The 72,089-nt window shown below is 37.1% G+C and overlaps 1 protein-coding gene across 1 annotated transcript; it reads left to right on the top strand.

The window, feature by feature from the left end:
• The first annotated feature begins 28,114 nt into the window (after positions 1-28,114).
• On the top strand, positions 28,115-59,843 carry LOC114276411 (chaperone protein dnaJ 10). Its single transcript, XM_082922478.1, has 11 exons — positions 28,115-28,286; positions 28,455-28,607; positions 31,491-31,550; positions 31,955-32,037; positions 32,178-32,337; positions 33,121-33,250; positions 36,710-36,868; positions 50,644-50,822; positions 50,925-51,005; positions 51,096-51,254; positions 59,521-59,843. The coding sequence occupies exons 2-11, from the start codon at positions 28,521-28,523 to the stop codon at positions 59,614-59,616; spliced, it is 1,194 nt and encodes a 397-aa protein (XP_082778604.1). The 5' UTR covers positions 28,115-28,286; positions 28,455-28,520; the 3' UTR covers positions 59,617-59,843.
• The last annotated feature ends 12,246 nt before the right edge of the window (positions 59,844-72,089 follow it).

Raw genomic sequence — 72,089 nt, 5'->3', positions numbered from 1 at the left:
GCTTGTGTGAAATTAGGATCCAAATCAAACCATTTACATCAAAACTCCTTTAATATAAAAATTAAGCTCATTCTTCATAAACTCGTCCTTTTTAACCCAAAACTTAATTACAGATGTTTCAAAATATATTTAATTTGAATAAAACTTTTTAAATTAAATTACATGCATGGATTCAAAATTAAACCAATTTATATCTTTTATAATAAAATCAAAACCTTGTCTAACTTTAGGATTAACCCCAAATTTCCATAAACTTGATTTTCATAAAAATATTTTCTTTTTCTCTTCAAAATATGAACTTGAATGGCTCAATTTCTTCAAATCCATGATGTATGTAAATATAAACTCAAATACTCATAGAATTCCCTCATGTATGTAACAATGGAACTTACTTTCATGCAAGATTATACAAATCAAACTCTCAAATTTCATGAACTCATGATTTTCAAAACTTTTCTTCAAAGTCATTTATATACTCCATTGCATGAACCAAATCTTTAAAAAATAATTGTTGCATGTAATTTATAGAACTTAATTCAAGAATCATTCTCAAAATTGAACTCAAACTTAGCAAATTTAAAGAATCATAACTCATACTCTTTAACCTAACTTGATTTAACATGCAAAGTCCAATTCCTCTCAATTTATATAATTAATCTTCAAATCTTTATTTTTAATCCTCTCAAAATCCACCTTGAATCAATTTTTGTCTAGATTATTTAAACAATAATAGAAAGAGGATGAAATTTCTTACCTTAAGATGAATTTTTCATAATTTTTAGCTTGAATTTTGGTATCCCACAAAGCCCTCTTCTTCTTTTATTGTTCGTCTCTTCTTGAATTCCCTCTCTCTCTCGGCTGTTTCAATACTTCCAGAACAAAGTTTGATTATAATAACTTCTCTTCTCATAACTTCTCTTCTCATACATACAATAGCTAGAACCAATAAGGCTCTCCAACTTTCTAGAATTCTCTTAGGCATACACTAATAATTTAATTAATTTTGAGTAGGATTAGATTAGTTTGCTAATTACATATTAACTTATTTAATCATTACCTTGTCTTAATTAATCTTCAAATACTGACTTAAACTTATTTACATCCTCAATTTTGGTTTCTTACATCATTAAGGCCTTCAATTTCAGATCAAACTCAAAATCTTCGTCAATAAATTACATACTCAATTGAATACCTCATAAATAAATTTAATTCATAATGATCTTAATTTCCAATTCTCATAACTTAATTAACTCCAATTCGGACCCAATTAATCAAACTTGAATTTTACAAATCTGAATCGAATATCTAATTAAACTCTCATACGGTCCGATACTCGAAATTAAATTTATTTATTTATTTTTGAACAAGGAAACTCAAAACAAAGCCCCAACAAAACAGAGGCTAAACAACAGCCTAACAAACTAGAGCACCTGTAGCAGATTAGCAAGAGCTGAAGGAGGGTTAGAGATCTAGTCAAGCGGCAGATGGCCTTGGAGAGAGGCTTGGGCAACCCAGTGAGCGGCACGATTTGTTGTTCTAGGAGCCCAGCAAAAAGAAAAGTTCTCATGCGCTCCAAACACTGTATGTTAATGAATATAGAGCCATATTCCTACGGAGGCACAGCTTCAGAAACACATAACTGGATCACAGTCTTGTTATCTCCTTCAATTTCCACCTGGTTGAGGTTGCAAACACGTGCCAGAAGACAAGCGCACCAGCAAGCTAAAGATTCCCCTTGAAGGGAGGATAAGACTCGACAGTAGCTAGTAAAGCCATCAATCGAACTTCCCCCCTGAATTCCTTAACAGAACAGCTACAGAAACCACCGTAGAGCCTTTCTTTATCGCTATAGATCGCCCAAACTTCCTCCGCACGCCCCCCCTTTCGAAAAGGGTACGGATTTGGGTTCATAGCTACTACAGTTCAGACTCCTGTCACGGTTCTGTATCTAGTCTCACAAGGTGCAATCTAAGACTGATAAATCACCAAATAGTCCAAATCTGGCAAATCGTTTTGGAAAATTGATTTTAATCAAGAAGTGCCAAACATGGACTGCTTTGCCAGATTACAGAGTCGCCACCTAAATGTTTTATTTTTTGGGAAATTTAGGAAACCCTGACTCGTGCCTAAGGCCACGTGTCCGTCATCACCAAAGTTGCCTCGGCTCGGGAACTTGGGTACGAGGGGGCAAGGTCATGAAATGAGCACCCCCGCTCGCCCGATCAATAGATCGACCTCTACTAATCATGATATGTTGAATACACATGTGTTCTTATTCCGGTTATTTTACTAACTTACTACGTGATGCGCACAGCATACAAGTATAGACTAGATCGCCTAAATTGGAACAAAACAATTCAATGTTTGTTTTCGAAAATGGTTTGAATTTGCCACCCTCAAGTGGGCTTAGAAATGTGGATTTGCCACCAAACAAGGTGGGCTTAAAACATGATGATTTGCCACTCCGAGTGGGTTTAAAACTCACATTTTGATGAATTGTTCCAATTTAAGTAATGAAGCCTTCATCCACAGGCATTTATGCAGTTATAACAATTAAGCAAATAACCTCATGGCAAGTATGCTATCATAGCAACACTCACACACATGCAAGTATGCTAAAGCGTAAACACTTACAATGTACTCCAAGTCAAAACAGAGAACTAGGTAGAAATCATTCATGATCCTAACTATGTTAAAAATGCCTAATGCAACACATGTAAAAATGCAACTAAATAGGCTCGGCTATCTAAGATGGCATATGAATGTAATGATTTGATGCACGTATTCAAATAGGTATTGAAAGTCAATGTAGTTTGAATGATGCACCAAACCTGGTGCATGCAAGACAAATGAATGATGCAAACATGCAAGCATAAGGTATGCTAATTGAAAATGACCCTAAACTAACCATCAAAAGCGGTTAAGTAAAAGGGAGAAAGACGTGGGGTTGGAAGACATTCACACATACACGCACACTTATTACAACATTTACCCTCTTGACGGAGGGTCCGAATGAATTAGCTAAGCTAATCTAAGCTAAGCTAACTAACCAATCTAATTAAGCCAATTAGATTAATTATTACACAAAAAAATGAATAACTAGTAAACTACTTACTAATTATTACAACACTTAATTAATTAACAAACTAATTAATTAAATTACCAATTTAAGCTAACTAACAAGTAAAGCTAATTACAAATCATACTGCCGTAGCTCTATTCCAAGAGGTTGAAGATGCATGCTCGGTTGCCGTTCGCTCGGAAATCCATTACCATGCTGTCAATTGCCTCTGTTTGCACTTGCCTTGATCTCTGAAAATTGTGCTAACCTCTAGACTGCCTTTACTTTAAAACATGAATCTGCTGGTGGGCTCCTAACTAGAAAAAGTGGCTGCCAGCCACTAAAACTGGCCGGTCGGCTAGTGCTACTGGTCGGTTGGCTAGTAAAACTGGCTGGTCGGCTAGTTGCTTCTCCAGGCTTCTGGTTTTGCTGCAACAGAGAACAATAGAGGCACAACAATGTATTTGCAAGACAATGTAGGCACTGCCACTCTCCCAATCGTGTCTCAAGCTCAAAGGAGCGTGGCACTCGGCTCTCAAGTCACCACCAAGCATTTTCAATGCATGGTGGCCAAGAACCAAGCTTATACCATGTTTATGAATGCACAAACAACACACAAAGAGCCTCCACCCTATCATGCTTTATCAAGGGTGTTAGCGACCAAGAAACGTGACATGTTTCATCACTTCAAGTATGAAACGTCCCATATTTCTTGTGTTTAGATTAACGTCCGATCCAAACAGATGCAATGCGACACACATATGTTATCTTGGCATGTTTTAGTTGACTCAATTCTTGTTTACACATTTTACATTACCAATCCATTCTTTAATTGGTTAAGTCCAATGTACAAGTCCTCTAAGGAGAGGAGGTCAATCAAAAGAATGGTTTAAGGCATAGGAGAGACCATGCCTTTGACTAGGAGGAACCTTCAAAAGAGGGTTAAAGTCATTTAAGCATAAGTCTTAATCCCAAGCTCAAACACAATCTCAAGGCCAAACAACCCTCAAATGAAACGGAAGAATAAAGAAATGAGGGAGGTGGCAGATGTTTAGTGTTGAAATGGCATGCTAAAGACCTTAAAGCATGCAAGCAATGCAAACATGGCATGTTGAGGACCAAAAACATCAAAGCTAGTAAAGAGCAATACACAAGAGGCATGCAATGCATAGCACAAATGTCCAAACCAGCCCTGGACAGAGCTCAATCATGCCAAAATAATGGTCTAAACATGCTGAAATAGGAGCTCAAAATGCTAGAAGAACATGCACACATGTTGGCCTATAAGCAAGGCATAATACACAACCCTCAAAAGCTATGAAGAAGTGAAGTATATGAGAGTGTGACTACTCTATACGCACTGAAATTACATGCTAAATGGTGCCATACCATGCACAATATGTTAAAGGCCTCAAAACTCAAAGCTAGCCAAGGCCATTTACACTACAACCATACTAAGCAATGCTCAAATGACCTTGACCATTCAAAATAAACATAAGGCAGGTCGAAATAGTAGCAAAAACATGCTAGACTTGCAGCATAGATGGCAAAAAAAATAAGCTCATGTATTAGCTCGCAAACAAGGCATGAGGTTCAACTTCTTAAGAGTATTGAAAGAGTAATACTTATGAGAGTATGACAGTGATATATGCTCTGAAATCACATATTAAATGATGTCAAGTCATGCAAACAACCCAAGCAAAGCATGCTAGAGAACTCAAAATACAAAGCTATCAAAGCCTATCATGCTATAGCCATACAAAGCAAGCCTCAAAGAGCCAAGACCACTCAAAACAGAGTTAAAACATGCTAAAATATAAGCAAAAACATGCTGGAGTGTAGCCAAAATAAGCTAGAATAATGGGGCAAAAGTAGCAAGCATGCAAAGCTAGTGAGCAAGGTTACACTATAAGTGTAAGAAGCATGCAAGAGGTGACTCAATCAGGCCAAAACAGAGTTATGGAAGGTCTAAAAAGTCATAAAAACATACTTGAACAAAGCCACAAAGAAGTCGAATCACATGCTCATTTAGTAGGCCATCAACACATGCAAGCAAGACGAGAAGAGGGGACCACCCCCTCCTATTTGGGACCTCAAAACCACTTTTCCACCACTGAAATTCCTCTAGAATTCAGTGGTTAAAAGGCCAAAAAGAGATAGTTTGAATAGCCTTAAAAGGTGGTACAAAAGCTTAGGAAATAAGCAACCAAAGAGGGTAGACCACCCCTAACCCCAACAAGGACTCAAACCAACATTTTTAATACTTAAAAATAGAGCTTTTTGTAGTTAACAACCAAGCCTAAAACAACATGCAAAGATGGCTAATATGGTATACAAAAATAAGCTTAAAAAGGGAATATACTCACCCTTGAAGCACAGCAGCAAAAGGACAACTTCTAAGCCAAAAACCAGCTTTAGGAGGCCCAAACAAGTCTTAAGGAATCTCAGCTCCAAGGTCAAGATGTTTGGCTAAGAGGGTTGTGTGCAAATATGTCAAGAACACTCACTTTCAAGCACTATAGAGTATAATATATATATATATATATATAGAGAGAGAGAGAGAGAGAGAGAATTCTAGAGAGGGAGTCAAAATTTGCTTCCAAAATTTCTGAACCTCAAACAAAGGGGAGGGACCTCCCCTTATATAGGCAATGCAAGCAAAAGCTTGCTTAACAAGCTTAAAACTTGTCTCCATCCCTCCATACACGTGTATGGAGGATAGCTTCAATGCCCAACAGTTGGCTCAAAAGATCTGAAAATATTAGAAAAAGGAGAAAATTGGCTGGCAGCCAGTTCAAGTGGCCAATCGGCCACTTCAACTAGCTGACCGACCACTCCAACTAGCTGGCAAGGAGAAAAAGTGGCTGGCAAATGCCAAAAGTGGCCGACAGGGCCCCACTCTCCTTCAGCCAAGAGGCACCAAGGTTTGGCCTAAAAACAAGGCCAAAACACAGAGGGTTTAGAGGCTCAAAGACAAGGCGCTCGGCCGAGACCTTCGAGCACTCAAAACTAGCACAAACATGCACAATCATCGAGTGCACAGATGATGATGTCTGAGTTTTAAGGTCGGTCAAATATGGAGTGTCTACAATCGCCACATCGCAATTAATTTTATGAGTTCTAGAATGATGAGCTTGCCAACTAGTCCTCCCTTGAAAATTTTCACTCGCCATCTGTAACAACCCCGACCCATGATTAACGTTAATCCATGATTTAATATGTCTAATAAGTTATTGAGATCAAACACTGGATTAATTGCATGTGTAATGTATTATTTGTACTTTTATCTGTCTCTCGTAAAAAGATTTGTTTATGTTTTCGTTTCGGTTTGAGAATTGAAAGCCTTATCGGCAATCGATTCAGCAATTAACTTGATTTATGTGTTATTTGAGATTTATAGAATTTTGTGGTAGGCTTAATTAAAATTCGATTTAGAACAATTAAATTAGAATAATTAATGTCAATTAATTAACCAACTCTTAATTAAGCCTATATAAGGCTAATTTGAAACCACTAGTTCATTGTTGCACCCTCATTTCCTAATCTTCAAGCTCCAAAACTTGTAGAGAGAGAGAGAGACTAAGAGAGAGTTGAATTCAAGCAAAGGAATTACTAGAGAACTTAGAGATTGGCTTGGAACTTCAAACAATTACCTCTATAGACTATAGTTGAACACTTGCGGTAAGGAACCAAACTCTTAGTTATGTAATTGAGTTAGTTCATGTAAGAATTCATGTGGTAGAGATGGGTATATGTGAGAATTGAGCTAGAATTAAGAGAATTTTGATCATATCATGCATGCATACCCATTTGAGCACAATTTGAGTTTGATTTCAAGGGATTCCCTCATGCATGTGTTTATCTACCATTATTCTGGAAAATTCAACTTGTTTGATACCATTTTACGGCAAATGATCATGGTTTGGAAGCTTTGAAGGCAAGATAAAGCTTGCATGTTATACATGTTGTGTTTTCAATGAAATGAAGAGTTGTTTTGCACAATTGGCAAGCTTTTGAGCCTTAATTTTGTGGAATGATCTTTAATTCACCACGTGTTCCAAGTTTATATAAGTTTCCTTAAGATTTTGGCCCAAGAAAACATGATTTACAGCTTTGGGATCAAGTTTGAAGCTTGGAAGCAATTCTGGAAATTCTAGAATTTTGCTTCCATATTCGAGCGACAAATCCTACGCTCGAGTGATCGCCTTTATTTTTGCACTTCTGCTCGAGCGACCAAAAGTCCGTTTGAGCGTAAAATGCATGCTCCCAGAAGTTTGGATGTTTTATAGATTGCTTGAGCAACAAAAGTTACGCTCGAGCGAGGGTATGAGTCTTACGCTCGAGTGAGCGTCAAGCGAGCATTGAGTGGAAAAATCAAGCAACCAACACTTTTGAAAAAGTTTACAGACCGCTCGAGCGATAGATCTTGTGCTCAAGTGACCACTCACATTTTGCATGTCCGCTCGAGCGTAGGAAGTTGAGCTCAAGCAAGGACCTTGTTTTCAGCAAGTTTTGTTAAGTGTTTTCAAGTGCATTTTTGCATCCTCATTCCATCTTAGGTATTCCTAGGCCATAATTAAGACACAATAATGAGGATTAAAGTAGAGACACACCAAGATAAGAAAGAATGCAGTAAATGTTTCCGGGTGTGTAATTCAGTATGTATTCGTTTTGTACCTGTGTTGGTCATGCGCCGCAAGATATCTGAGTTGCCTACTCTATTCGTCTGTTTTGGGCCATCTGTTATTTGTGAGTAATAACTTTGTAAAGTTATGTTAGACTTTGGTTATTTTCTGATGATACGACATGATTAGTTTTCTGAAATGCTATGTTTTGTGTGAATGAATGATCGTCCAAGTTTCTGAAATGTACTCATGGCATCCATAGTATCATGTGATATTTTGTGTCCCTTTATTAGTCATCAGGTCCCTTTATGGGTCATCGAAAATATCTCTGTGCACACGAGTCATCGGAATGCCTTATGGTTGTCCCTTTATGGGTCATCAGAATGCCTTCACGATTGTCCTTTTATGGGTCATCGGATTTGTTAACGCTAATGGATGTGCCACGTACTATGATGTGAAATGTATGAATTTTGAAAATGAATATGAACAAGTACATGAATCTGTTTTTGATTTGAAATCTAAATATGTATAAGACTCTGTTTCTGATATAAACTATGATTTCTAACTATATGATGGGCATTATTCATTAAAACCTCATTACTTGGTTATTATTCACTGGGCTCCCGCCCACTATTTATATTATATATGTAGGTGACCAGGCGCGCGGCCAAGCTTAAGATGACACCTGAAGAGTTTTGTGTTTCTCAGCCACCCTTTGTGCCTTCCGAGGAGGTTCCGGATCGTGTCAAATCCCGTGGCCATGTTTTGTGAATATTTAAGACCTTGGTTCGTTATGTTGATTATGGACAAATTTCTACTAATATGTACAGTACTTGGAGTGACATGTATCAACTGCATCTTTTGACATCACATGTATCTTTATTAAAGTTTAAGAATATCTAGCTCATGTATGCCTTCACAGCTCAATGGACTATGTATGTTTCTGTTTATTGCTTCCGCAACCCCTAATTTCATGTTATTTTGTTAAGAGGCCTTCAGTAATCCAAGGGTTACTAGCCGGTTATGACGCTAAACCTATAAGGGCGGGTTTGGGTCGTGACACCATCTGAGAATACACCATGCCTATAGATTCAGTAACAAACTCATACTCCAATTTGGCCACTCGAGTTCAATGTAAAGTCGAGGAGGGCTCAATGTTAATATGATAGAAGACAAAATTGTTTCGGTCCTTCCAAATAAACAAACTGATCCAAATTATAAGACTGAAAAAGGAGTTTCATTCTTTACCCGTTTTGAAGTAGCCCAACATATCACACACCCAGTTGAAAATTGAGTACATGGGTCCTCCCTGCCCATCGAGCTTTAAATCACTGCCAAACCAAATTGCACGGACCCATGCACATCCGAAAAGAAGATGTTCAACAATTTCAAGAGAGCTTTGGCATATAGCACACTGTCGTTGGCACAAAATGTCTTTAGTAGCAAGCATATTTTTGCACACCCTCTACCAAAAGTGTTTAACTTTGGGAGGTAACTTTAGAGCCCAAATCATCTTCCATACATCTTTTAAGGGTTGGAAGGAGGAAGAAGGATTGCAGGATAGAGAATTTCTTACCTCTTTCATTGCAATTTGGTACCCTGACCTAACGGAATATGTTCCCTTCAAATCAAAATGCTAGACAAGAGAACCTGGAATAGGTTCCAAGGCACTAGGAATTGACCTAATGGCCTCCACTTCTACTTCGGTTACATAGAGACGAAGATCATCCACCTTCTAACTCTTAGTTGTGGAGTCAATAGCATCACACACGTGCTGAAATCCATTTCCCCTAGGCTTTAGAGAAGTCACTTTAAACCCCGAAACAGATGGGATCCATTTATCCTCCCAGAATTTTGCTTCAATCCCACTGTTGACTTGCCAATGGATGCCCTTCTGTAAAATATCCATGCCTTGTAAAATACTAGCCCAAGCCCAATATGCTCGCCTGCCTTTTGAAGCTTTCATAAAATTTGAGTACGGAAAGTAGATTTTTTTAAAAATGCGCGCACAAAAGGAGTTTGGGAATTTCATCAAACGCCATCCTTGGTGAGCTAACAATGCCATGCTGAACTTGTTTAAATCATGAAAACCCAATCCTCCTTCCAATTTTGACATGCCTAAAAGCCGCCAACTGGTCCAGTGAACCCCTTTTCCTTCCGGATCACCACCTTACCAGAAGTTACTAATATAGGAGTTTAGCTTTTGTGCAGAATTTTTTGGGAAAAGCGAAGTAAGCCATCGCATAGCGGGAATTGCTTGGACCACTGCTTTAATAAGAGTTTCCTTCCCTACTTAAGATAACAATTTCTGCTTCCAACCTTGCAGCTTTGAGAGGATCCTTTTAATCAGGAACTCATAGGCTTCTGCTTTTGATCGACCCCAGAAAGATGGTAACCCCAAGTATTTCGCATCCAGCTGAGATAGTTGAAAACCTGATAAATTACATATATAACTACACACTGCAGGTGGGATATTTAATGAGAATTGCATGTTGGACTTGTCAAAATTTATCTTTTGCCCTAAGGCTTCACAGAAAATTTGAAGGATGTTCAAAACATGTTGGCATTCACTAGACTTCGCATTGAGAAGCAATATCATATCATCAACAAATAACAGGTGGGAGAAAGTAGAGTAGAGCCTTATGATCTTTAAACTCGAAATTTGACTATTTTTGAGGTTGCAAAATAAGAGATTAGATAAGACATCAACAACTAAATAAACAAATAAGGGGATAGGGGGTCCCTTTGTCGTAGCCCACGGCCTGGATTGAAGGAAGCCCTTTTCTCACCATTTGCAAAAATGGAAAAGGTGACAGTAAACACACATTCCATTATCCATTGAGTCTATATAGGATGAAAACCCATCTTCCAAAGTACTTCGGACAAGAAATCCCACTCTATCCAGTCATACACCTTGTTGAAGTCAAGTTTGATCGCCATATGACCTATGGTACCTTGCTTCTTTAATCTCAAAGAGTGAAAAGCCTCATGGGCTACAAGAATGTTATCCTGAATCAAGCGACCAGGAACGAACGCAGATTGATTAGGAGAGATCAGGATGCAAATCTTTTTCAAACAGTTTGCAAGGATCTTGGTTATGACCTTAAGGTTAAAGTTGCACAAACTAATTGGGCGGAACTGTGATAGCTTCGTGGGATGGGCCACCGTAGGGATCAAGATTAAATTAGTCTGGTTTAACTCTTTGAGCAATTTACCCCTCGAAAAGAAACTCTTCATCGCCTGACAAGCGTTGTCACCAACTTCTTGCCAATAGGTTTGATAGAAAAACCTAGAAAAACCATTCAGCCCTAGAGACTTGAGAGCACCTAATTAGAACACTGTTGTTCGTATTTCTTCATCATACACATGGGAAATCAGCTAGCTATTCATTTTTGCAGTAAACAATGGTTCAACCCCAAGCAGCGCATCACTAAGATCTCTTGTCCCACTACTAATAAAAACACTAGAGAAGTAGGTATACATATGCTGATTTATCTCTGATTCTATATAAAGCCATGTTCCCGTAACGACCCCAACCTGTGATTAGCCGAAATCATGATTAAGAATTCCAATAAGTAATTAAGATGAAATTCTGAATTAATTGCATGTGTATTGCATTATTTGTGCTTATATTTGTCCATTACAGAAATATTTGTTTGTGTTTCCGTTTCATTCTGCAAATTGAAGGCCTTGTCGGCATCCGATCATGAAATTGACTTGATATATGTGTTATTTGAAATTTTTAGGAATTTATGGTAGGTTCAATGGAAATTCGATTCATAATGAAACAATTAGAATAATTAATGCTCATTTGATTAGAGGTAAGCTTAATTAATTAATTTTCTTAATCAAGCCTACAAAAGAATTATACACCACTTTGAGTCACCTCTTATTCATCATTTTGAGTCTACACAAAATGTGAGAGAGAGGAAGGAAGAGAACAAGAGACTTTGATATCAAAACTTGAGATTGGAAGGAATTTGCTAGAGAATTAAAGGGAATTGGAGGAATTGAGCAAGAACTCACTAGGATTCAAGGAATTGAGAACTTTAGGTAAGAATTTCAATCTATAAGCATTGTGTTTGACTCACTCATGCTTGAATTCAAGAGAAGTTAGAGATTATGAAGAAGAGTTGAGCTTTAGAACAAGAATTGAGAACAATCCATGCATTGCATGCATCATTCATGGAGTTTTGAATGTGATTACAAAGAATTCTCACATGCATGGATTGATCGTAGCATGGTTTTGGAAATTGATTAAGTTTCATACCATTTTACCTTATTTGATCATGTTTTGAAAGCTTTGAAGTCAAGAATTTCATTCATGTTATGTTTTTAACATTTCAAGCTTGTATTTGCACAATTGACTTACTCTTGGGTCTTGATTTTGCGAAATGGTTTTGAATTCATGATGTTTTCCAAGTTTGCACAAGTTTTCTTAAGTTTTTGGCCCAAAAGAACTTGATTTGCAGCTTTGGGGTTGAGTTTGAAGCTTTGAAGCAAATTTGAAAATTCCAGAATTCTACTTCTACGCTCGAGCAACAGAACCTGTGCTCGAGCGACCAAAAGTTGGCTCTTGCGTAAAATGCATGCTCCCAGAAAGTTTATCATTTTTGCAGACCACTCGAGCGACAAGAGTTGCACTCGAGCGAGGACCTTAGTCTCATACTCGAGCGGCTGTCTAGCATGCGTCACGCGGAAAAATCACATAACCAGTACTTTTGCAAAGTTTACAGATCGCTTGAGTGAAAGAAGTTGTGCTCAAGCGACCACTCACATGTTTAGACGTTCGCTTGAGTGAATGAAGTTGCGCTTAAACAAGGCCCATGTTTTCAGCATATTTGCCCAAGTGTTTTCAAGTGCATTTTAGCATCCTCATTGCATCCTAGGTATTCCTAGGCCAAGATTAAGGTATGATAATGAGGATAAGACTTAGAAACATATGAAGAATGAAATTAAATAAGTTAAGTCTGATCCGAGCGTGTGTTTCAGTATGTGTATCTATTATGTTTATGTAGGTCATGCACCGTGAGCCGTTGATCCATTGGTTGCCATCAAGATATCTGTCCGACTATCTGTGAGTAATAACTCTGTAAATTTATGTTTGACATTAATTATTTTCTGATAATATGAAATAAACATATGTTTTGTATGAAAGAATGATTGTCCAATTTTTCTTCGAAATATAATTGTGGTATCCTTAGCAGAGATCCTCGCCCAAGGGACATAATACTGTGGCTTATGGTCAAGAGGCCCTTGCCCGGGAAAAACAATACCGTGGCCTACGTATGTGATAAGACACCCGGTACTGGAGGTTTCATGATGGAACTTGATATGCTTGACTAAACATGATATGTTAATGCTAATGGATATACCACACATGAATTGAATACGATTATGAACATGACTCTGTTTTGTTATAACAATGTTTATCTCTTTGACTGATATGATACGAAGCTGGACATCATTCATTAAAATCTTTACTCTGTTATTATTCACTGGGCTTTCGCTCACTATTTATTATATATATGTAGGTGACTAGGCGCGTGACCAGGCTCAGAGTTAATGACCTGGAGTCTCAGTCATATCAACCAGCTGTTGTGTTTCCCGTGGAGGTTACCTTTTGTGATGCACATGTTGAGACCTTGTTTTCTGGTTATGTATATCTTAGGCTAAGCTCCATTTTGTTATATCTATTATATGGCGTGGATTTTTGTATTGTGACGTCACACCTATGTATATAAAGTTTTTGTAATTTTTGTCTCATGTACATTTACACAACTCAATGGACTATGTATAATTTATATTTGCTTCCGCAACCCCTAAATATGTGGTAATTTGTTCAGAGGCCTTTGGTAATCCAAGGATTATTGGTCGGTTACAATGCTAAACCTATAGGGGCAGGTTTGAGTTGTGACAATTCCTGTTTCTGATTAGAGTTGAATAATTTGATTTCTTTGTTTTCGCTAAATCATGGATGCATGAAAAAACTTCGAGTTCTGGTCACCATAATTCAACCATTACACTCGCGACTTTTGATAAAGAAACATTTCTTCCCGAGTAAGCACTAGCTTCAATCTCTCTTAACATTGCTTTGTTAGTTCAAAATTTCAATCGAACTAGGTTGGGCTTGGAGGGAGGCCAAATCTGATTTAAGTGTGGTAATTTGAATTTGAGTGTTCTTGAAATGTTTCTTGCTCCAAGCTCTAAGGCCGTCTCGACAAGGATAAAGCTTCTGAACTAATTGAAACATAGGGGAACCTACTGGTCTGATTTCCCAAGTTGCTTTGATCACATCAACACAAGAAGGGCTAGTCGACCATATTGATTCGAACTTGAAATATCTAGGGATTTTCTCAAGAGACACACAACAATTTAGAATCACTGGGCAATTGCCAGATCCAATAAGAAGTTCATGAAAAACCTGGGCATTTGGAAAAAGAGTCCTTCACTGAACTATAGCCATTGCCCTATCCAGTCATTCCCGAACATGATCACCTCCCATTTGATTATTGGACCAAGTGAACGGAGCCCCCTTAAACTCTAAATCCCTAAGCGAATAATCTGAAAGCAATTCTAGGAACCTTTGAAGTTGAGACATGCGACATTCCGCACCCCCTTCCTTTTTCTCAATCCATCCAATCTTGTTGAAATCTCTAATACAAACCGATGGATATCTGTTATTTGAAGCCATATTTTTAAACTAATCCCAAGAAACCCTACAAATAGATCACTGCGGGAGAGCATATATAAAAGTGGCAACCCAATTAGTTGAGATATCCGATATAGAAATGACAGTCAAGATCATGTTTCTTGATTTGAACCTCACATCGAGATGCAAGTCATCCATCCACTATAACGCCAAGCCGCCTGATAACCCTTTAGGTTCTACATAACATTTGTTGGTAAATTGAAGCCGTCTTTGAATTCTATCTAAGAATGCCGATTTATTTTTGGTCTCCATAAGAAAGACCACTTTGGGATGGTGGGTTGTAACCAATCCTTGGAGGATCTGGACTGTTAGGGTTCGTTTTAAACCCTAACAGTTCCAACTTAAAATCAACATATGGCTATTTGATGTTAGCCATCAGAGCCCATTCTTCACCTGCAAGCAAATTTATGGTAGGATACATATTAGGGACTTGCGACCAACAATTACCCAGTTTATCAAGGGAGTGACCCAGTTCAGAATCAACCAAGGCTCCATGCAACAACGGTGAAACAACAATAACTTGGACATCAAACAAACCACAATTTGCTGCTTTTTTACCCTGGCTTACCCCTTTCTTTCCCCTACCTCTACCTCTTGACCTATCCTGTGCTAGAGCAAATGTAGGTGAAAGAGACAAAGGAACTCTTACAACTGTAGAAGACACTGTAGAAGGGTCAGCTCATTTTATCAACTTAGGCTGCTTGCCAGAATACTCTAAGTCTTCTTGGGCCTTTCGTTTTAAAGTCAAGTTGTTAAAAGCACATGACATACACTTATCCAGGACTTTGGTATTGAGATCCACACGGTTTGGGCTAGAGGAAGGGCTTATTTCTTTAATTTCAATTGGGCTAGAGCAAGTGTTGAGCAATATGGGCCTAAGGAAAGGAGTAAGTGGCCTATCATTTGGTTCTGTTACAAAGTAGTGGAGCCCAATTGGATTCACAGGCCCTAGCTCATAAAGAGCATGCCTTGTAGAAGGTTGTCCCTTAAGGCCTGGCTCGCAAGCTAGAAAAAGGAATAAATCTAGAGAAGGGCCCATCTAAGCTGCACTATTTTTTTTGGGGAGCCGATTTGGGCTATACTCTCTATCATTTCTGACCTCTACTCTTGCCATGATCTCTACCTTCCTTACAGAGTCATGCGCTGCTGAGTGTGCTTTATCTCCTTGTATTGTGTCCCTTGCTTGTGCCTCAAAAGCATCTGCATGTATATCAGTTCCACGAGCCACCGCAGCCAACAAAGTTGGGTCTTGGGCTTGGTGACGGTGGGAATCCTCCGACCTTCCACGATTCTTGGAAATCCTAATACGTAGCTTCGGTCCATAACCAGAAGCTCTGCAACCTCTCTGGACACAGATTTGCACACTCTCCTATCATGGTCTATCCTTCCACAATCAAAATAAAAATCTGAGAGCTTCTCAAATTTGAAAGAAATCCACACCGTCGAAGATGTCCCCTGTGTAGAACCACTTTGTTGGAGACAAAAACCTCTGGGTAGTAGCTTAGTGATGTCAAGGACTACCTTGATTCGTAGATAGTTTCTATGGAGGAAAGACTCCTCACTATGGGTATCCACTTTAATGAGTTATCCGATCCTCCGGCCAATAATCTCCCCATTCGTCTTTGTCAGCTTACCTAAAGGAAGTCCATGAATCTGAACCCATAAGGGGCTCCAATTGAACTCAAAATCTGTCGTTGGGGTTTCTTTCTTCAAAGGTTGGAGAATCATTAGATGTCCCATAACAAACCATGGAGCCGCTCGCAGCACCCATCTATGATCCTCTACCTCATCAAAGTTAAAAAGAAAGAGGTTATCATTCCAGGGCGAAATAGAGAAAGGGGCTCGCACCTTCCAAGCATTGTGTAGGATAGTCGAGATTGCTTGCTTATTGAGCTGCTTAGGAGTTAGGATCTTCCCTATCAGACAACGATTAGCCACCTCCTCATTGATCTCATTACCGTTGTCAAGCGAAATCGATTCCAAACTAATTCAACTCGTCAATTTCACCTTCTTGAGCCATTTAAGCTTTTAATTTTTAATTCCAAAATAAATCCTCAATAAAATTATATACAAATCAGTCTCCATAATTTTCATAAATCTTAAATTAAATCAGAATAATGGGCAATTAAAATTAAAATTTCCTTAATTAATTAAATGCTAATTATTATACGTGGTGGGGTCGTCACACCAACAATGCAATAACAATCATATTTTTATCTGTCATTTGAAGCACCGTGCAAGTTGTCACCACTAGATTGGGTCAATAAGTTTCATCGCTTATGTTTGTTTATAATATAGTGTGTTGAGAACTTAATGGTAAACTAAATGTAATATAAAAATGTGGTGATTATAAGATTATTATTTGCACTTTCATATTTTTACAAAATATTTGTTTATAATAAATATTTATGTATTGTGTTCACAACTAATTTAAAACATTCGTATTATAATATTGTTGCTGATTATTGAATTTCTTATGTTTCACATTTGTGATTAACAAGTGCCCTTCTTGAAACAATTTGCTAGCTCCGTCACTGCCCCCACCCCTATCTCCACCGAAACATATTCCACCAACATAAATCCTAAACCTGTTACTTTTCATTACCATCTTAAACCCTGAACATATCCTTTTCATCACCATCACAAGCCCTCCTGAACTAGATATCTCTTTTCAAGTCCAATGTATTACTCTTTATTAGTTATTTTACATTCGTTGATACTTGTAGAGCAATGAAGGACAATGACAACTGTGGCATTCTATACTTCTTGGTATAATGGAATTATATTTGACTTTATGATTGTCATGATTGTGAATCTTCTTAGTGTGGACTCGTCTTTTTCCGCACCTCGCCTTTCGGAAAGGGTTGAAAAGAAGGCCTCACAGTTTGAACTCCCGCGGTTTTGAATCTAGTCTCACAAGTGCAATGTGAAACTGATAAACACCAAAGAGTCCAAATTCGGCAAACCTTTTTGGAAAATCGATTTTAAATCAAATAATGCCAAAATTGGACTGATTTGCCAGATACAGAGTCGCTACCTAAATATTTTATTTTTGAAAAAATTTAGGAAACCTTGACTCATGCCAAAGGCCACGTGTTCGTCATCACCAAAGTTGCCTCAACTCAGGAACTTAGGTACGAGAGGGGAATGTCCTGAAATAAGCACCCCCGCTCGCTCGATCAAAAGATCGGCCTCCACTAATCATGATATGCGTTTTTATAAACATTATGTGTTCTTATTCTAGTTATTAAACTAGCTTTACTATGTGTGTACACAAGAAAGTATAGACTAGTCGCAAGATTTGGAACAATTCAACTCATGTTTGCTTTCGAAAATAGTTTGAATTTGCCACCTCAAGTGGGCTTAAAAGATGCGGATTTGCCACCAAACACAATGGGCTTAAAACATGATTTGCCACAATAAAGTGGGTTTAAAACTTACATTTGTTGAATCATTCCAATTCAAACAATAAGCCTTCATCCACAGGCATTCATGCAGTTTAGCATTTAAACACATAGCCTCATAGCGAGCATACTAATCATGGCAATATGGCAATCACATTCATGCAAGTATGCTAAAGCATAAAACTCACCGAGTACTCCAAGCCAAAACAGAAACTAGTTAGAAAAATGCATGATCCTAACTATGTTAAGTGTCTAATGCAACATATACAATATGAAATTAATAGGCTCGGCTACTAATATGACATATGGATCAATTTGAATAGCATGCGATTAAACACATATCCAAAGAAGTATTGAAAGGGCAATGCAGTTTGAATAATGCGCCGAGCCTCGGTGCATGCAAGATAAATGAATGGATGCAAACATGCAAGCATAAGGTATGCTAAATGAAAATGTCCCTAATCTAACCCTCGAAAGCGATTAAATAAAAGAGAGAAAGACGTAGGGTTGGAAGACATACACACACACATGTACACTTATAATAACATTACGTCCTCCCGAAGGAGGGTCCAAATAAATAAGCTAACTAGCTACGCTAATTAAGCTAATTATTACAACACAATATTTAACTAACTACTCTAAGCTAATTAAATATTACAACACTTAACTAACTAATTACAAAGCAATTAAGTTAATTAATTACAGCACGAATTAAACAACTAACTAACTAGACAAGTTAACTAAACAGCCTTGGGAAATGAAAGATGCATGCATGCTCGATTCCTCCATCCGAAAAGCCGCCGTTTTGCTGCTGTAAGCCTTTGTTTGCACATTTGAACAGCAAAAATTCTGCCAACTTCTAGAATACCTCTGCTTCACCTCAGGAAAATGCTGTGCAAATTTCATTGGTGGCCGACAGGGGGCCTGTCGACTACTAATGGTGGCCGGTTGGCCACTGATGACATGAACTCCTCTTTTGTTGCAACAGAGAGCAGACAGAGCAAAATAGTGTATTCTCACAGGTTTGTGTGTACTGTTTACATTCCTTATCATCAAACAAGCTCAAATGAGTGAAACTCTTGGCTCTCAAACCACCAATCAAGCAATTTCCATGCATGATGGCCAAAGAATCAAGTTTGTACAAGTTTAATAAGTGCAAAACAATACTTAAAAAGACCACCACCCTATCATGCATGATCAAGGGTGATGATGACTAAGGAAAATGATACATTTCATCACTTTTGAGTATGAAATGTCTCATTTGCCTTGTGTTCAAACTAACGTCCGATTTGAACACATGCAATGCAACACAAAAGAATGCTTATCTTGACTCTTTTACTTGTCCAATTTTGTTTACTCATTTTAATTACTAAAACCATTCTTTAATTGATTTGTCCATTAGTGAGTGTCCTCTAATGGAAAAATGACTCAAACAACAAGTTGCTTTGGGCATGAAAGAGGCATTACATTGTTGGTAATGAACCCTCCAAGGAATTAAACCATTAGGTGCAACACCTCCATTTCATACTTAGGCAAACAAGAGGTTTAAGACTATTTTCAAAGCAAACAAAAGAGTGAAGCATGGAGGGAGATTGTAGAGATTTTAAGTGCTGAAATGAAGTGTAAAACAACACTAAAACATGCTATTAACTCAAAACAATGCAAAACAAACCTCAACTGAACTAGCCAGCCCAAAACAGAGCCAAAACAAGTTATTTCAGAGGCAAAAACATGTTGGACTTAAGCTAGATTAAGCTAGAAAAACATGCTAACATGTGAGGCTAACTAGGCATGCAAACAAGACACAAGGAGGGGAGGCTAACCCCTCCAATTTTGGACTTCAAAATAAAATTTTTAACACTGAAAAACCTCTGAAATTCAGTGGTTAAAAGGCCCCAAAAAGTTGATTTGAAAGTGATGAAAAATGGTATAAAAGCTTGACAAGCAAAGGAGCAAGAAAGGTGGACCACCCCCTAACTAAAAGAGACCTCAAACCAACTCTTTTAAGTTACAAAAACAGAGTTTTTGGTAGTTCAAAATCAGCCCAAAATAGTAGGAAAAGATGGCAAAACAAAGACACAAAATAAGCTTAAACAAGGTAAGTGCTATACCTTTGAAGCAAAGCACAAAATAGCCAATAATCCAAGCTCAAACCACCTTCTAGAGCTTAAACCAAACTCCAAGTAATCTCAGCCCAAAGGTGAGAGTATTTGGTTAAGGGTTGATATGCAAAGGCTAAGGACTTGTAAGCAAATGTGTACAAAATATCAAGAAAGAAAGAGAATTCTAGAGAGAGAGATATTTTTGCTCTAATTTTTCTAACCCTCCAAAATGAGGGAGGAACCCCCATGTTTATAGAAAAACCACCCCTTGAGCTTAGAAACATCTCACCATACACGTGTATGGAGATGCAGCTCAGTGTGCAACAGCTGACACAACTGTCAATAAATATCTGGAAAAAGGCATTGGTGGCCGTCGGCCACCACTGATAGCCGACCAGCCACCACTGGTAGCCGACCGGCCACACCCTTGGTCAACAGCCTTGGGTGGTGGCCGACAGGCCACCAAGAGGTCCAAACACCAAGTTTTGGTCCAAAATAAGGCACAAAAAGAACAAGGTTCAAAGGCTCAAAGACAGGGCATTCCACCGAGGATTTCGGGGGCTTAAAAAGAATACAAACACACAATCATCGAGTGCACGAGTGATCACGTCTAAGTCTTGAGGACGGTCAAAAATAGGGTGTCTACACTTAGTCGATATCTGAGTCTTGATTGAGGTGTTACCATAGTGATTAGGCCAGATTGGATAAAAAATTCCAAATTTGAATAGTTATTGTTGAATAGTCTTCACTCTTTTATAATTTTATTTCTCCAAACTTTGAATATTGATGTGAGGCCAAAACCATTGGAAAGCCTACTTCTGGGGCATCATTTTGGAGACAAGAATGATCCTAAACGAAGTCCGAATGAGAGAGTTATGGCTGTTTTAAGTTTGCAAATCTGTACTGTGTGCATAGTTTGCTCGAGCGCAACTTTCACCGCTTGAGCAGTCCATAGACCCTTTCAGGTCTTTTTTTTAAAAATTGTCTGAGATACTAGAAGTCTCGATTCACCACTCGAGCACACTCTTGACCGCTCGAGCAGTCTGTCCATAATCATATATTTGGAAGTCACTTTTTGGATTAAATCTCTTCACTTTTCACTCTTTTTTCTCTCGATTTTTTGCCATTTTGAGTTTTCAAACTTTTTAACCTTGATTTCATCTATTTCTAAGCATCTTTGACCCTTAGTCCCATATACCAAAATGTAGAGCTCGGCAAGGACCTCCATTTAATCTAAGTGGATCGTCGTTTTGTAGCCGGTGATTTTTTTGTTGTCTCATCTTCGCTTCAAGAGGTAGGGATTCTTTTGCTCCTCTTGAATATCTATTTATAGATAGATATGTGGTAATTTTTATTGCATTTAAAAATATATTTGTTAAGACATTTTCCGAAAGCATGAAAGAGGATTTGGGGTTTGACCTTTAGGAGTTGGAATTGTATGATTAATGATTACTTTGATATGTTGGGAGGTAGTTAATCAAGTCTACATTGAGTGTGGAAAAAATCCCAATTTATTATTAAGAATTAATAAACAAAAAACGGTAAAGTTGGGTAATAAGCAAATTATGAGTTATGAGATTGAACAAATGCTTTAGGAGAATGAATTAATGCTTGGTTATAAAAAATGGGATTTTTGTTAAACAAGAAGAGGTTTAGCTATGGTTTGAAAATGTAGAGGGTTTGGAATAATCGGTTTGGTTTTTGAACATAAAATGATGAGTCTAAACCTTTTATGAAATGAAATGGGAATGTAGTTGTTTGTAATGTTGACGTTTTGAAATTGTGAATCTAATTCATGAGAGTCATTTATTTATCTGTTTAGAGGTTTTGTCTTTGGTCATCGATGGAGGGTGACATTGTTGTTGTTGAATAAATTATGTGTATATTTTACATTTGTACGGTATTTATGTAGTATAACATGTTGTGTTATTGCTTAAATGTTGTTTGGGGGGTCCGTTTATCTTCGGTTAAGCTGGTAAAGCGTGGCACCTTGCAAGAGGTTTCTCTTCCATTTGGTTTGTGCCCGGTGAAGTGTGAAATTGAGGTTCGTTTCTCTCTGGAAGGTCGGTAAAGCGTGGCACCTTGAGATAGGTGCCTCTTCCTTCTGGTTTGTGTCTGATAAAGTGTGACCTTGGGGTCGTTCTCCTCCGAGTGAGGCCGGTAAAGCATTATGTGTTATGTGGGTTGTATCATTTGCCATTCGTGCTGTAGGCCAGTGGAAATGGAAGTATGTATTACGCTAAGTTATTTATATTCAAAAATAGATATTTCTCGATATCCTATTAGGGGTGTTTCTTACCCTTGGGCCTATGGTCAGGGAAGATAGTAGATGTGGTGTTGCATAAGTGTGTGTAATGGGTTTAGTTATGGGATTGGGTTATGAGTCATACATGTGAATGTGTTTTCAAAACAAATGTGGAGACAAAATTCTTTTATATTAATATGGAGGTTTAAATAACCAAGGTTGTGTTGTGACATAATGCTTTTGGAACTAAACTGGATAATTGGAAAGAAAACAAATGGTTTTACACATTATGGTTTTCAAATGGATATTTTTGAAGAAAATGTACTTATATAAGTGTACTTTGAATATTAAGCTGCCACATTATTTATATTGTACATCATGGTACATTCATGATCATAGATATCTGTATGTTGTTATTGTTTAGAATCATGTTGAATCTCTACTGGACTTTATATTCATCTCACGTTGCTAATAATTTTTTAGGTACAATTTGAAGAGATGATTCAAGATCGGTGATCTTCTTTAATTGGTGGCCACAAGGCCCATATTTGTTGGCAAAATGCCATTGTTATAAAAGGGTTGAACCCTTACTTTTAATGTAAGGATGTAAACATACGTGTAATGACCCCAAAATACGTATAAGAAATCATCTTTAATTAACTATGAGATGATGTGTTTTAATTTAATTATATCTATTGAAATTGAAGCATTATCTGTTGAGTTACGGATTTAAAATTGGAATTACCGACCTTTATGGGTTCAGAAATCAAAATTGAGTACTTGGGTATGTTAATGGGAATTTTTAGAACTATTTGAAAAAATTAATTGGAAATCTAATTTGTCTGATTCGTTAATGCACGTTTGGGTGGTTAACTTTATACTGCAAATTGAGGGCCCTCGAGGCTTCAGAAACCGGAGCAGGGGACATATTTATGATCAGCGTAATTTTTAGAGTCACCTGAGAACTTTAATTGAAATTTGATTTTGCGCGATTCGTAAGGCCACGTTTGGCTCTCCCTATTGTGTTAAGTCATGTGTGTATGTTTATTTAGATATATAGATATGTTTTTGAGTGATTGGTCTCATCTTTTGGGAGCCAAAATATCTAAAAGAGAGAAAAGAGAACTGTGAGGGAGAAAAGAGAAGAGAGACCAAGATTCTTGAAGAAAAGCTTAACAATCATAGGGGTTTGAAGGGAATTGAAGAAAGAGAAGGGAGATCAACCATGGAGGCTTGAGGAAATGGAGGAGAATTAAAAGGAAGACAAAGATTGAACTAAGGTATGATCACCTATCTTGAATCCTTATGTTTAAAGCATCAATTACATGAAATCAAGGATTGATATAGAAGATATGAGCTTTGAACCCCAACTATGGCTATATTATGTTCTTGTGCTTGGAAATTGAGTAATAGTTTGAGGTTATGATGTTTGATGGAGATTAATAATATGAAATTTGTTATATATTAAAGGGTTTTGGGCTTTGATTTACATGTAATTAAGGTTTGATTTTGAAAATGAGAAGTCCCAAATTTTCAGCCATTTTCGGACTGTAAACTGTCCAGGACCGCACGTGCGGCACTGTTTTCCCGCAGGTGCGGAGACAGCTCTGTCCAGCCAAGCATATCTTTTGCATCCGAACTCCGTTTTGAGTGATTCTTGAGCCTAAAATCAAGCCCCGGAAGTCTAGTTTCCATTTGGAGATGGTCTCACTCCCAAATTCTAAATACAGAAATAGTTATGTCCAAAATAGTGACGACTGTTCACTTTATGTCAACCAGTTTTGTGCCATTTCTTCACCTAAACCATTTCCCATCGATTCTTATGTTTTCTGAGACATGGATTATAAATTATTAAGGAATAATGAGCTTGGTACCACCATAGCTAAGTGTTTGAATGATCAAAGAGAATAAGTAAAGGATCGAGTATAATCTCATATTATGTGTTGTTGTAGGTCGAGACGAGGACATCGTCCCATTACTACTGGGAGCTGATCACTGTGAGTAGTACTGTCGTAGTATGCTTTACTTACAGCTAACAATTACCATTAGCACTCTGTTAATTGCAGGTTAACTATGTTAACGTATATGAACGATTAAACAAATGTGTATACCTCTGTATGGTTCTGATTAATAGTTAATATTAACATTATATTCTCCGTAAGTAAATTACGTCGTTTCTTAATGAATAAAGGGAACTCATGTTCAGTCTTGAATAACGGTTTTAGTGTAAGTGTGAGAGCATATCGTTTTGCTACTAATGGGCCTGAGGCCGTTCAGTTATAAGTCATCGAGTATGGATATCTCCGAAGAATCAGAATAATTGGAAAAGCTATGTGTATCCGTATGAATCTGAAATAATTCTGTTGTGTTACATATGGACCCGAGATCGTTCAGAACCTACGATATGAATGCAAAGGTTTAACATTGTTATGTGCTTTCTGTAATAGTTACTATTCTTATTCTGTTATACGCGAGACAACTGTGTTAATCTGTAACTAAACCATGAGAAACTTTTGTGCACTATTGTATAATGGTATTCTTAGGAAACTAAGATTATTCTGTTTCTGTTTATCCGTTCCGGTTATGCTATATTATGACATGATATGGATTGTTCGGTCTTTAAGACCTAATGATTTCTGGTATGGAACAAATGCTGTACGGAGCTAAGTGCTGCAATGCGAGTCACCTCTAGAATCCGTGCGAGACACCTCTTGAGTCCATACATACATGAACTGGGCTTAAAGCCAATCTGGGCCTATGGCCATTCTGTATGATCTGTTAGGCCTGAGGCCAATCTGTATTTTCTGGTATGAAACAAAGTGCTGTATGGAACTCAGTGCTACAGTGTGAGTCATCTCTAGAATTCGTACGAGACACCTCTTGAGTTCATACATGCATGAACAGGGCTGAGGCCGTTCTGCATTAAGGGCTTAATACCACTCTGTTTAAGGGCTCAATGCCATTCTGTTCAAGGGCTTAAAGCTATTCTGTTTAAAGACTGGGCCTATGGTCGTTCTGTATATTACTGGGTTTAAAGCCGTTCTGTATTATATATGGGCCCGAGGCCATTCTGTATTATACGTGAACCTGAGACCGTATTGAAATATAGTTATGGATAAGACCTGTATATGGTTGGTATCTGGCTATTTATTTTATCCAAGGTTTTGCTTATTCAATTAACCTTCTTAAGTTGCTATTATTCACTGAGCCTTGCTCATTTTGTTTTATATATATTTCTGTAGGTGAGCCATCGAGGATTGACGCTAGAGTTATACTGAGGTTCGCTTGTTTGCCAAGTCACCTGGGGTACGTCTCCACGTGGAGGCCTTAATTTATTGTTGGGCGTCTTATAAATTATTAAGTCTTATGTAAGAGTGTGTGAGATCTATATAAAATCTGTGATTATATAGGTATATTTAGAATGTATTTAAATGCTTAAATCCAATTAAACCATCATGTATGCATAAGCTCAATGGATGTTGTCTTTTATTGATATTGCTTCCGCCAAAGGCCCTGTATATGGTTAAATATTATTTTAAAATTATGTTTTGAGGCCTATGTACAGGCCGGTCATGGACCAAACTTTTAGGGGCGGGTTTGGGTCGTGACAATACGTGCATTTTGTTTATATGTAATTTCTGTTGCATTCCATATATGTATGATTAAGAGGACTTTCATTTGTTTATGGAGGTAATATATGTGCAGTTTTGCTTGTTTTGAATGGAAGTAGATTTATGTTAATGGACATGGTAATGTTATTTGGGTAATAAAAAGTGGGGCGTAGCAACTACAATTCTAATGAGGCTGGCATTCTATTGGTAAGTTTATCTATATTGTATCAATATTTTTAGTTGTTTTCAATTGTTGTTGTCTTGTCTCATTTGAGTTGGTTTGATACTAGTTTGTTGACTCTTAAGATTATGTTCGGTAGCACAGTACTTAACAAAAATATTTAGTTCAATATATGGGTTCCGAACAGTAATGCAACGAGTCAGCACTAGTTTGCTGAACGGTTCCATTTTGTACAAATTTCTCCAACTTGTGTTTTTTTGTAAGGGTTTTTCCGCTAAAAGTCCCTTTTATCGAGGGTTTTACGTCGAAATAAGCAGAAAAACCAAAATGTGATCGGAAAAAGAGAAGCAACGATATTGATAAGATGGGGAGTCAGAGGTTACCTGAGAAGGTGGCATAATGATTTCATTGATTTGGACACTGTCGTTCACTGATGCAAAGAGAGGGACCGTCTTCAACAGCAGAAAGAAAGTCGATGTTCATGAAGATGGACCGTCTTTAACAATGAAGGAGAGGGGATGCAAAATTAGGTAAGTGTGTTCTTTGGGTGAGATGATATTATGAATAAGGGTAAATTTGATATTAAGTAGGGTATTAAAAGAAATCTTATTGAAATTTACGATTTGAGGTGGGGGTTCAAAGAAATAGGGGTCCAAAGACACTATATAGGTGTCAATAGCAGTTCTTAAAAATAATTTGAACAAAATAAAACATAAACAGGTAAAGAGAGATTTATAAATAAATTCTCCAACATTGAACTTGTATTTTAATATATTTTCGTTCATATTTAAATTTTATCTTCATTACCAAAATTAAATTCAAACATAATCACAATTAGCTTGCTTGTTTTCATTTTTCAGAAAACACTATTCAGAAAATTATACTTTCTTATTTTTCATATTTTTTTGTTTTTACTGAATTTTTTTAATATTTTAAGCAATTTTTTTTACTTTTTAGACACACCTATCATAAATACACCTAAAAAGTAAAAAAAATCTTTTAAAAATTCACTAAATACCAAAAATACAAGAATTCAGTACATTTTTTTTTTATATTTTTATGTATTTATTAAAATTTTAAAATATTTTTTCACAATTTTTTTACTTTTTATATATATTTAACTAAGGTGTATTTAAAAAAGTAAAAAAAATGTTTAAAATTTAAAAAATCTTCATTAAAAACAAAAGGATATGAAAATCAAAAAATTCAATTTTCAAAAAACTTAATCAAAAAAACTCAAACCAAACACATACAATGTTTAGATTTTAACATGGATTTATGACTGATTTCTCCTTTAAAAAACGTCTTTAACGAACTCAATCTTAGGCTTGTTTTGGCAAAGAAAAATGCTTTGGAGTTCAAATTCTTGAACTCTAAAACTAGCTCTAATGAGCCAGCAGTGCGTTTCACTCACTGTGATGTGATATTTTAATCTTGATTTGTTTGTTTTTTTTTTTTCCTCTTTACTATGTCATTAGTGCTCCACATCAAAATTAGTGCTCTGAATCATTATTGTTTGACAAATGAGTAAAAAGTTATTTTTTTTGGCTTGTAACTTATTTTAAATTGAATTATCTCTCTATTTTTTTTATTTATATATTCTAAAAAAAATTTAAAAAAGTTAAAAGAAAACAACAATGATTCATCCCTTTTCCTCCCACCTCCTTTGACCCCCTCTCTTTCATTGATTACATTTTTTTTTTTCTTTTTTTTCCTACTCCTCCAATCACCACCCGACACGTGACAAAGGGGTGAGGGGATGACCCCATGGTTCAAAATCAGTGTTAAATAAAAAAGAACCGTACTTCCGGGCCCCAATGACGTGGCAGGATGAACTTAACAGAAAATATAAAAAGAAGAAAAAAATAGGGCTCGTTTGGTTTGATTTTCTGAAAAAATTTTGGGAAATTTTCGCTACAAACAAGTTTTCAAAAATAATCAAACCAAACAAATTTTCTCAAAAAAATTTCTCAAAACTTGTAAACCAAACAAGTTTTCCAAACAAATCTCTCTCTCACACATATCAAATCAATCACTTTTTCCAAAACTCTATCTCAAAATAATTTTTCAAAACATCTTTTAAAAAAAATCAAACCAAACATATTTTCGTACTTTTTATCTCTAAAACACATCTCTCAAACACAAACCAAACATACCCATAATTTTTTTTATTCAGACCAATCACACGACCCAGTACCCCCACACGACCCAGTACCCCCACTGCGGTCCGAAGCTTTTTCCAATAAAAAACACCGATTTAAAAAAAGGTCTATGAAGGCTGGTGGTAGTCAAGGCAAAGCAAAGCGATCCGAGGTCAAACACGCGGGCAACTACCAGGCTAACGCGTACAGCAATTTTATTTTGTTTGTTTTGTTTGTCTTGTCCCTATCCCTTACGAAACGAGAGATTTTTTTCGTATTTGTTCCTGATATATATGCCATCTTCTTTCGATTGTATTTGGTTTTCTTGGCATGTCATCGAATGAAATCCCGCTTAATTGAAATTATTTATAGTAATAAACTGATTTGATCGTGCAATCGGAAGAAGAGGCGGAGGAGGAACCCTAATACTATAGTATCATGGTGAAGGAGACGGAATACTACGATGTTTTGGGAATCAGCCCCACGGCCACCGAGGCAGAGATTAAGAAAGCTTATTATATCAAGGTACGTGTCACAGTAATCCCTAATGCTTTTGATTTAGGTTCCCTCAGTCTTAATAGGAGATAATTGTTTACATATATGAGAATAAATCACACGAGACTATCCTCATTAAGACGCGATCGCCCTAAAGCAGTATGGTGGCTTTTAATCTCTGTCACTCTCGGTCAGGGTTTCTATTTATGTATTTTTACTTCAATTCATCCCTACGTAATAGGAGAACTGAAACGTTCTATTAGTGTGGAACTAGAGCCTCATTTGGAGCTATTACTTGCTTTTGTAGATCCACTAGGAAGACATACTTGTTTTTAGAGCTCATCTCCCCAGCCCAAAAGCACACACATTAGTATTATTTTATGGTTTTCAATTCAAATGCTTACAACTGTACGTGCTTGCTTATTTTGGCTGCCTTATCTTTTCTACTTCCTTCAATCAACAAAAATGTTGCCTGCCTTTCAAACTGGGTCTTCTCTGCTATGCCTGCCTCTTTCAAACTGACTCTGCTTCTTTAGGTATTTGATTCACATCATTCCTGCTAGGGCTACAACTGAGTCCAGCCGAGATTTAGGGTGTCCGAGCTCGGCTTGCTGAAAATTAACGAGCTCGAATCAACCTCGTCAACCTTTTTGGGTTATGGTGCCCAAAAGCACTAATTTTGTACATTAGTTGGACCTGCCATGATAATGATGGTAGGGGAAGGCCGCCAAGTATAGGAAAAAATTGTCCCTTTTTTTTTTTAATGAGGAAAAATTGTTCCTGGTGAGTCGGATACGATATGAGAGAGAGAGCAAACCTCAATCCTCAAAGTGTTGTTTCACGTGCACCAATTGTAGATTATGCTATCTTCCCAAGGTTACCAAATCGCACAAGCAGACCTGTCAAATTCAAACTTCTTTATACCCTGGTAAGGAGGATCCCATACATGCACCATATTCTCTAATCTCTATTATTGAGGCTCTAGAGGCAAATTGCTAGCCATCCTTTTTTTTTTTTTTGGTAGTCTTTTTGTCTTTTTTTGTTGAACATTTAGATGTGTGAAAGCATTGCATTTAAGGTACCAAAAGAAGGTTGCGCATAGGATACATGGGATGCGTACTTGTGAACCGCAAAAGAACTTGAAAGTAAAAAAGAATCAACATTCTCTACGCTGTTCATAAATGTGCTGAGGGATATGTTCACTCTTCATACTCCACTATGCAGTAAACCAAAATTATACTTGTCAACCAACAATTTTTTTTATCCCAATTGCTCATTCAACACAAAATATTCCATACCCTATTCCTTCTAGCAATTTAGCCCACTCTCACCTATCAAAAGATAGCAACCAACGATCTTAGCATCACTCGCACAACATCAAATAAGGTGGCGACAAAGGTCACATTTCAAGATGCTTTGGTTGCATACTAGTGTGTGCATGCAACTTAAGTAGTCATAATCTTCCCCCTGAGCTCGTACAATTTAAAAAAAAAAAATCACTAGATCCACGCCCCGGGGTAAAAAAACCCACTCTACCTTTTTTTTAAGGAAAAACAACCTGAAACAACCCACTCAAAATTGAACCGTAAGATATAACCTCAAAATTATCAAATATCAAAGCATTACACTTTATTACATCATCCCTCCCCACCCTTTCACAATGAAAGCAAGATGATGTGCATTGAATTCAATGTCCACAAAATCGTCCAAAGAGGCCATTACTTGGGCCTTATCGTGTGAAATATTTATGCCATGACCTTTACATATTCTTCATGAGATTCTTAACTTCATATATGTAAGAGAGGGGGACAAGGTCCTCCACCCCTTTTGTACATATTGCCTTTGAAATTCTCAAATCTTGTGAAATGGGAGTGTTTGGGAATGACAAATCAAGTTCTAATCAAGAGTTGCGATGCCAAATGAATGTTCTAAATGATTCTCAAAAAGTAAATGATAGACGGATTCCATCTCCAAGTGAGATGGTACAGAAGGTTTCTATGCCCAATAATTGGGAGGCTACTAGGGCTGCAAATGAACCGAGCTGTTTATGAACAAGCTCGGCTCGGCTCGTTAAGGGTTCGGCTTGACTTGGCTCGTTTAGTAAACGAGAGCTCGAGCTTAAATATTAGGCTCGTTTAGTAAACGAGTCGAGCTCGAGCTCGCATAAGCTCGGCTCATTAAGCTCGGCTCGTTTATCTTTATTTAAATTATATAATAAATATATTATTTATGTATTAAAGAATATATAAATATATATAAATACATTATTTATATATTAAAAATATATAAATATATATAAAAATAATAATATAAATACATTTTTTATATATATTAAATAATATAAATAATATTTTTTATTTAAATATTTATATTTAAATAATATAAATAATATTAAAAAAAAATTATCGAGCCGAGCCGAGCCGAGCTCGAGTTTTATTAAAATTAATGAGCCGAGCCGAGCTCGAGCCCAGTTTCCTATCGAGCCGAGCTCGAGCTCAGCAAAGCTCGGCTTGGCTCGGCTCGATTCGTTTGCAGTCCTAGAGGCTACTAAGGTGGAGAATGGAAGAAAACTCAAAGTGAAACTTTATAACCCGAAAAGTGTTTCTGATATCAAGATGAGGTACTAGTGTTTGGAGCTGTCCAAAAGTCATTGCTGTTTTCATTCCAGCCTATGCTGTTGTTCACATGGTAGTTTCCATTGGATTTTCTCTATTTTAGTGCCTTGTTAATACACTTGTGTTTACTGGATTGTGAATTATATGTTTCTGCATATCTTGCATTTGTCCTTCTCAGGTCCACTGGTTCTTGATTTATCTTTCTTGCTTCCTATCTTGATGACTGTAAATACTAATAAATAATAACTAGTTGATCTTTTATTTATTTTGTCTCAATCTTTTGTTTATATGGCTGCAGGCACGGCAGGTCCATCCAGATAAAAACCCAAATGATCCTCTTGCTGCACAAAATTTTCAGGCAAGATTTCTCCCCATAAATTTTATTCCTATGCAGAAGTAATGAAAAGAAAGGTGAATAGAAATACTGTGAATTGGATTAACAATGGACTTGATTATTTACTCATTCATGTGCTTCAAGTAAAGGCTTTTGTTGTTAAGAAAATTTCTTATTGTTTGTATAAGAAAAAATTGGAGAATTCCATAGATGGATTTATATATACATGGCCTAACTTGATGGATGTATGCATATCATTCTAGAAATATGAAAAAAATATACGTTTCTTCTTTGGAATAGCTGGAATTAGCCTATATAATTGGTATATGTTATGTTTGTTCATGATGTTTTGTGAAACATCTGTTCTGTACATTTAAAAAATATATATGTATATATATACATACAAAATCTTACACATTTCAGTTCAGGTTTTGGGAGAGGCTTACCAAGTGCTGAGTGATCCAGCCCAACGACAGGCTTATGATGCTTGTGGGAAGTCTGGAATTTCAACGTCAGTTACATATTCTTAACCTCATATGGATCAGAGCATCTAAAGTTTTGCGTGTACTTATGCAGGAATGTGAATCCTATTAAATTAATTAATTAATTTTATTTTTTCATTCTTATTTGCGTACTTCCTCTGCATTGCAGTGATGCAATCATTGATCCTGCTGCAATTTTTGCAATGCTCTTTGGGAGTGAGCTTTTTGAGGATTACATTGGCCAGCTTGCCATGGCCTCAATGGCTTCATTGGATATTTTTACAGAAGGAGAGCAGTTTGATGCTAAAAAGTTGCAAGAGAAAATGAGGGTATAATTTCTCCATATTACTTATTGATGGAAAACCTGAACTCAAATAGAAAATAACAAAAACCTCAAAATACCCAAAAGACATATCTTCACACAGTCCACTGCACTAGTTATGATAATGTTTTTAGAAATAGACGAAAGCTCTTTACATGATTATGATTTCATGAAAATTTCCATAATGTTTTTAGTTCCTTGTTACAGTTTAAAAACATGGATAATAGCCTTTATCATTAAAGTCGAATTTTCATTTAGGAGATCCATGTTTATAAATGCCAATGTTAATGATCATTAAAAGAAGACAGGTAGGCAAGAATGCAGTATTGAATTTTGAAATTACTAGAAATGAAGTTCGTGCAAATGAGAAATCAGTATTAGTCGTGCTAATGTTTTATAAATAAAGAATAATGGGAAAAAAAAAATAGAAAAAATAAATAGAGGAACGTGTCAGATATATGATGTGTTAAAAATATTGTCCCTTGCACCTTATGTGAAATTACAAAAGTGAGTTATTTTTTCTCAAGATATTAATTGATTTTTATTTTGGTAAGTATATTGTAATTAACTATATATGTCAACGGGCATTTTGATATTTGAAAGCATCAACTAGATTTGTAATATTTTCTTTAAAAAAAATTATTATTACCCCTACAAAATGGGTTTCGCCCTCAATTGATAGCCATCTTAACAGACACTTGCAACATTGTCTGAATCATAGTTCGGATTTTTGGAGGCTGTCAGGCCAAATTTTCATTGGTTACTTTGTGCAAATTCCTTTTCACTGAAGGTTGTTCAAAGGGAAAGAGAAGAGAAGCTTGCCGAAATACTGAAAGGTCAACTCAACCTATATGTGCAAGGAAACAAAGAGGACTTTGTTAGTCATGCTGATGCTGAAATGTCAAGGCTCTCCAATGCTGGTAATGTGTCATATGTTTCTATTATTTTCTATCTTTCGCCATCTTTTGTAGCTTGGCTCGGGACCCCATAGGTGTTTGATATGTTATTCCTTTTGTTCACATTCAAGGTTTTGTTTGAACTCTGAAACTTTTCTTGGTGCATTCTGTATATGCATGCAATCTGTCAAATATTCGATTTGCAAATATAATTTTCAAGTCCAAATGAATGCTAAAATGGCAAGAAAAGGAGCCGGAAAATCAACTGGACTTCCTTCCCAGTTGTTGTGAACCTTTTTTATTACCTAAAAGCCATTTAATCTTGGCTACCCCTAATGTGAATTCTCTATTGATTTAAAATACGAACCTGTAAATCTTAAGCGTTTTGAAATTAGAATCATTCGTACTCTACATTTTGCTTTCAACATTCATTTCAATTGCAAGCACATCCAATTAGAACCGAAGGTTGCTCGAATGTGTCATAGTGTTTGGTTGCCCTGCATTTTGTAGTGCAAATTGTTAGGAGTCCAGCTTTACACTTGTTTTCCCCTCGAGTCGATATATAGAAGTATAGGCCTTGATTATAGATGCATAGAACTATAACTAAGAGAAAGCGTCTGTTCATAGAGGTTGTTTGTTGTAGTTTTCACAGCTGCTTGTACTTCTTTTTTTTTTTTTCTTTCGTCTAGTGGTGTTCGTCTTCTGAATTTATTTGTACAATCAAATTTGCGAACATTGTATTATCAAGCTAAGAAAAAAAGATCCTATTAATGTGTAGCACTTGAACTCTTTCTTGTCCACTATTGTCCAACTACCCTTAAACTCATTGAAAACCCTCATGATCTCCTTTAATCCACCTTTATCTCTATTCTCCAAAATAATCTCCTACTTGCAAAATAATCTCCTCCCCCCAATTCTGGCCTTCCACTTTCAATAAGATATACCTTCCCCTATTTGAGAGGTATTCCTGCCTTCATCTGTCGAACACCTGTTTGTATCCCGACTCCCAATTGACCCAATGAAGTGGAACGTGCATGCGCTCACTTTGGCTATGTCCTCTCCCTTCTACAAAAAGAACTTGTCCTCGAGTTCCGTTTTAAATTGCAACGTTGGTAGCAACAATTTTGTGCTGGTTGGACTTATTTTTGCTTCCCCCCCTCCTTTTATTGTTTACAAAAAATTGGAGGAGTCTGGAGGTCAAGATTTGGTTTTCATACCAAATTGATGTAGAACACTCTAAAGGAATAGAAGAGAGAGAAGAAGAACACTAGGGCGGCCACAACCCTAAACTCAAATAGCCACAACCTTAATGTCAATAATATTGTTTCATAGCTAAATAATACAATGCCAAAACCTAATATTTATAAGCTGGAAACCCTAATCAAAATAGGAAAGTGAATCCTATTATTATTTGGAAACCTAATCCCTAATAAAATAAAATAAAAACTAAGGCCTCGTTTGGCAACAGGCCGGTTTAGCCAAAAAGCCAAAAAGTTACTAAAAAAATCAAAAAGCCAACAACCCATACCAAAAAGTCAAAGATTCTTTTTTCTCTCTACTTTTTGCACATATTTTCGTAAAAAGCCAAAAAGTCATCCCAAATATACTAGTTTTTTTTAGCTCATATTTTAGTCAAATAGCCAAAAAGTTACTAAATTAGCTTGTTCCCAAACGAGGCCTAAATATCAGTAGGACTCCTAACTAAGCTATAATGAAAAATAAATAAATATAAATTTCGCAAAAGTAAAATTGCAATTATAAAATTGCAATGCCAAAATGGGTGCATACACATTCTGCATGTAAGCTTTCGGAATGTTTTTCTGTATATTCAATTGTGTATTTGGTACAAGAAAACATCGGTATATATAACAATCCAAATCCTAGAACTGAAAAAGGAAACAAAAATATATGCTCAATCCCTAATATAAACATATATATATAAAACCTAATATTCTCACACCGCGGCACCCAATTTGTTACTCCCACCCACTATTTCTTCTTGCCTAGTCTCTTCTCTTCTCCCCCAATTCATCTGGTGACTTTGGCAACTGCCTCTCCATAATCAACATGAGCTCACTTCATAGCGCAGTTGCAAGAATTGCCTAATAAGGGTAACATTTCTGTTCTAGAACTACGATTCTAAGGTTAAGAGCTAGAATCAAGTTAGAACCGTATTCTTGCCAAGATAGAATTGCGTTTACATAGGGATGGAACCACTCAAACATATGAATTCCAAAGAAATAAAAGAAAAGCTATCAAGACAAGAAAATATGTAAAGATCATTTTTTCCCCATCTAGATTTTGGCTTTCCCATTAGGAATTAAAGGATGGATATTTTTGATAGATCTTCCAATGTGTGATCTATCAACTTTGGCCTTTCTTGGACTTGCTAAAACCATTAAATTTGACCCAATTTATTAAGTAACCCCACCTGACATAAAAATCTTAAAAAACGGAAAATAGTAACTAAACTTAATCTATACTAATATATATAGGGACGGCATTATTTGGTGTCTCCCAATGAAACTGTCATTCAGTCAATATTTAAAATTATCAAAAGTTCCACATTTAGTTAATGTTGAAAATTTTTAGAGATTTGTAAACTCTAATAACTGTAAGGATATAAAAGAAAAATCTATCCTACACGTCTCATTTCAACTATTCATTTTTCTTTCACTTTTTTATTTAATTCAACTTGCACACGTGATGCGTGTGCACATCCTCTAGTATAATTAATTTCCTAGGCAAGTGCAAACTAGAATCTTGCCAAATGACAATATTTGCTCTCGAGTCCAGTTTACCCTTACTCTTGTCATAATGCTTGCCATTGTTGTCAAATTACGAATCGGATCGTGGATTGTTTTGCTAAAACAGTGAATCGTGAATCATAAGATTCATTTTTTAAATATAATATATATAATTTTATATATTTATATACGTATAAAAATTCACTCATAATGTTTAAAATGATGTAAATATCAATATAACTAAATTGTATATATGTATATACACATAGCATCATGCATATCAATACAATTAATTGATCTCTTCTATTTGTCTTGATAGTTTGGTGAAAATGACATCGTTTCATGCATTATAAAGCAAAAAAAGAAAAAGAAAAAGAACTGAATCGCAAATTTCTGATTCAACAACATGATTCGAATCTTTTTTGTTGAAACTTGTATTGAATCGTACGAATCAAATCGTGAATCGTACGATTCTAACAACCATGATGCTTACACTTCCTTTACATGATATTAGCATCGAAAGAACTCTTCGATGCTATTAATTTCATTGAGAAATTTTGGGGGTCCAGCTTTAACATTGTGTGCTTGGATACCCAGGCAAAATTTTAACTGGGGAATAGAAGAAATATAAATTGTCATCATTTGTTCGCCTTTCTTTATTTTATTGCATTCGTTACCTACATTGCTGCAATGTGAAATGATTTAATCTGATGAATTTCATGCTTTCTTCCAACAGCTTATGGTGTTGAGATGTTGAATACGATTGGCTACATATATGCAAGACAGGCAGCTAAAGAGCTTGGGAAGAAGGCAATATACTTGGGAGTACCTTTCATTGCTGAGTGGTTCAGAAACAAAGGCCACTTCATTAAATCCCAAGTTACAGCCGCAACAGGTTGGTGGATAAGAGATGCTTTAAATGGCAAAAGCCTTGTTCAGTCAGTTTCCTCTTAGGTTGCTATTTTATCTGATTACATATGGGCACGTCTTTCATTATTCTCAAATACGAATTTGCACTTAAGACTGTTTTTAAGCTTTTGTATTTTGGTTTCCAAGAAAAGTATTGGCCTTGGTGCTCCCTTACCCTCTATGGACATGTAGGAATCAAGAATGAAAGTTAAATTGCATTTCACATTTGAATGTCTAGTATCTGTTAAACTGCATTTCAAATGAAGATGTGCACCCCGACTGTTTTTCAGGCTTTGATATTTTAGTGTCTAGGCAGAGTATTAACCTGTGTGCTTTCTTGTGGTGGGGTGTTTAGGAGTCAAGAAAGAATATTGAACTACATTGCTTCTTGTTGCTGAGTTGTGTACATGTTTTGGTTTTAAGACTCTTGCAAGCTTGTTCTTTACCAGTGATGCAATCAACCCCACCTATCACTACGCTTTTGTGGAATCAACATTAGTAATGACTTTCTGGATACTTGTCTAATGCTTAACTAGTAAATAATCTCCTGTTTTTCCTTCTGGTAAGCTATATATGTGCGCGTGTGTGTTTGGGCTGGGGGAGCTGCAGTTTTTTAAAATTTTCATCTCTGTTTTTCATTAGCATCAAGGCCAATAAGGTTGTTGGCTAGCTGTTCAGATATTGATTTTTTGACTGTTCATTAATGTTGTATGCCATTCATATATCTTGCCCTCCCCAAACCAAACCCCACTTTAGCGTGATCCTTGTGCATTGAGTGGCCCTTTTTTTCGTTCGTTACCATGGTTGTGGAATCATGATCTGTATCTTTTATTGTTTTTACTTATTCTTATTCTTGTTTTAAGCATGCATAGCATAGCATAGCATAGCATCATTTATCATAAACTTTCTTCAACTTTAGAAATAGGTAGGAAATGATAGTAGATCGGCAGGTTCATACAAGACTTACATTTTTGTAAGAATGAAGCATTTGACAACATATAACCAATATTTTATAAAGGAATTGGATATTGTTGAGGTGAAACAAGAAGAATGTTTTTCAAGAATTTAAAATGAAAAATAGAGCATCAGAACCAAACAACTATCCCGACCGTAGTGGCCATGATTATCGCTCAACCCAAACAACTATTTCAACAATAGCAACAACAAAATGATTATACCGACCGTAGTATGGGGAATAAATAGAGCATAATCATGACCACTAGAGTGAAAATCAATCTGAGTAACAGTGAACTAAAATTGCTCATATTGCTCATACCAGGCATGAGGAGACTATTTTAAACCAGAAAGGTCACAACGCAAATGACAGACAGTCAAGAGACAAGAGAGGGATTTTTGACTTAGTATTGCTCATTAAGATATTCATAGAGAGGGATTTTTGACTTCCAATGGAGAAAGAGACGACTAATAAATTGAAGCAACATAAAATCAAGGTACAAACAATGATCATCTTAGTTAAAGGAACAAAAGTTTCTTCATTGTCGATCTTGTACTCTTAGGAGAAGCCCCTGGCAACCAACTGTGGCTTATATATCGTTCTATGCCATTAGAGTGGGTTTTAACCTTATAAACCGACTTGTAGCCAATGCCATTCTTGCTCACCGACAAAGGAACCAACTCCAAGTATTCGTCTTCTCTAGAGAAGTTAATTCGTCTTGCATAACACACTCATTTAGGATCAGTACAAGCTTCGTTATCATACTGAGGTTCAATGTAAGCATGTATAGAAGATAGACAACCATGAAAGAAAAGCAAGTGTTAGTGAAACCAAGTCAGGGTTATACGAGCATGAAAGGGATAATGCCATTTTGGAGGATTAGAATTCATAGAGGTTGGGGAACGTGTGCTTGAAAGCAAAGGAAGAGCCTTCATGCGAGAATTGACTGAAGGAAATGAAGTAATACCAGAAGAAGGAAAGAGAGAAGAGGGAAGCTCTGAAACAATCAACAGTAGTGTTAAAATCATCACCAAATATGTCAGCTAGAAGCAAATCAATATGAATCAAGTCCTTGTTAGACATAGGAAAATGCTTTGGAGGAAAAGAAAAATATAGGAAGTACTCAAGAAAAACTATTTGACAAACCTATTAGAAACTAGATCATAACATCGATAGATTTTCTAATGAATTCCGTAATCCAAAAAGATAGAGAACGAAGTGAGCACTGAGCTTGTTGTGCTCTCATTTAGGTAGAACAAAACCGGTTCCCAGAAACACGTAACATAGAGTAACTGGGAACTTGTCCAAACAACTTTTTATATTGTGAAACTCCAAAGAGAAGAGTAGGCATATGATTAGGAAAATAGAGTGTCGTAAGAAGAGCCCACTTCCAAGGACTATAGGAACAAAAGAGGAAAGAAGAAGAGATCGAGTAGTTTCAAGGATGTGTCTGTGTTTTCGTTTAGCTCTACCATTTTGTGTTGTAGTATGTGAAGAATGATTTATAGTACTAGAAACACATTGAAGGAATGTTATGAAGCATTGACACTCTAAAATAGGTGCCATAGTGGTGTTAGATACAGAGACATGGTGGGGCCACATACGGGACACGCTAAATGGTGTGTTTTTTTATTTAGTTAATTTGTTTCACGAGACACATCAGGGACATACCAACTAGTTTTTTCCCTCCCTTCTTTAGTGCTTTGGATGGATATTGGATGTCAAATGTTCATTACTTTTTTCTTTAAATTTAAATAATTAATAGATTATTCATAAAATAAAAAGATAAACTATAAGAGTTAAATTAAGAGTTAGGTTTCTTTTTTAAGCATTGAATTAGTGTTAGTTTTTGTTAATTTTGATTGTTTGATGTAATATTGTTCTACATAGCACATAAAAATAATTTTTTTTATTGTTGTCTGCGCGTCTCTATTTTTTTTGAAATCACTGTGTTTCGTGTCTATGCTTCTTAGAAGAAATCTATAAATTGTGAGAAAATATTCACCACCCTCTAATAATCTTTACATTGGTGGAGAAACAAAGTTTTTAACCATTGAATGATAAGTATGATAGATATGAAAGAAATCAGACTTATTTGATATCAGATATTCCCTACAAAATCGACCATAATTATCAATGAAAAAAGCATAGTACAACGACCCACCTTTATTAGTAACAAGGGAAGGTCGTCCCACATGATAGAAAAAGGTGAAATAGAAACAAAATGACTTGTTCAAAGGTAAAACAATTTTCCAAGTCTACAATCATTGCACTAAGAAATGTTACTAAAAAACACTTTATCCGAAGAGCATTAGATTGAATTAAACATTCAAAATGCTCACTTGACAAATAACCTAATCTAGAATGGCAAAGATAGAATTGATTCGAATTCTTGTCTAGGAAAAAGAAAGATGATGCTATGGGAAGAGGACTTCACAGGAATGCGCAAGCTTTCCAATATGCATAAGTTATTAGTCCTATGGCCCCGATCCCAATAACCTTTTGGGACTTGCGATCCTGAATGGCACAATCATAAGAAGAAAAAAGAGCATCAAAGCCCGAATCAAAAAGTTGACTAATAGATAATAAACTAATGGACAACTGGGGGACATAGGAAAACATCAGGTACAGACAATGAAGAAAAAGATGGAAGAATTGAACCAATGGAAACAACATTCATAAGAAAATCTTTGTAGTACAAATCATGATCGGAGTAGAGTAATTACTACGAATGGACACACTAGGCGCCATACGGTGTGAAGAACAAGAATCAAATATCTAACTGGTGGGAGAGATATGTGTGATATAAGAACCTTGCTAGCCTGATTATGTGTAGCCATAGCAGAAGCATGTGGCTGAGTCATAGATGAGGATGCTAGTATAGGTTGTAACTGAGTTAACTGTTTGAGCATAAACTGCACCATGGAAAATGAGAATTTGTTGGAAGTGGGTGCGTCTAGTGCTGCCGGAGAATGAGAGCATTTGGTTGAACTAGAGGACTGAAATGATGGTCACGAGGAAAGCTAAGAGGAGGTATGCCCTTTCTGATGTGTTAGTCTAGGGCACATACTCTTCCATTGATTTTTTTGACGATAGAAACTCGCTGGTCCGAAGCAACAAGGGTCTTTGTCTTTCCCGTATCCTTAACAAGGTGAGGTGTTGGAGTAGGCAGTAATGAAGGCGAAGTAGAGGAAGTAGCAAACATTATTAGTGAAGGATATGAACTTTGAGCACCTTTCAAAAGAGTTTTCTCAACAATCAGTTCTCGAACTACATCAATTGATGGCAAAGGTGAACAATGGAGAATAGCTTTGGATGTTTATTGTTTTTATTTTTGGGTTGGTTTGGGTTTAGCCAAGATCGGTGGTGGAGGTGCTACAGAGCTAGGTTAGGGGAAGGGTGGGGAAGAGGTGATGGAACGCATGGATGCTTGCTGGTCATTGCTTGATGCGGTTGATTTGGTTGGAGCCTAATAGGCGTACTTTTGTGGGTGAGGTGCGTTCGGTTTTATGGTTGGAACGACATTTGCTTACTGTGTTGCATAGTTGGATTACAGTTTTAGTAGATCTGGATGTGTTGTCCTTTGTAGATTTCGTAGACAATTTGATTAGTTTGTTGTGTTTTGGCTGTTTCTTTTCGTTTTGCCAACATAGAGCTGGTTTTTGTATTTGTTGCATCGCCTTGATGTTTTCTCAATAAAGTTTGCTTATTTATCCCCCCCCCCCCCCCCACCAAAAAAATAAAATAAAAATAAAAATAAAAATATGGAGAATAGCATCACGAAGAGGCTTAAATTGATCTTTAAACACAAGAAATTGTGCTAACCTTTGTCTCTTTTATATTGTATATAAATATGCAATAACTGCAAATCAGGTAATTCCATGAGAGCTAACTAATCCCAATAAGAGGTCATCTCACTATAGAGCTCTTCTATGAAGCACCATCACTTCAAAACAGTGTCATAGGGGTGGTAGACTTCATTTAATTAATTTGTTTTATAAGGACATGCCAAGTGGCGACTCCAGGAATTTTTTTCAGGGTGCTCACAGTGAGTACTTAAGGAATTTTTTTCAGGGTAGGCATTCAAAAATTTAATTTTTTAAACTTTTCAAATCACACAAATAAATAAATAAAATGAAATTCTAATATATTGATATCATTATTTCAAAAAATAAAATGTACATACAAAAATTTACATAAATTTATTTTGTTTTTATTAGTAGCATGATAAAATGAGATTTTTTTTTCTTCTTGTTGAGTCTGATTTCTCTATGGTTGATTTGTACAATAAGTAATAAAATAAGTTGTTAATTGGTTAAGTGGTATACTTGTTGGGAAGGTACTTTGCACAGGCTGAGGAAGCAAAGCTCCAAAACATGCTGTGTGTTCACTTTATAAAGCATATATATTGTTTAAAAGGTTATAGGGTGGGTTGGGTGTTTTAGAAAGTGGGCTTGGTGGGTGTTCAGCCAAGTGGATTAGGGTGTTCAACATAAAGCTTTGGACTGAATTACATATATATAATAATAATATTTTTTTTACAGGGTGTTCAATTGAACACCTTCCCTTGGCTTTAGAGTCGCTCCTGCAAGCCAACTAGTTTTTTCTCTCTTATTTAGTACTTTTGATGGATGTTAAACGTTGAATGTTTCTTACTTTTTTATCAGATTTAAATAATTAATAGATCATTAATAAAAAAGACACAAACGATGAGAGTTAACTTAATAGTGATTTTATTATTATTATTATTATATTGAATTAGTGTTAGTTTTTGATAATTTTGGTTGTTTATGAATGCAATATTAATCTATATAGTAAATGAAAATAACTATTAAAAAATTATTGTTGTTGTGTCTCCATTTTTTTGAAATCATTGTCTTGTGTTTGCATTTGTTTCTACGTCCGTGCTTTTTAGGATCTCTTGAATAGAATTGTCTTTTTGTGTGGTACTCTTAATGAACGTCTCTAACTCATATTGTTTTGCGAAGTTAGATTCAAGATATATGACCCTCAAATAATCCCACACCTTTTTGAAAATTCATACCAATATTTGGTTCCACTGAGTTGTGCAGACAAGTAAGTACTTGTGCATTTTTCATCTCCCATGTATCAATGAACCAATTCTTGATATCCCTTAGTGAGTTGAATTGTGGAGCCTAGTATGGAACCCCATCTCCCTCTACTAAGAAATTTTTTTCAATTGGACTGGACCAATAGAAATAGTTGTCTCCATTCAACTTATACTAATTGCATGTAACTTTTCTTCTAACATGGTGCAATAATAAGTAGAAAACATGATATAAATGAAATAAGAAATAGTAACAAGAAACTTGAAATCACCATTTGAGATTAGAGAGAGAGACAAAGAGTTGCATTGACCCTTAATCAACTTTTCCTCTATATTTTGTGAGTATTTATAAAATTTATAATAGTATGACCCCTGATTTTGTGAAAATCACTTTACCAACTCTCTATTTTTTTAATATTTCACAATGTATAAGGAGATGATCTACATCTATTTAATAACATCAATTTCATTGAGTTGATATTATTTATACAAAAGGTGCATGTCACTTTGTTTTTGGTTTTTTTATTTTAAAGTAAAAAGGATATACTCCCTCAGTCCCAATTTGTTGGTTCCTTTTGGAAATTCCAACTTTTTAAGGGGCATGCAATCATTACAGTTACATTTAAATTTTAAAATATTTTTCCAGTAATGCCCCTATTTGTTCTTCTATTTTTCCAGTAAATTTTAGAATGTATATTTATATAGTTTTGGAAAATCAAATGTTTTTTACTTTGACTTTTCAAATGGGACTATCATTTTAGGACATCCCAAAATGGAATAGTGTGTGGACCAACAAAATGGGACGGAGGGGGTATATACATTCTATGTACTAGATTATATTAACCAACAAAATGGCTTATGACGGTGTTCTAATCAATTATATACTGATATCTAATTAATAATTTAAAACTTTACAAAATAATGAAAAATATGACTTGTAAGATTTATTTATTTTTATGCACAAACCTTGTCCCCTCCCTCCCTAGACAATTTATGGTTCCACCATTGTGTGTGCTTAATACAAATAGAAGAAGAACCCTGACAACTAAAAGGTGACAAAAATATTGAAGTGTACCCTTAACCCAAATATAGAATACCAAACACCAAAAATACATGTCTTCACAGTACAAATGACGCAGCATAATAAATCACACGAGGCTAGATATCGTTCTAGCAGACGAACAAAAAAATTTCTTCCTTGTGGGTTCAAGGAAGAATTTTTTTTTTTCAAGAACTAAATTATATTGTATCGAAGATGATTTGCCCCAAGGCATATATGCGTATTTATAATAAACTGAACCCTAATTAAATAAGGAAATAAGGAATTAGGATAATTCCTTGCTAGACACGAAAATAAATAGAAAATTATCAAAAATAGAAAATATGAGTTAAGCCCAAATCTGCATACTAGAAAACAATAGAAGCGCATCAAAATAGACGGCGCTACAAAAGGACTTCCCAAAATAAAGTTATTCCCAAAACGAAACTTTCCTAAAACGGCCAAATCGCTAATTTGAAGGCCTAAACGAAGGAATTTGGCTAAAATCCACCGCTCATCATCACCGGGGACGGCAATGATTTCAATTTAAAACGCTGGTTCCGATCAAACTACCAAATTTGAGACAATTCCGAGCTTGTTCCAAAAGTTTCGCTATTGCTCTAAATTTGGTTTCTTTCTTGCCTTTTGTCGGTCTAATTGTTCCAAGAAGGCTTCGACTACTTGTTCTACATCAACAAAGGAGATGTGTAATGTATAGGCGTGAGAGTACTCTCACTTTACAAAACTTTTGGGGTTGAGTTTTACCCAAGGCCATGTTAGATGGTAAGAGAGTTGACTTTTGGGGTTGAGTTGGGTAGGGTGCCTGTCTCAAGCCCTACATGCTAGGTGTGACAGAGATTGTGAAACAAAGTTCCACATCGCCCAAATACAAAGGGGATGTGTAGTGTACAAGTGTGAGGGCACCCCCACTTCACAAGTCACTTTTTGGGGTTGAATTCTACTAATACTATGTCACAATGATGACTCCATTTTCTTACTATATTTTGTTTACCATGTGATGTATTACCGCTGCATTGGTAACAGATATGAGTGGTGTAACCCATTAAACCACTACGGTGCTACCACATGGAAAACATCTTTTGATACATATATGTGGTCATCGTAGCATTATTGGTGCATTAATATATGCCAAGTCCCTTCTTCTTGGAGGGAACTGGACCTCGAGTTTGATTCTGGATAGAGGGGTTCTTCAGCATGATACTCATATAAATCAGCTACATTAAAAGTCTTGGAAATCTTTATGTCGTCTGGTAGTTCAATCACATAAGCATTGTCATTGATTTTCTTCAACACCCTATATGGATCGTACTTTCGAGGCTTAACGAACTACTTCTTGAATGAATAATCGAGCCACATGAGAAGCGTCTGAAGTCTTTCGACAAGGAAGAAAATGTGCCATCTTTGAAAACTTGTCAACCACTACGAACATAGAATCAACTCCACGTTGGGTACGAGGGAGTCCCAACACAAAGTCCATCGACAAGAACAGGTAGAGGCATACAGAGGCCAGTATTCTGAGACTGCCCTTTGAATACTTGACAAATGTAGCACTTCCTCACAAAATTGCCAACATCTCACTTCAACTGAGGCCAGAAATATCATTCTTCCATAATTGCAATAGTCTTGTCCCCTTGCCCAAATGTCCACTTAAGCCACTACCATGGAGATCCCGAATTAGTTTCTCTCGCAAAGAGGTACGGGGAATGCACAAGCGATTTCCTCGAAATAGATAGGCATTAGTGATGTGGAAATCAGTGACTGGTTGCCTTTGAATACACTTTGCCCGTATCTCCTTGAAGTCATCATCATCTGGATAAAGGTCTTTCAGGAACTCAAAACCCACAATCTCATGTGTCAACATGACAAATAAACTAGCCCATCGACTCAAGGCATCTGCGACTTGATTCAGAACCCCTGATTTGTGGCGAATAGTAAAAGGAAACTTTTGAAGGAAAGTAGACCATCTTACATGCATGTTATCGAGGTGCTTTTGGCTGTTGATAAACTTTAAGGCTTGATGATCAGTATACAACACAAACTCTCTCTGTATCAAGTAATGTTCCCAATGCTTCAAAGCTCGAACCACTGCATAAAATTCTTGGTCATAAGTGCTCCACTTTTGCCGAGCTTCACTTAATTTTTTTGCTGAAAAAGGCCTTATGTTCTTGAGATAGGACAGCCCCGATGCCCACACCACTAGTATCACACTTCACCTCAAAGATCTTATCAAAATTGGGCAAAGCCAGTACTGGTGCAGTGCACAACTTTTCTTTGATCAACAAGAAGCTCTTTTCCGCATCATCACCCCACAGGAATTTTCCATTCTTCATGCACTTTGTGATTGGTGCCACAATAGTGCTGAAACTTCGAATGAAACGCCTATAAAACGTAGCCAACCCATGGAAACTCCGAACGTCAGTAACAGTCTTGGGTGTTGGCCACTCTTGGATGGCGCGAACCTTCTCTTGATCCACATGAATGCCATCTAAACTAACCACATAACCCAAGAATATCAAGCTACTTGTGAGGAAACTACACTTCTTAAGGTTAACGCACAACTTGCTTACCTCCAACGCTGTCAACACCTCCCGTAAATGGGCCATGTGGTCCTTCTTTGATTTACTGTAGATTAAGATGTCATCAAAATAAATGACGACAAATTTCCCAATAAAAAGTCGTAATACCTGATGCATGACTTGCATAAAGTGCTGGGAGCATTGGAAAGGTTGAATGGCATGACCAATCATTCATACAAACCATCCTTAGTCTTGAATGTTGTTTTCCATTCATCCCCAGGACGGATTCGAATTTGATGATACCCACTTCACAGATCGATCTTTGAAAACCACTTTGATCCTTCTAGCATGTCCAACATATCATCTAGTCGGGGAATGGGAAATCTGTACTTGATGGTAATCTTGTTAATGGCTCTGCTGTCTACACACATTCGCCAACTTCCATCTTTCTTTGGCGTTAATAATGCCGGAACAACACATGGAATTAGGCTTTAACAAATAAGTCCCTTTTGCAGCAATTCTTCGACTTTCTCCCATAGGATCTCACTCTCTTTTGGACTCATTTTGTAGTGTGGTAGGTTTGGTAGACTTGCTCCTGGTATGAAATCAATCTGATACTGAATGTCCCTCATAGGTGGAAGTGTATCCGGCAACTCATCAGCAGTAAGCTCCTGGAATTCCTCCAACAATGGTTGAATTTTCTGAGGGATTGGTGTGGCTGTGTTCTCCTTGGCCACAGGTACCATTTTTGTCACAACCATAGCATATACCTCTTGCGAAATTTTCGCATCTGCCACGAACTCGGCCTTTGAACTGGTTATAGTGAGGAAAGACTTCGCTTCGACTTTCAGAGGCACTGTGTGTTGCTTTAAGGAACTCAGCAATTTTATGAGACCCCTAATTGAACACCTAAGCGTTGTCTCGCCCTCTAAATGTAACACCCGCATCAAATTGCCAAGGTCTGCCAAGTAATACCCGACTAGCATCCATATCAACCACATCACATAATACATCAGATTTATAATGTTTGCCAATAGAAATAGGTACCTTACTTCAGTTATCTTGATAGTAGGTCCTTTTTTGATCTAGTCTATACTTTAGGGAGGGGGGTGTTGTTCAGGAGACAACTTCAGGTGCGCTACCAATTGTCTAGCCACAAAATTTTCACAGCTTCCACTGTACACAATAAGGTCACACACCTTTTGATTTATGGTACAACAAGAGTGAAAAATACTGTGACGTTGACTGAGGTCCTCAGTTTTTGGTACAAATAGAACCCTTTGAACTACACAGTTGACTTGTTCTCCTTTTTCTTTGGCGAATTCAACACCATCATACTGATCGCCCTCATATTCTGCATCTTCATCATCCCCAATTTCATTTGCTTCTTCAACTAAATTAACTGTCCTTTCTGGGCACAAATTAGAGCGATGGCCAGGCTTGCCACATCTATAATACTTATCCGTTGTTGGTTTGGCATAAGGATTTGTGTTTCGAGGTGCCTCCCTACTACTTGATCCACTCATGTGGTTTCCTCCTCCACCAGCGGTACTCCTTTTCTGATTTACTGGACCTGTTGGTTGGGCAGCCTTTTTTCCTTTTTCTGTAGTAGGAAACAACAAATCAGGAAGGTTCTGACGATATCCAGAATAGGTTGTCTTGCGCTCTATTAGCTCGGCTTTGAAAGCCATATTATATGCTTCATCCACAGTCCACACTACTGATAACCCCATCTTCTCTCGAATGGTTAATTTTAACCCATTGAGATACGGGGCTACATGCTGTCCTTCGGTCTCATTTAGATTATTGCGATCTGAAAGTCAGCAAAATTCAGTTATATAATCAAATACAGATCAGCTTCCTTGGGTGTTATTTTGGTACAACTGAAACAAGTATTGATCATAATCTGGTGGTAAAAATCTGTCCTAAAGGAGTTGTTTCATCTGACGCCAAGTCCATATAGTTTCTTTCCCTTGTCGATGCCTATTTTTCTGCAATTGATCCCACTATACCGCAACACCTCCTTTTAGTTTGTAAGCCACCAATTTCACCATCTTTGATTCTGGAACATCCATCATCTTGAAAAAGCGCTCCACCTCTGAAAGCCAACCAAGAAAATACTTAATATGTAGATTTCCATTGAACTGGGAAAAATCTATCTTCATTCGGTACTCATTGAACCCTTCTTGTTGTTGCCTTCTGGGTTGATAGTTGGCTGGAAGTGGTTTAAACTCTAGTTCAGACTCCTCCTTACTGTCAGATGTACAACGAAGGGGACGTCTAAAAGCATTCTGAACAGGTTGACCTCGGGCAAATCCTTCGGTGCGCACTCTGTTCTAGTTAACAGGTTGGCCTTGGGAAACTCCCTCAACATGGACCCTATCAACCACTGGTGGCCTGTTGTTGGCATTGAGATTCAGGCCAATAAGCAGATCACGAATTTCATTCAACTGCTCTTACTGTTTCTCATATGTTACCCACGGGGCCTCGACCTCACGATCATTGCCAGTAGGGTTTGCATGATCTACTCTGTCTTGTGCCATTGAGCCAGGTGACTCCTTGCTCTGATACCACTTGACGTAGCAGAATAAATCACACGAGGCTAGCTATCGATCTAGCAGACAAACAAAATCCTTGAATCCACAAGGAAGAAAAAAAAATTTCAAGAACTGAATTACATTGCATCAAAAGATGATTTGCCCTAAGGCATACATGCGTATTTATAATAAATTGAACTCTAATTAAATAAAGAAATAAGGAATTAGGATAATTCTTTGCTAGACACGAATATAAACAGAAAATTACCAAAAATAGAAAATATGACTTTAGTTCAAATCTGCATACTAGAAAACAATAGACAGCGCTAAAAATGGACTTCCCAAAATAAAGTTATTCCCAAAACGAAACTTTCCTAAAATGGCAAAATCGCTAATTTGAAAGCCTAAACAAAGGAATTTGGCTAAAATCCACTGTTCATCATCGTTGGGGATGGCAATGACTTCAATTTAAAACGCCATTTTCAATCAGACTATCAAATTTGAGACAATTCCGAGCTTGTCCCAAAAGTGTCGCTATTGCTCTCAATTTGATTTCTTTCTTGCCTTTTGTCGGTTCAATTGTTCCAAGAAGTCTTCGGCTACTTGTTCTACATCAACAAAGGAGATGTGTAATGTATAAGCGTGAGAGTACTCTCACTTTACAAAACTTTTGGAGTTGAGTTTTACCCGAGGCCATGTTAGATGGTAAGAGAGTTGACTTTTGGGGTTGAGTTGGGTAGGGTGCGTGTCTCAAGCCCTGCATGCTAGGTGTGACACAGATTGTGAAACAAAGTTCCACATTGCCCAAATACAAAGGGGACGTGTAGTGTACAAGTGTGAGGGCACCCCCACTTCACAAGTCACTTTTTGGGGTTGAATTCTACTAATACCATGTCACAATGATGACTGCATTTTCTTACCATGTTTTGTTTTTCTTGATACATATATGTGGTCATCGTAGCATTATTGGTGCATTAATATATGCCAAGTCCACAAAATTCAATCTACACTTTAAATTTCAAACAAGCAAGTACACCAAAAAAAAATTGGAAGTTTTTAATACTAACTATTGAATAACATATCTTCAAATTTTCCAAGTTCCAAACCAATCCCTTGCTATTATAACTGAAACCAAAATCATAATAATTGTAAAAATATCAAGCATTTACAAATTAAAAGTTTATCCATATAGACTATCCTTGATTTTGACATATGTTTAATTGTATACCCGTCCTATTTTTAAAATTAAATATCTTTCCCTTAGCCGCCCCAACCACAATAAATTATTAAAAAAAAAATCCCATCTAGGATTGTTCACATTGTTGATTTCTCCGTGAACCATTTTTCAATGGGGAGAAGAAAAAGAACAAGAAACACAGAACTTCTCTCCTATGGAGAAACCGCCAAAGAGACTTCAAACTTTTCAATTGATACACCAAGCAATTTTGTTTACCTTTATTTGTACCGATACATATCATATACTGCATGATTTTGACCTGAATCATGCATATGAAGAGGTTTATGTTAATCAACATTTGTGCACTGATAAACAACTTTAAAACTGTTATATGATACGCTTTTTTTTTTTCTTTTTCCCTCTTTCTAAAAGTAAATGGTGGTTGTAGGTGCAATTGCTTTGATCCAGCTTCAAGAGGACATGAAACGTCAGCTCAGTGCAGAAGGAAACTACAGCGAGGAAGAACTTGAAGAGTACATGCAGTCTCATAAGAAGTTGATGGTTGATTCCCTTTGGAAGCTTAATGTAGCAGATATTGAAGCCACCCTTTCCCGTGTTTGTCAGATGGTAGTTCTTGTACTTAGTTGTTGCTTTTGGGTAGTGGTTTAGCTTTAGCACTGTGTTTGGCACCTAACCTTGTTTTATGGTAATATTTATGGTCTTTTATAGGTTCTTCAAGACAATAGTGCAAAGAAAGAGGAGCTCCGTGCTCGAGCAAAGGGGTTGAAAACTCTAGGTAAAATCTTTCAGGTATTATATCTTGCCCATTATTCTCTGTTTCTTCTATCAACTTAGATAGTACTGTCCCATTGATACTCATGACACCATGTCATTGATTAGAGGGTCAAGTCAACCAACGGGAATGAAAGTGAAGCTACACTAAACAATACCATCCATAAACTCAATGGAGGTGAACCAAATTTTGGGCCTTGTTCTCCCAGTTTGTCACCAAAGTCTTCAAATCCTGAAGAGGCATCTTATACTGCATTCGCATCGCAGGTACCTTTCTTTTTCTGCTAGAAATTAATCTTGCTTATCTTACCATACATTTTTAGGATCATTTTAGCACTTCAAGGTATTTCAATTTGTCAATACCAATCAATGGTAGCCCTACAGTCACGTTAAAAGTTCTTAAAAAAATGCCAATGAAGAGGTTCAAAACCTGTTCTGTTGAACCATCCTTTATACAGTTGATAGACCCCTTTTAGGGTGTGTCCTAATTTTTTGGACACTGATGTTGCATGAAATTGAATGAGACTGCTGGTTTAGTTATCATTATTGACCTTCCGTGAAGTTTGGACAAAATACAATAAACCCCACAATTTTGGCATAATTACATTGAGCTCCCTTAAGATTTAATTCACATAACACTTGGCCCCTTTTTCCTCAATAATTTGTTAGTTATATGGATGAAAAATAATGTTATCTCTTTTACACGAAAATGTATATTTTACGCATATCTACATTAGTTCTGGTCCATTTAATCTTAAAATGGAGGTTAAGTGTAATTATGTCAAAATTGTGAGGTTTATTATATTTTCTTCAAACCTTAGGGGAGGTCAGTGTAATTTACCCTTATATTTATCTTCTATCAAGTATCATATTGTTTGAGCAGCTTCTGGAAGGAAAAAAAATCAGGATTTTAAAATCAATCACCATAGACCTATGAAGCACGGACACCTCTCTGAGGGCTCCGTACCAGTGTCAGACACGTGTCGGACACGGACACGCAGTGGACACGTGTCCGACACTCAGCAGAGAGTGTCCCTTTTTTTTTTTTAATTTTTTTACATCCGGACACGTTTAGGACACGTTATAGACACGTTTGGGACGCGCGGTGGCAATTTCACAATTTACTAAATTTTTTTGGGGTCGATTTGAAAATAAGCAAAAACATATCAAAATTTGCCCTAATCATACTTTGAATCTACGTCGAATAGAAGAGAAACAGAAGAGAAAGGATAAGAGAGAGGACCTGCGATCTGCGATCAAAATTTGCCCTAATCTGTCGTCGGTCTGCGATCAAAATTTGCCCTAATCTGTCGTCGGTTTGCGATCTTCAGTCGAGCTTCTTCTTCTTCGATCTACGATCTTCAGTCGATCTTCTTCTTCGTTAAGGTACGACTCTTCTTCGATCTTCGTTGATCGCTCTCTCTCTCTCTCTCTCTCTCAACCCTCTTTCCTCAGTCGATCTTCTATGCCCCCTTCTGATTTCATTTTTTTCTTTTTTTCTAATTCTAATTCTGATTTTATTTTTATTTTTTTCTTTTATTCTGATTTTAATTTAATTTTTTCTTTTCTTTTATTTTTCTTTAATTCTGATTTTATTTTATTTTTTCTTTTCTTTTATTTTTTTTTTATATTCTGATTTTATTTTTTCTTTTCTATTATTTGAGGATATAATTTTAGTAATGTATGTTTATTAATTTTATTATAGGGACCAATTATTAATTCTGAAACAATGGCTACGGGTGGTAGTGTTATTTTGATTTTTTTATAGGGACCAATTATTATAGGGACCAATTATTAAATGTTTATTTTTTATAATTTTAATAGTGTTATGTTGTATATTTTATTACCTTTATTTGATTTCTTTTAATAATTTTATGACATATAATAAATTAAATTAATTATATATATTGAACGTGTCCCCAACGTGTCGTGTCCCCTATTTTTTGAAAATTTGTGTTTTTGCGTGTCCGTGTCGTGTCCGTATCGTGTCGCGTGTCCGTGTCCGTGCTTCACAGCCATAGACCCATCGAATTTCTTATTCTGGTTTCCCCCAGTATAGCCATGAATAACATGTTCATTGTCTAGAGCCTAGAGGAGGGGATGGATAAGCAGGAACATTGGATACCAAGAACAACTTTTCATGTTTGTGCAACCTAATCTAGTCTGGACATTGCGACTTTCAATATCAAAATTGGAAAGCCTTAAGCTGTTGTTATTTTTAATTTTATTATTAGTATTATTATTGCTATGATTATTAGTTGTAAAATGAGGAACCCCCCCATTCGTACTATGTATGACTGGGTACACTTTGGGTGCACACACCACACCACAAGACATGCGCACCAAGCTAGTCCAAGAAGCCTATGTAAGTAAACTTTGGAAATCAACTGCTGTGCCTTTTAAACTTCTGTTTTTTCATCAGTGATGAAGCTACATGAAACTATTAATTACCAGGTAGGAATAAGAAAGAAAAAATAGTCTTACTTGTATCTGTATGAGAATTGACTTTTCCTTTTCAGTTTATCTGTTTGAAAGAATAACAATGTAAGTTAACTGAGGGAGATTTAATAAAGGATTAGTCTGGGAACCCAGAAAATGGCAGTGTTTTTTAAGGCGAAAAGCGAACTGAGGCGACAAGGTCTCCTAACGCCTAAGCGCGAGGCTACAAGGCGAGGCGAGAGCTTCATCGAATCGTGGCGACCACAAAGGATATTTTTTTAAAATAAATAGTAGACAAAAATATAAATATTTTCAAGAACCATCATGCATTTATCATTCCAAATACTAAATATCCATAAACAACAGAAAATATCCAATTAAGGCAAATACAATCTACCAATCCAAAGGTTCTAAAAATCATCTTCAATATCAAGCAAAGGAACTTATTCTTCATTATTATTGGCTTCATCATATCCCTCCGTATCTTCTTCCTCTCCCCCATCTGAAATTGACTCTTCCTCATCAATAAGTTGTAATCTAGGTCTAGCTGCTGATTTTGAAGTTGAACGACCCCTTTCTATTGCCCTTGTTGATCTAGTTCTTTGGCTACTTTCCTCAACTCCAGCAGCTCTAGCAACATCATCCCATGTCAAAGTATCATCCTCAAAGACAAGTTCCTCCTCCATCCCCCCAACCAACCACTCGTTACTTTCATCAATATTTGTCAAAGTGATGGGATCAATAGTGTCACGGGAATTGTATTGACGTCTCAATGCTCTATTATACTTGACAAATACTAAGTCATTCAGACGTTTTTGAGCTAACCTATTTCTCTTTTTGGTGTGAATCTGCAAAAATTCAAACCAAATAAAAATAGTCAAATTTTTATCTAGGTATTAATAAATTTATAGGTATTCATATTCACTACATTTAAAAATAGGTACTCACATGTTCAAACACACCCCAATTCTGCGCACATTCAGATGAACTACAAGTTAGACTAAGAATGTTGATGGCAAATGTTGGCAAATGTGGCGTTTCAGAACCATATGCACTCCACCAATCAGCTGTTAATTATAACTAATTAATTAGAAAGAATATTTAAAATATAAAAAACTAACTAAAATTACTTAAGTATAAAATATAGATCACCTGGTGCCCTTGTAGTTCTTTGTCTAATGGCCAAAGCCATCCCAAAGAGACCTTCAACTTTCTTATAGGTAGTCAACTCTGCGCAAACTTTATCTTGTCGCACTGTTTGGGACCAACCTTTGTATGCATTTATATAGGCCTGATATGACTAACTTATCTTTCTCAATATTCGGCTTTGCGTAAAAACACTCTGGGTTTAAATAATACCCAGCTGCATGCAAAGGCCTATGCAATTGAACATTCCATCTATTGTCAATTATTTCAAAAAACTCCTTGTACTTCTCTTCATTTCCATTAAATGATTTTGCAATGACTTTTTTAGCCCTGTCCATTGCCTCATAAATATATCCCATGGGAGGCTTTCTCTCACCATCAACCAATCGCAGCACACGAACAAGAGGACTTGATATTTTGAGAGCATAAAAAATAGTGTTCCAAAAAGAAAGCATTAATATGACTTGTGCTATCTTTTTACCCTGTGGTTTCTTCGCCCATTTGCTTGTGGTCCATTCCTCTGAAGTGAACATCTTCTTCAAGTTAGTTTGTTGTTAATGAATCCTTGATAAAGTTAGACAAGCAGTTGCAAATCGGGTTTTTGCTAGCTTGATCAAATCTTTGCACTGGGTAAATTTCCTCATCATATTCAACAAACCAGAGCGGTTCACAATATAACCACCATGCACAACAATTGCCTTTTCAAATGTCTTGTTGAAGTTGAGAATTTTGAAAATGTCCTCCAACATCAAGTCCAAGCAATGAGCTGCACATGGTGTCCAATACAAATGTGGCCGCTTTGCCTCCAAAAACTTCCCTCTTACAAGTTAAAAAAAAAAAAGAACGAGTTTTTAATATGAGAATTGCATATTTATATTGTAAGTACTAAGTAATGTAATCTAAATTGCTAACCGGCCAACACATTTGCTGAGGCACTATCTGTATCAACTTGAACCACGTTGGCTTCACCAGTATGCTCCACAAAGTTGTCAAGCAATTCAAACATCTTATTTACATTCTTGGATAAGCTAGAAGCATAAACGGATTCAATAAACATTAATCCTCTTGGGCAATTAACCAAAAAATTAATTAATGCCCTGTTTCTTTTGTCCTTCCACCCATCGGCCATTAAAGAGCACCCATATGTTACCCGATTTTTTTTATGATCCTCCATGGTCTTATTAGCGTGGTCTACCTCTTTTTGCAAATAAGGAACCCGCATCTCATGGTAGCTTGGTGATTTCATGCCAGGACCATATTGCTCAAAAGCTTCAACCATCGGCCCAAAACTTTTGTAGTTCACTACATTGAAAGCTATAAACCATATCATACATTCACCTCGAAAACCAAACAAGAGCCCGATCTCTCAACACCTTCTTGTTAGGATCATTATCATCAATTCTTGTTTGCTTCCCCTTGGCTTTATGATTTTGCACTGCAACTTTCGTGAAAAATCTAGAAATCTCTTAGATGTTGATTTGTGATTATGTATCAATTTTAAGCAGTATATAACAATCCCAATCAAACAATCAAGACAAATTGACACGACGATTTTATGTGAAAAAATCACAATTGGACACCTCCAATTGTGATAAAAAAAACCACGGGCAACAGTCACAAAACAATCCACTAAGAAGATATAAAGGAATTACACAGGTATACTCTCAATTACCTAGCGAATCCACGCCCGAATTGAACCAACCTCTATGTGTCTCTTCCAATCCCGCCTTCACCTCAGAATTGTCTTGACGATGAGCCACTCCAGAATCCACCAAAGCTTCAGGCTCGAATTCTTCAGAATCCACCGAAGAACAACTCTCTCGTGTAGAACAAACAAATAATCCTTTGATGTATACTCTTTAAACCATGAGTTGAATACTCAATCAAAACATCAAAGAAATCTAGCAAAATAACCCCAGATATAAACCTTAGAAACCAAAAAGAAGATCTGGAGAAGTAATCGTAGATTTGGAGCAACTTGCGAATTTATAGAATCTGAAATCGCGAGGTCCGCTCGAGCGTGGGAATTGACGCTTGAGCGGGGACACTATATGAAATGCTCCAAACAGGATGTATGCTCGAGCGGGGAAAAGTATTAACATCACAAACTTCTCTGCAAGGCACAATTCGAGTTGGATTCGCATCTAAACAATCATAGCCTTACTGAAATAAAAAAGTGTGAAAACAAATACAACTTAAAGGAGTTTTGTCAAATGAAATTGCCAAGAATAAAAACCTAACATTCCGGATTAGGGGTGAAGTACGCATCCATGGGTCCCTTTTTCTTTGGTTGTTTGGAAGCAACTGATTTAGAGGAGCTATTTCCTTGTTCTCGATGGGTAGAACCTTCAGTACAAACATACCTTTTACCATGTTGATTTATCTAAAAAATTTCATTATCATCATCTTCATCATCATCCATTTCATCAAAATCAGGAACCATCCTCAATTGCACTTGTGATTGACTTTTTTGAGACATATAGTCTTTAATCTCATCTTTGACATGAGATGGACATTTTTTACAAGCAACAACATTTTTATAACGACCAGCAAGATTTTGCTTGACTCGGTAAACACCGCCATTCATTTCTTTGTTACAAAAGTTGCAAATGAACTTTAAAAGGTTTTGTGGATTTACCATCCATGCATATTGCCATGCCGGGTCGTTTTTACTGTCACTCGACTTCGACATCTAATTCTAACCAACCAAGCAATTCAATGTTAAGAAACGAAGAAACAATTGAAGTGCAAAGAAAAAAACAGTTTCAGCATAAAGAAATTAAAGAACAACATATTTTTAGCAGAGGTAATCATGGAAAAATAGTGTTTCAGCAAAATTAATTGAAATTTTTTCAGCAAAATAATTATACAATTAACACAGCAAAATAATTGTAAAATAACACAACAAAATAATTAAACAATTGTAAAATCAATTTAGTAAAATTAATTGAAAAAAATTTCAGCAAAATAAATAAGAAGAGAAACAAAACAAGAACCAAGGAAGAAAAAATTGGGGGGGGGGGGGGGGGGAGGGCCTGTCGACAAGAAGGAAAAAAGAAGAAGACAAAAATAGAGTTCTTCAAAGCAGACAAAAAAAAAAAAGATAAAGAAAGGAAGAAGAAAAGAAGAGGCCTGTTGTAAAAAAAAGGAGTTTGAAGAAGAAGAAAACAAGACGAAAGGAAGAAGTAGTAGGAGAAGATGAAGAGAAGAACGGAAGAAGACTCACCTCCTTTTTCAACTGGAATGATGTCGGAACGATGTCAAAAGAAAGGAAGAAGAAGAAGTAGCAGGTAATCAACGAGGTTCTTCGAAGCAATTGTCGACTGGAACGATATTGACTAGGGTTTCGACTTCTTATTTAGTAGAAAGCAATTATAAAGTGCAACGCATGTCCACAAATAGCACGAAAGTCATTCAAATCAAGGGCCCAGATCTGTCGAACTGAAAACAGACAAAAACTAGTGAAGCAGTTGAGATGAGTGTGGAGGCAGGGGTAAAGGTGCTCGGGGTCAGAGCAGCGAGTCCCAGGCAGAGGAGACCTCCCCTTCCTTGGAGCCGGTTTTGAGTGGTGACGATGTTGAGACCAGCGGCACTGAGGAGGCAGTGAGTCAACGCTCTGAGTCCGAGAGCGAGGATGATGAAGCCTGTTTGGGGTTCGGTCGCGAGGAGGATGCCGAGGCCGGCTCTGAGTCAAAGAGTGGAGATAGCGATGCCAGCTTTGGGTCGGAGTCTAATTCTGATAGCGGTGTTGATGGAGACAGTGCCCCTGAGTCCCCTCCGAGGAAGAGAATGAAAAGGGCCTCTTGAGCTTGATGTGACAACGATTCGCATCACCTCTCGCTTCATCGCCTAAGCCTCGCTTCATGTGCTTCGACTTCGCTTCACCATTTCGCCTCGCCTCAGTGGGTATGAAGCGCTATAGGACCACATCGCATCACCTCGCTTAGCGCTTAGGCGAGCGCTTAGTCGCGCCTCTGATAACACTGGAAAATGGGTACCCAAAATTTACCTAGAGAGCAGATCAGTGGTAGAGATTGAATGAGTGTATAGTAGGGTCCATATATATAATAAATCTTAGGGTAAACTACCAATAAGACCTAATAGTTAGACTTAATTCCCATTAAGTCCTATTGAAAATAAGTCCTAGTACAATCATCATTAAAAATAATTTTTTGTGACGATTTCTTATATATGTTGCTAAAAATTGACAATTAGTGACTTTTTTTTTTTGGTCACGGTTTTTATAAATTGTTGCTAAAATTTACAGTTAGTAACTTCTTTTGTGGCGAATTTTTCAAACTGTCACTGAAAGTTGAAAATTGGTGACATTTGTTTTGACGATTTTTTTGAACTGTCGATAAAACTTATAATTATTGACTTTTTTGTGATAAAATTATCAAACTTGTCACTGAAAATTAACAATTAGTGACTTTTTAATAGTGTATGATGAAAAATGTCATTAATTATCATAGGACCTATTGGACAATAAGTCTACTTAGTAGGACTTACACGTAAATCTCCCTAAATCTTAACCACATGTTGTAAATTCTGGGTATATAATTGTGGGTTTGTAGCATGACTCGTTAATAAAACCTATTGTTCTTGTACTCTCTCTCTCTCTCTCTCTCTCTCTCAATTATAAATTATAAACAAGTCATAGATTTGGAATATTAAGGTGTTGCAACTATGAAGGTGGTATCTCGAAATTTTAAATTATAAACAAGTCATAGATTTGGAATATTGAAGTTATTGCAACTAGGAATATGGGACATGCGTTTGAGTATGCAACTTAGAGTATGCTATAAAGGAAAAGTCGATGAAACATTACTGCATTAAGGGAAAAATATGCATCTAAGTTTTTCTTTTATAATCTGTTCATTTTATATGTTTATGTTCTTCTGTGTTGTTAATATTCATGTTTTTATTCTTCAATTGTTGGATGTTCTAGAGCCCATATGTGGAGGCGCCACAATTTGCGGACGCCCAATTTAACTGTAACTTCCCAATGCCAACGGCACCACCTGGTGTGCAGAGACATTCATAAATATGCAGGAGTGAGGGATTGTTGTGTATTTTGTGAACCAGTTAGCATAGCATATGCTGTATGTACCAGTTTTATCCATGTCCGTGATGAAGGTAAGAGGAGAGGCGTGGGTGCTTTTTGATTTGTTGGATGTGTTTGCATACATATGTATGATTGATATAACACACCCCCACTTTATTGAGTTGTTATTGTGTGTATTTATGGAAGATGGAAACATACAGACAAAATTGGTTGGGGGGGTGGGTGTTTCTTGAGTATAGTAACATACAGAAAAAATTTGGTTTTGGGGGGGGGGGGGGGGGGGGGGGGGGTGTGTTGTTTCTTGAGTATAGTACTTTTCATAAGTACTAGTCTGGCTGATATAAGGCTGCCTTGTAATTTGAATGTCGCATTTTATTTGAAGTTGGTGTCTTTGCAATTTCATTTTGCAGTTGGAACATTTTAGGCTGAAGGATTTACTTGCCCTTTTTCATTTACTGAAGATTTAATAGGCAAATTGCTAACTTGTAGACAATAAAAGTTTGATGACACCAAGAAATGCTGCAACACCAAAACGGCTTCTGAAATATGGTGCTTTAATCTGGCTGGCATTATTCCATGTCATGTGTGCGAAGGGTACACAGATAGGAATGGGTTATTTTAAGCGCTGTGTGTGTGTGTGTGTGTGTGTGTGTGTGTGTGTGTGTGTGTGTGTGTGGGGGGGGGGGGGGGGGGGGGGGGGTGTTGGCGCGGAAATTATTGATCTTCTAAAAAATGTAGTCTGAAAAGTAAGATTTGTATCAAACCAAGTAAGATATGTTTGAAAGCCTGTCATCCAATTGATGTTGTCTCGTTGCTACTGCCCAACTTTATCTCCGCTGCTGCTGTATTTTGGGCACCACTGGAAGCTAGAGTTGAGGAGGATGTACATCTACAATAGTATGAGAGAAGGTTAGAGAGAGGAGAGAATTATTGTAAGTGTCGAAAATTTAAAAATTTATATCGAAATCGGCGGAGAAAACTTTCAAACTTTTATTTTAGACAAAAAGTTTAGATTTACACTCTAAAGTTATAGATCTCTACTTTAGGAGTGTAAATCTATACTTTAGAAGTGTAAAGAGAGTCAATGAAATATTGTCGGAGTGTCGCTAAAGCACCGAGAAATCTCTCTAGAACTTTTTTCCTTAAATACAATAATACTTAAATGATCATATTTATATATTTTGTTTATTATATTTTGTGTCATGATTGCATTGTTACCAATAAAACACATAAATTTTCATCGAAAAAAATTATTATGTAATTTTAAATTTATTTATACCAGTATAAAAAAGTTAATATTATTATTAATCGAACATTTTTTATCAATATAATTGAGAACAAAAATGTAATCGAATATATTTTGTTTACATAAGTTTAACAAATATAGTAATTATAATTATGTTTTTGTTTACTATATGAAATTATTATAGTTGTCACTTTTTATAATATATATCTATATTATATATAGCGCGAATAAGTCAGTCCTAAAACTTTTTTTCTCCTAAGTATCTATTTTTCTATTTAAAATAAAAAATTAGATAAAGGAAAGAATTTTAAACTTTGAACCAAAGGTTTGACAAAAAGAATCTTACCAAATATTAACAAATAATATATAGTCTGCTAGTGTATATATATATATATATATATATCAGTTATGCTACAAATATTAATAAGTATACTAAGGTCTCGTTTGGAAATTTTCCTTTTTAGTCAAAAAGTTACTAAATTAGTTAAAAAATCAACAACTCATACAAAAAAGTTAAAGATTCTCTTTTCATTTTATTTTTTTGCATATCTTTTCGTAAAAAGTCAAAAAGTCATCCCAAACATATTAGTTTTTTTTAACTCATATTTTAGTCAAATAGTCAAAAAGTTACTAAATTAGCCTGTTCCCAAACGAGGTGTAAATAACACACCTACTAAGACATAAGACATAAGACATACTTGTGGGTTTCACCACTTAACATGGATCCCACCTAATATTGTATCTAGATGGTGTGTTAGTTGGTACATTAGTTAGTGTTCCAAACTTTACTCCATGTATAAACATCTATGATGGGCTCAACATCAAAACCTTAAGTAATATTTTTCTCAATAAATATGATCAAGTAACTTGTTATAAAATCATCTTTCATCCTGTTTATGCAGTTTAGTTTTGAAAATTTTTATAGTTGAAAATCTATGAGTAAAATGATAAATCCGTTTCAATAATCAGTATTAACTTTTATGAACTCATTTTAAAGAATGCCGTGTTGAATGTAAACAATATTTTTTATTTCCAGACTATTCCTATTTATAGAGAATAAATAAAAAAGAATAAATGCAAAATAAGGTGCATAAGCAAATTAAAACATAAATAACATATGAACAAAAAAATAAAATAGTAACAAATAAGAATAAATAAAAGAATATAAGTAACTCTAAATAATACAAAAATATAACAAATAGAATAGATCAATGTTGGATAAAATTTGATTTCAAAACTATTTTTAAAATTTTATAATATAAATAATTTAGGGGTGCGAATCTATATGATTTAGAGGTTGTGAACTGTTATAATTTCGGGGGTGCGAAGTATTGTAATTTAAAATTATCTTACTAATTATTAGTATAATATATATAATTTTTACAAAAATAATGTTATTATTGTACTAAATAATATCATAAGCAAAACATAATAGATAAATGTAGCCATGGTATAAATTTACACGAAGCAACTAATTTTATGACTTAAAAATTCAAAAATTAAGCAAAATAAATTGAGTCTTTCAACTTCAATATATTAAGGTCCCGTTTGTTTTTAGAGGTAGAATAGAAGAGATTGATAGTGAAGTACTAAGTAAAATTATATTTATTTTGATGATAGTTATTAGTATAAGAATTGTTAAATTATTACTATCTAAAAGAAATATAAAATATTAGAATGAATAAAATTATAATTTTTACTTAACAAAAAATACAAAAACATTTAACATCAATGTTAAAATAAAATGCTCAACATGTTAAAAAAAATAAAAAAAAACCTAAACCGGAGAACTGATTTCCCAATACCATATTCATCTACCAAGGCCCATCCTAATCTCATGGGATTATGAATTCCCTCTCCATCTCCCAAACAAACACAACACATAATAAGTCCCACCACTATCTCAATCTCATTCTCACATTTATCTCTCAAAACAAATGAGGCCTAACTGCGTATTGTAATCCTAATAGACTAGCAATCAACATGTGTTACTCTCATAGATAAAACTTGATAAATCCACATTCCTACCTGTATAAGTCATTGAGGACACGAATGGTTTTATTAGGGACATAAAGATATTTGTTGGTACAAAGGTCTACTAAGGGTGTTTCATAACTACCATCTATTTGTATAAATTTTTTTATCTATCTGTTTAATTTTTTGAACCTATATATCTAAATTATTTTAATCTATATTTCTCAATTTTTTTTAATGTATTTGTACATTTTTTTGACCTATCTATCCAAATTATTTTAACTTATATTTTTCAATAATTTTAACCTATCTATCTGAGAAGGGAGTTTTGATCGCGCAAGGGCAGAGCTGTTAACAAGATGGGCCTAGCTCGGCCCATTACCTTGCGGTAAGCTGGGCCAGACGAATTGATTAACTCTGCTACGGGGTTTACCGAGCTCCACCATCTCAGTCGTAGTGTTCTATTGATGTACCAAACAGGTCTAACAGAGTTGTGGTGGTCCAAGCAGAGTGGGACCATGGTATAAACCAAAGGCAAGTTTGACTGGCCTGCCTGAGCTGTGGTCGACCAGCTGGACGTCTCAGGGACAGGATGGTTGGTGGAGGCCGGTCTTGGAATGGACAGCCACACGTCGGATTGTGGATAGCTCGACAGGAGCTGCCACGTGGCCCAATTGGAGAGCAGAGGAAAGAATCCGTTGTTCGTGCATGTCAATACCGTTTGGTTGTTTTGTCGATACTATTTGGCAGTATTATCGTACGCACACGTGTAAGATGGAGAAATGATAGTACATCCACGTGCCTAGGAGAGGATGAGCAAGGAAGCGCGCACAAAAACTATATAAGCCCTGCGGCGCCTCCATGTAATAAGTCTGAAATATTTTGATGTAGAGTTATCTTCTCTTTTGTCTTCTTCTCTATCTCTCTCTCTTTCAGTGCTAACTTGATCGTCGGAGGGATTTTTCGGCAGCACACCAGTCGGACAGCTCATTATCGTTGTGTTTTCAAGTTCACTGACATTATTCAGAGACGTGAGTAGCTTAGACATAAGGAGTATGGAAACATAGAATATTTGCTCCCCGTACAATTGGCACCATCTGTGGGAATATTAAACAGACAAAACCTTGACCTCTAAGCTCATTTGACCACTTTCCATGGTGAACAACGACGTTCCGAAGTCCATCATCGATGACATTACACTAGAGTCAGTCTAACGGCGAAATGACTTGCTTGCTGTTCCAACAATGACTGGTCTGGAGACCTCTATGCGAGGACCCTCTAAAGACGCATGAGGCAAACGCGTAAGGAGTTCTAGGCGCTCTATGAGTCTAGAAGGACGCCGCCGACGACGTGGATCACACACTCAGCACCTGGAGAGCAAGCTGAAAGACCAGGGTGCCATTATCAAAAAGATAGTGACAAAGATAGAGGCTATGAAGCACCAACTGAAGTGAAATAGCGTAGTTGGAGTGAGAAACCATATTGAGCGTGCCCAGTCCCATCATTCAGACAGTCGCAATAGGAGGCTGATACCCTCACTTTCCATCACCAGAAGGTTCAGAGCTGACAACTCCAGCAGAGGTATCCTACACTTGAGACAGCAGCCACAGGCCTTCGCGTCTATCATCGACGTCGAGATACTCTTATTCTGATCAATTGGGGGACTTGAGGGACATATTGAAGGAGCGAACATGCCAAAGGAAGGCACAGAAGGTGCCAGCATTACAGCGGTTGGCCTACAGAGGACGTGCCAGCGAAGAGGTCGTAATGTCACTACCACGCCTGGTTGCGCATGTGCCACTAGACAGGGACTTTGTGAGGCTGAGCGCCACCCCTTGTTCTCTCGAGATAGAGAACATACTACCCCCGCCGGTTTTCACGAGCCAAAATTTATGCTCTATGATAGAAAAATCGATCCGTACATGCACGTGAGCCACTTCCGGCAAGTGATGGTTGGCTACTGATGTAATGATGCATTGATGTGCCTTATTTTTCTATCGAGTTTAGGTCAATTGGGCCTAAAGTGGTTCGAAAGGTTGTTAGAGAAGAGTATCTAGAGGTGGCTGCAGTTGGTGGCGGCATTTGTCACCTGATTCAAGACAAACACCAAAACTCCCAAGGAGGTTGATCAAGATGGAATCGAGAGACTCGTTAAAGGCATACAACACCAAGTATTGGGATACATTCAATGAGATTTTTGATTGCCTGGCAAACCTAGTAATCACCCAATATAAGCGCGGTCTTCTAGTTAGACATAGACTTAGAGGCTTGCTTACCATGAACCAACCTTCAACCATGAAGTTGCTTATGTAATGCATCAATGAGCACATCCGAGTCGAGGATGACGCAGCGGCTACTGTTTTCATGAAGGCAAATCCGACAGTAGTAAATAAAAGAATTGAAAGCAAAGTTCACATTGTCGGACATGAGAAAAATCATCCAGACAACCGTTGAAGGGATCAGAGTCGTGAAAACAATCGCAACAACAAGAACAACAACTCCGACCGGGCAAATTACCCCTGCGATGCCGTGAATGATGTTAAGAGAAAGTTAAACGCTCGGACAGGCATCACCACGCTCTTCAAAATTCTAATATATCACATCCTTAACGAGATCCGTAACGAGGCATATGTCTGGTGGCCGGCTAAGTTAGGGGATGCCCAAAGAGGCTTTAACCCACGATATCGTTACACCTACCATGACGAGCGAGGACACCGCACAGAAGATTGCGTGCCCTTGAAGCAACACTTGGAAGAATTTGTGTCAGTGGGCACTTGGATCGCTACATCAACGGGGTGTTGAGGTCGCCCCTCAAGGCTAAACTGAACCCAACGGCTTAGCTACTCTGGACGCCTCTCTCCAGGGTGTGATCAACGTGATCCATAGGATCATTGAACCAACACGGGTATGCGAACTTAGGGGAATGATCAAAAAGGCTGAACACATTAAGGAAATTCTGTTCGTCTAGCCTGCCGTGAAAAAGGGCAATGCCAAAGTCATAGACTCCATCATTTTCCCCAGCAAAGATCTGGAGCGAATTCAAACCCCACACAATGACACACTAGTCGTCACGCTGTGCATCAAAGACTTCGACATCAAACACATTCTGATCGACTGAGGTAGCTCATTCGAAATAATGTACTATGACGCCTTCAAGTAACTGAAGCTGGAGGACAAAGACCTAGCTCCACACTGATCGGCTTTAACTCGCAACCAGAGTGGCCAGTTGAGAAGATTATCCTATCGGTCAAACCGAGGTCTGTTGTCAAGCAAGTAGAGTTTTGGATATTGAAGGTGCCCTTGACTTACAACTTGATGTTAGGTAGAGGATGGCTTCATGCCAAGCAGTCGATCACATCGACTAACTACCAGGTAATGAGGTTTCTCTCTGCCACCAGGATGATAGAGAAAGTGTGGGGTGATCAAATCATGGCCAAACAGTGTTTCGTGGCTATAAATGGAAGCCGAGTAACTAAGCGCTTTGTGCAAATGATCGAAGGACCGAAAGATCAGAAGGTCCTGAACGATATCGGCAAGAATGTTGAAGATAAGACGGTTAAAAACCTGGTGGAATTTAGAATCGATAAGGATGATCTAAGCAAGTTCTTTCTGCCTAAGTCATCTATGTCTGCCCAAGAGAGATTGGAAATCGTGAACTTTCTGGTGGCCAACATAGAAGTGTTTGCGTGGACGCCCAATGACATGTTTGGCGTCGACCCAAACTTTGTTTGCCACTAAATCAATGTTTTTCTAGATGTCGGACCAGTTATACAAAGGACGCAGTGGTCAACAGTTTGCCACACTGAGATGGTGGCAGAGGAGGTCAAGAATCTACTGAAAGTAGGGGCGATCGAAGAGGTACACTACCTAAGATGGATCTCCAACACCGTGGTAGTGCCAAAGAAGAATGAAAAATGGCGGGTGTGCGTCGATTATAAGACGGTCAATCGAGCTTACCCCATGAATATCTTCCCTTTTCCAAAAATTGATTAGCTAGTGGATCTTACCGTTGGTCATGGGAGATTTAGCTTCTTGGATGCATACTGCGGCTACCACTATATAGTTGTGCACGAACCACACCGAGAGATCACTTCCTTTACGACATCGAGAGGCTTATACTGCTATAAGGTTATGTCTTTTGGCCTGAAAAAAGTCGGGATGACCTTTCAAAGAATGATCACTAAGATGTTCACCTCCCTGCTAGGCTATATTATGAAGATGTAGCTCGACCTTTTTTGCGTCTCCTTTTGGAAGCTCGAAAGAAAGCCCTACAGTTCAGACTCTCGTGGTTCTGAATCTAATCTCACAAGTGCAATGTAAAATTGATAAACACCAAAGAGTCAAAATCTGGCAAATCGTTTGGAAAATTAATTTTGAATCAAAAAATGCCAAAATTGGATTGCTTTGCCAGATACAGAGTCGCCATCTAAATATTTTATTTTGAGGACATTTAGGAAACCCATGACTCGTGCTAAAGGCCACGTGTCCGTAATCAACAAAGTTGCCTCGGGTCGAGAACTTAGGTACGAGAGGGGAAGGTCATGAATTGAGCACCCCCACTCGCCTGATTAAAGATCGGCCTTTACTAATCATGATATGATTTTTATCAATATTATATGCTCTTGTCCGGTTATTAGGCTAGCATTACTATGTGATGCGTACAAGCAAGTATAGACTAATTTGCAAGAATTAGAACAATTCAATTTCATGTTTGTTTTGCGAAAAAGGTTTGAATTTGCCACCTCAAGTGGGCTTAAAGTTGTGAATTTGCCACTAGACATAGTGGGCTTAAAACGTACATTCGTTGAATCGTTCCAATTCAAACAACAAGCCTTCATTCATAGGCATTCAAGCAGTTTAACAAATAAGCACTTAGCCTTGTGGCAAGTATGCTAGTCATGGCAATCACTCACACTCATGCAAGTATGTTAAAGCACTAAAAACTCTCCTAGTACACCAAGCCAAAAAGATATGAGTTAGAAAAATATGCATGATTCCTAACTATGCAAGATGTCTAATGCAATACATGCAATATGCAATTAATAGGCTCGGCTACTTAACATGGCATATGAAACAATGAAATAACATGCGGTCTAAGCACGTATTCAAAGAAATATTGAAATGACAATGCGGTTTGAATGATGCGCTATGCCCCGGTGCATGTAAAACAAGATGAATGGATGCAAGCATAAGGTATGCTATTTGAAACATGTCCCTAAACTAACCACCAAAAGCGGATAAATTAAAGGGAGAAAGACGTGGAGTTGAAAGACGTGGAGTTGAAAGACATACATATTATTACATTACGCTCTCACGAAGGAGAGTCTGAATGAATAGTTAAGCTAAGCTAATTAGGCTAAACTAATTAAGCTAATTATTACAAGCCAAAATAAATAACTAGCTAAACTAATTAACTAATTACAAAACAATTGCAACTAATAATTTAACTAAGTAATTAAACTAAGCTAATTTGCTGCTCTGCCTCGAGAAACGAAGGATGTGTATGCGCATGCTTGGTTTCCACCCGAAATAACCTCCGCTTTGCTCTCGAAAGCCTCTGTTTGCATAATTGAACACTTCCAGAACAATTTTGCTGCACCTTACTAACACTCTGCTGAGATTTGCATTAGTGGCCAGCTGGCCACTGGTGAATGTTGCCGGCCACCTGCCGGCCATGGATGGTGCTCTGCCGGCCAACGGCCGGCCATTGATAGTGGCCTGCCGGCCACTAATGCACTGGTTCATCATGCTGCAACAGAGGACAAACAGAGCAAAAAGAGGGTATTCTCACAGATTGTTTGCACAACCTACCCCTCCTTTTCATGAACAAATCCAAGAAAAGGCAAATTTAAGCCACAAACCACTAACTCAAGAAATTTCATTGCGTGATGGCTTGTGATTCAAGAGGTGCAAGTTCAATAAATGCAAAATGAGACACACAAAACCATCACCCTATCATGTATGATCAAGGATAATAGAGACCTAGGAAACTTGAGACATTTCATCACTTTGAGTATGAAATGTCCCAATTTTCCTTGTGTTCAATTAACGGCCGATTGAACACACAAGTTAATATCTTGCTCACTTTTAATCCCAAGTTTTAGTTACTCATTTTAGATTACTAACCAGCATTTAATCAAATTAAGTCCAAAGGGTGAATTAAAGTCCTCTAATGGAAAAAAACAGCTCAAGACACAAGTTACTTTGAGTATGAAAGAAGTCTCATACCGTTGGTAATGAACCCCCTAAGGGATTAAACCATTAAGTATGAAACTTCAATTCCACACTTAGGCAAACAAGTGACTTGAAACCACTTTCAAAGAAAAATTAAAAGTCAAGAAATGAGGGAGATTGCAGAGATGATTAGTGCTGAAATTAAGTACAAAAAGCACCAAAACATATAATCAACTCAAACAAGTAGTGTCTAAAGGCCTAAAACACCAAGTTTGTGAGAAATATTACACTACAACTATGCAATATAAAACTCAAATGCAATAACCAATCCAAAACAGAGTTGAAACAGTCTAAAATATAGCCTAAAGCATGCTGGAATAAAGCTACAACAAGCTAGAAAAATAAGCTAAAGCATGGCACCAACTAGGCTAGCAAACAAGACACAAGGAAGGGAGGCTAACCCCTCCAAGACATGATTTTCACCACTGAAAATACTCTAAAAATCAGTGTTTAATGGCCCAAAAATAGATGGTTTGAAAATGGGAAACAAAGGTGGAATGGCCTTAACAACAAGGAATGAAGAGGGATGAACCACCCCCTAACCTTAAATGGCCAAAAACACCAATTTCAGCCCATAAAAATAGAGTTTTTTTACAGCTCAAAAACAGCCCAAAACATGAAAAAAAGATAGGAATACAAATATGTAAAGCAAACTAACAAAGCTAGTATTATACTTCTTGAAGAGAAGAGTGATTCCAAGCAACAATTTCAAGCAAACACACCTTCTAGAGCTCAAACCAAGCTCAAGAACACCTCAGCTCAGAGATGAGAGGATTTGGTTAAGGGTGTATAGCCGAGAGTGTAGGAATTGTAGGCAAAAGTGTAGAGAATTTGTAGAGAGAAAGAGAATTGTAGAGAGATAGGGTCCATATATATAGAAAACATGAAATCTATACAAGGAGATCCAGCCCTCCATGTGTGGATAGATACAAGCATCTGTGCAAATAGTTGGCACAACTAGCATAAAATATCTGCAGAAAACACTGGTGGCTGGTCGGCCATCAGTGGTAGCCGGCAAGGCATCATTGGTGGCTGGCAAAGCACATCAATGGCCAGCAGACCAAAAATGATGGCCGACAGCCTCTGGGGATGGCCGATAGGCCACCAGAGGTTGTAGGCTAGAAAGATAAAGGCCTGGTCCAAAAATGAGACAAAAAGGATGCAGGCTTTGAAAAGCTCAAAGTTGTGGCGTTTCGCTGAGGACTTCGAGCATTTGGTGAGCAAATGGACTCATCATCGGATGTACCTGTGAGGACATCCAAGTCTTAAAGGGCTATCAAAAATAAGGTGTCTACAGTTATCCCTTTTTGACAAAACTCGGAGTCATGAAATGACGTGAGTGAATGTCAAAGTCCAGAGACGACCCATTTTGACAAGGCCGTAAAACTTGGACAAACAATCAAGACAAAAATAAATGATTGCGCCCGTAGGCTGCCTACGTATCCCTTTGAAAGGAATCAAACCAGTGTAGTTCTGGGGCGAAATGCAAATGATATGCATAATGCAAGAACATAACTTATGATCATGCAATGAGGCTGTGCAATGAAACATTTGAATGCAAATACAATGCAAAGAAAATGCCACACTTAAACAAACTGAAACAAGGCACAGCAATTCCAATCATGAAAAGAAGTAAGTAAATAAACACGCCACGCGTGAGAAACACGAGCCAAACCACATTTTATGCAGAAAAAATGTAAGAAAATTAAGCAAGCTTAACTACGCATCGCGCAGGAAAGGCGAAGAGTGACATAACCATCAGGCACACCCGAGGTCTCAACAGAGATCCTAATGCGTTGCACGCGGAAGAAGAAAAAGGATGGTGTGAACACCGGGCACACCCAAATGTTTTTAACCGATTTGAAATCCTAACATGTCTTACGCGAGAGGAGGAAGAGTGGTGTGAACACTGGGACGTACCTGAATGTTTTTAACCGATTTGCAATCTTAATGCGTCTCACGCGAGAAGAGGAAGGGGTGGTGTGAACACCGGAACGCACCCGAATGTTTTTAACCGAAGGGGTGCTGTGAACACCGGGATGCACCCGAATGTTTTTAATTGATTTGCAATCCTAACGCGTCTCACGCGAGAGGAGGAAGGGGTGGTGTGAACACTGGACGCACCTGAATGTTTTTAATTGATTTGCAATTCTAATGCGCCTCACGCGACAGTAGGAAAGGTTGTGTAAACACCGGGAAACACCGGAATGTTTTTAACCGATTTGCAATCCTAACGCGTCTCACGCGAGAGGAGGAATGGGGTGTGAACACCGGGACGCACCCAAATGTTTTTAACCGATTTGCAATCCTAACGCGTCTCACGCGAGAGGAGGAATGGGTGGTGTGAATACCGGGACGCACCCAAATGTTTTTAACCGATTTGCAATCCTAAAGCATCTCACGAGAGAGGAGGAAGGGGTGGTGTGAACACCGGGATGCACCTGAATGTTGTTAACCGATTTGCAATCCTAACGTGTCTCACGCGAGAGGAGGAAGGGGTGGTGTGAACACCAGGATACACCCGAATGTTTTTGACCAATTTGTAATCCTAACACGTCTCACACGAGAGAAGGAATGGGTGGTGTGAACACTGGGATGCACCCGAATGTTTTTAACTGATTTGCAATCCTAACGCGTCTCACGTGAGAGGAGAAATGGGTGGTGTAAATACCGGGGCGCACCCGAATGTTTTTAACCGATTTGTAATCCTAACACGTCTCACGCGAGAGAATGAAGGGGTGGTGTGAACACAGGTACGCATCCAAATGTTTTTAATCGATTTGCAATCCTAACGCGTCTCACATGAGAGGAGGAAGAGTAAAAGGATACAATTCGAAAGGCACGAATGATTTTACCTAGAACTCCTCTGAATGAACCGTACACACAATATCGTGCATGTATTAGAAAGAAACTTAACAAGTGCGATATAGTAAGAATGCATGTTTCGTGCAAGACAAACAACCAAGATACAATGGCAATGGCATGTTCTATGCGAAAC

Source organism: Camellia sinensis, chromosome 3 (genome assembly GCF_055761805.1).
Source record: "Camellia sinensis isolate YWXY chromosome 3, ASM5576180v1, whole genome shotgun sequence".
NCBI lineage: Eukaryota > Viridiplantae > Streptophyta > Magnoliopsida > Ericales > Theaceae > Camellia > Camellia sinensis.
The sequence above is the reverse complement of the archived record's forward strand: the minus strand, read 5'-3'. Positions and strand labels throughout refer to the sequence as shown.

What these genes read in the sequence shown, in the direction of transcription:
- LOC114276411 (XM_082922478.1), top strand. Translation starts at nt 28,521, where the DNA reads ATGGTGAAGGAGACGGAATACTACGATGTTTTGGGAATCAGCCCCACG. An exon ending in TTGCTGCACAAAATTTTCAG is followed by an intron (nt 31,551 to 31,954) that starts GCAAGATTTCTC and finishes ATTTCAGTTCAG; the next exon opens with GTTTTGGGAGAGGCTTACCA. An exon ending in GGGAAGTCTGGAATTTCAAC is followed by an intron (nt 32,038 to 32,177) that starts GTCAGTTACATA and finishes TCTGCATTGCAG; the next exon opens with TGATGCAATCATTGATCCTG.